Source organism: Syngnathus scovelli, chromosome 3 (assembly GCF_024217435.2).
Source record: "Syngnathus scovelli strain Florida chromosome 3, RoL_Ssco_1.2, whole genome shotgun sequence".
Lineage (NCBI taxonomy): Eukaryota > Metazoa > Chordata > Actinopteri > Syngnathiformes > Syngnathidae > Syngnathus > Syngnathus scovelli.
In genome coordinates this window covers 4,461,498-4,533,586 of record NC_090849.1, presented here as the reverse complement: position 1 = coordinate 4,533,586, position 72,089 = coordinate 4,461,498, and the positions used below count along the sequence as shown (strand labels likewise).

At 37.1% G+C, this 72,089-nt stretch overlaps 2 long non-coding RNA genes across 2 annotated transcripts; both read right to left on the bottom strand.

Moving 5' to 3' along the window:
- Positions 1–4,480: 4,480 nt before the first annotated feature.
- LOC137840135 (uncharacterized) lies at positions 4,481–12,180 on the bottom strand. Its single transcript, XR_011086599.1, has 2 exons — positions 8,040–12,180; positions 4,481–7,985 (listed from the first exon to the last, which is right to left on the bottom strand). It is a non-coding gene; the product is annotated as an uncharacterized lncRNA (long non-coding RNA).
- A 3,208-nt stretch (positions 12,181–15,388) lies between these two features.
- LOC137840136 (uncharacterized) lies at positions 15,389–36,425 on the bottom strand. Its single transcript, XR_011086600.1, has 2 exons — positions 35,513–36,425; positions 15,389–33,887 (listed from the first exon to the last, which is right to left on the bottom strand). It is a non-coding gene; the product is annotated as an uncharacterized lncRNA (long non-coding RNA).
- Between the last annotated feature and the right edge of the window lie 35,664 nt (positions 36,426–72,089).

The window sequence follows — 72,089 nt, the reverse complement described above, 5'->3', positions numbered from 1 at the left end:
ATTTCTACATTTTTCGACCGATTCAACCCATTCCAACTTCCAACTGTTCATCTTTTGCCTACCTATTCCACAACTTCCCACTTACAAAAAAATTCCAAATTTTCAAATTTGAAATTCAACCAAATTCTTCGTAATTTCATTTTTCTACTCTAATTTCTACATTTTTCAACCGATTCAACCCATTCCAACTTTCAACTGTTCATCTTTTGCCTGCCTATTCCACAACTTCTCACATACCAAATATTCAAAATTTTCAAATTTGAAATTCAACCAAATTCTACAAAATTTTGTTTTTTTACTCTAACTTCTACGTTTTTCAACCGATTCAACCCATTCCAACTTTCAACTGTTCATCTTTTGCCTGCCTATTCCACAACTTCTCACCTACCAAAAACTCCAAATTTTTAAATTTGAAATTCAACCAAATTCTCCAAAATTTCGTTCTTCTACTCTAACTTCTACATTTTTCAACCGATTCAACTCATTCCAACTTTCAACTGTTCATCTTTTGCCAACCTATTCCACAACTTCCCATTTGCCAAAAATTCCAAATTTGAAATTCAACCAAATTTTTCTAAATTTCGTTTTTCTACTCTAATTTCTAAATTTTTCAACCGATTCTACCCATTCCAACTTTCAACTGTTCATCTTTTGCCTACCTATTGCACAACGTCCCACCTACCAAAAATTCCAAATTTGAAATTCAACCAAATTACCCAAAATTTCATTTTTCTACTCTAATTTCTACATTGTTCAACCGATTCAACCCATTCCAACTTTCAACTGTTCATCTTTTGCCTACCTATTCCACAACTTCCCGTTTACCAAAAATTCCAAATTTGAAACTCAACCAAATTTTTCAAAATTTCGTTTTTCTACTCTAATTTCTACATTTTTCAACCAATTCTACCCATTCCAACTTTCAACTGTTCATCTTTTGCCTACCTATTCCACAACTTCCCACTGATCAAAAATTCCAAATTTGAAATTCAACCAAATTCTCCAAATTTTCGTTTTTCTACTCTAATTTCTACATTTTTCAACTTATTCAACTCATTCCAACTTTCAACTGTTCATCTTTTGCCAACCTATTCCACAACTTCCCATTTGCCAAAAATTCCAAATTTGAAATTCAACCAAATTTTTCTAAATTTCGTCTTTCTACTCTAATTTCTACATTTTTCAACCGATTCTACCCATTCCAACTTTCAACTGTTCATCATTTTTCTACCTATTCCACAACTTTCCACTTACCAAAAATTCCAAACTTTCAAATTTGAAATTCAACCAAATTCTCCAAAATTTAGTATTACACTTCTATTTTCTCAAGAAATTCAACTCATTTCAACATCATTCCCCAAGAAGTGATTCAAAGTCTTCGCCTTCACACGCAATTTCTCCAGAAATTGCATTTTCTAGTTATTATTATTATTATATTTTATTCTCCACACTTTTTTGTCCCGCTTCTTCTTCCACATAATTCATCCGATTCACTCCGTTCCACTTTTGACGTATTCCAAATATTCACGAGATGAGCGCTTCCATTTTTCTCGTTCCGAAAATTTTCCGATTTCGCAAAATTCGCGAATTTACGACAAATTTTTCCCCATTCATTCTCAATGGCAGATTCTACATTTCACATTTACGTCATTCCCCTTTTAAATTCACCTCATTCAGCACATTCAAACCACATTCGGAATGATTCTCGACATTCCCAAAATTCCCAAATTCAAAAATTTCACGTTTTCACGTTAAAAATTCCGACAAAATTTCACGAAATTTCGTTTTTCACCTCTAGTTTCTACATTTTTCAACCGATTCAACCCATTCCAATTTTCAACTGTTCATCTTTTGCCTGCCTATTCCACAACTTCTCACCTACCAAAAATTCCAAAATTTCAAATTTGAAATTCAACCAAATTCTCCAAAATTTCGTTTTTCTACTCTAACTTCTACGTTTTTCAACCGATTCAACCCATTCCAACTTTCAACTGTTCATCTTTTGCCTACCTATTCCACACCTTCCCACTTACCAAAATTTCCAAATTTTCAATTTTGAAATTCAACCAAATTCTACAAAATTTGGTTTTTCTACTCTAATTTCTACATTTTTCAACCGATTCAACCCATTCCAACTTTATTCACTTTGGTCACCTCATCCTTACCATATTCACCCCCTTCACCCCCACTTCCACTATGCTTACACAATTCAACCCTTGACCCCCACTTCCAGTGTGGCGGCCATCTTGGATTGACCCTGAAGTGCTCCCAATGACCCTAGAATGAACCGGAAGTGCCCCAAATCGAACCGGAAGTGACCTTAGGTAAACAGGAAGTGACCTTAGGTAAACCGGAAGTGACCCCAAATCAAACCGGAAGTGACCTTTTTAAACCGGAAGTCACTTTTTTAAACCGGAAGTGACCCCAAATAAACCGGAAGTGACCTCGGCTAGACCGGAAGTGCCTCTACTCAAACCGGAAGTGACCCAAATAGACCGGAAGTGGCCCACATCACCCCGGAAGTGACCTTATTTCAACATTAACTGCACTAAATAGCTACATTAGTCGCTAACTTTTGCATTTTTTGTCCGATTGAACCCATTTCAACATTTTAACTCCAAAAGTGAACCTCCTGAAGCTATTTATTTTCGTTTTGTTCCAAATTTCAAAATATTTTGGCGCAATTGCTTTTTCTTTTAATTTCCATTCATTCTCTATGGAGATTCAACATTTGCTCTCACGTCTACATTTTTTAACCGATTCAACCCGTTCCAACATTCAACTGTTCATCTTTTGCCTACCTATTCCACAACCTCCCACTTACCACAAATTCCAAACTTCAAATTTGAAATTCAACCAAATTCTCCAAAATTTAGTATTACACTTCTATTTTCCACATTTCTCAAGAAATTCAACTCATTTCAACATCATTCGCCATCATTCCCCAAGAAGTGATTCAAAGTCTTCGCCTTCACACGCAATTTCTCCAGAAATTGCATTTTCTAGTTATTATTATTCTTCTATTTTATTCCCGCCACTTTTTTGTCCCGCTTCTTCTTCCACATAATTCATCCGATTCACTCCGTTCCACTTTTGACGTATTCCAAATATTCACGAGATGAGCGCTTCCATTTTTCTCGTTCCGAAAATTTTCCGATTTCGCAAAATTCGCGAATTTACGACAAATTTTTCCCCATTCATTCTCAATGGCAGATTCGACATTTCACATTTACGTCATTCCCCTTTTACATTCACCTCATTCAGCACATTCAAACCACATTCGGAATGATTCTCGACATTCCCAAAATTCCCAAATTCAAAAATTTCACGTTTTCTCGTTAAAAATTCCGACAAAATTTCACGAAATTTCGTTTTTCACCTCTAATTTCTACATTTTTCGACCGATTCAACCCGTTCCAACTTCCAACTGTTCATCTTTTGCCTACCTATTCCACAACTTCCCACTTACAAAAAAATTCCAAATTTTCAAATTTGAAATTCAACCAAATTCTTCGTAATTTCGTTTTTCTACTCTAACTTCTACATTTTTCAACCGATTCAACCCATTCCAACTTTCAACTGTTCATCTTTTGCCTGCCTATTCCACAACTTCTCACCTACCAAAAATTCCAAAATTTCAAATTTGAAATTCAACCAAATTCTCCAAAATTTCGTTTTTCTACTCTAACTTCTACGTTTTTCAACCGATTCAACCCATTCCAACTTTCAACTGTTCATCTTTTGCCTACCTATTCCACACCTTCCCACTTACCAAAATTTCCAAATTTTCAATTTTGAAATTCAACCAAATTCTACAAAATTTGGTTTTTCTACTCTAATTTCTACATTTTTCAACCGATTCAACCCATTCCAACTTTATTCACTTTGGTCACCTCATCCTTACCATATTCACCACCTTCACCCCCACTTCCACTATGCTTACAAAATTCAACCCTTGACCCCCACTTCCAGTGTGGCGGCCATCTTGGATTGACCCTGAAGTGCTCCCAATGACCCTAGAATGAACCGGAAGTGCCCCAAATCGAACCGGAAGTGACCTTAGGTAAACAGGAAGTGACCTTAGGTAAACCGGAAGTGACCCCAAATCAAACCGGAAGTGACCTTTTTAAACCGGAAGTGACCTTTTTAAACCGGAAGTGACCCCAAATAAACCGGAAGTGACCTCGGCTAGACCGGAAGTGCCTCTAATCAAACCGGAAGTGACCCAAATAGACCGGAAGTGACCCAAATCAACCCGGAAGTGAACTTATTTCAAAATTAACTGCCCTAAATAGCTACATTAGGCGCTAACTTTTGCATTTTTTGTCCGATTGAACCCGTTTCAACATTTTAACCCCAAAAGTGAACCTCCTGAAGCTTTTTTTTTACGTTTTGTTCCAAATTTCAAAATATTTTGGCGCAATTGCTTTTTCTTTTGATTCCCATTCATTCTCTATGGGGATTCAACATTTGCTCTCACTTCTACATTTTTTAACCGATTCAACCCGTTCCAACATTCAACTGTTCATCCTTTGCCTGCCTATTCCACAACTTTCCACTTACCAAAATTCTCTACAATTTCGTTTTTCTACTCTTTTTTCCACATTTTTCAACCGATTCAACCCATTCCAACTTTATTCACTTTGTTTACCTTATGCTTACCATATTCACCTCCTTCACCCACACTTCCAGTGTGGCGGCCATCTTGGATTGACCCTGAAGTGCCCCCAATGAACCCAGAATGTACCGGAAGTGCCCCATATCAAGCCGCAAGTGACCTTAGGTAAACAGGAAGTGACCTTAGGTAAACCGGAAGTGACCCCAAATCAAACCGGAAGTGACCTTTTTAAACCGGAAGTGACCTTTTAAAACCGGAAGTGACCCCAAATAAACCGGAAGTGACCTCAGCTGGACCGGAAGTGCCTCTAATCAAACCGGAAGTGACCCAAATCAAACCGGAAGTGACCTTATTTCAACATTAACTGCCCTAAATAGCTACATTAGTCGCTAACTTTTGCATTTTTTGTCCGATTGAACCCGTTTCAACATTTTAACCCCAAAGGTGAACCTCCTGAAGCTGTTTTTTTCGTTTTGTTCCAAATTTTACAATATTTTGGCGCAATTATTTTTTCTTTTAATTCCCATTCATTCTCTATGGGGATTCAATATTTGCTCTAACTTCTACATTTTTTAACCAATTCAACCCGTTCCAACATTTGACTGTTCATCTTTTGCCTACCTATTCCACAACCTCCCACTTACCAAAAATTCCAAACTTCAAATTTGAAATTCAACCAAATTCTCCAAAATTTAGTATTACACTTCTATTTTCCACATTTCTCAAGAAATTCAACTCATTTCAACATCATTCGGCATCATTCCCAAAGAAGTGATTCAAAGTCTTCGCCTTCACACGCAATTTCTCCAGAAATTGCATTTTCTAGTTATTATTATTCTTCTATTTTATTCTCCACACTTTTTTGTCCCGCTTCTTCTTCCACATAGTTCATCCGATTCACTCCGTTCCACTTTTGACGTGTTCCAAATATTCACGAGATGAGCGCTTCCATTTTTCTCGTTCCGAAAATTTACCGATTTCGCAAAATTCGCGAACTTACGACAAATTTTTCCCCATTCATTCTTAATGGCAGATTCGACATTTCACATTTACATCATTCCACTTTTTTCTACATTGTTCAACCGATTCAACTCATTCCAACTTTCAACTGTTCATCTTTTTCCTACCTATTCCACAACTTCCCACTTACCAAAAATTCCAAATTTGAAATTCAACCAAATTCTCCAAAATTTCGTTTTTCCACTCTAACTTTTACGTTTTTCAACCGATTCAACCCATTCCAACTTTCAACTGTTCATCTTTTTCTAACTATTCCACAACTTCCAACTTATGAAAAATTCAAAACTTTCAAATTTGGAATTCAACCAAATTCTCAAAAAATTTGTTTTTCTACTCTAATTTATACATTTTTCAACCGATTCAATTCATTCCAACTTTCAACTGTTCATGTTTTGCCTACCTATTCCACAACTTCCCGTTTACCAAAAATTCCAAATTTGAAATTCAACCAAATCTTTCTAAATTTCGTTTTTCTACTCTAATTTCTACATTGTTCAACCGATTCAACTCATTCCAACTTTCAACTGTTCATCTTTTGCTTATCTATTCCACAACTTCCCACTTACCAAAAATTCCATATTTGAAATTCAACCAAATTCTCCAACATTTTGTTTTTCTACTCTAATTTCTACTTTGTTCAACCGATTCAACCCGTTCCAACTTTCAACTCTTCATCTTTTGCCTACCTATTCCACAACTTCCCACTTACCAAAAATTCAAAATTTGAAATTCAACCAAATTCTCAAACATTTTGTTTTTCTTCTCTAATCTTTACATTGTGAAACCGATTCAATCCATTCCAACTTTCAACTTTTCATCTTTTGCTTACCTATTTCACAACTTCCCACTTACCAAAAATTCCAAATTTGGAATTCAACCAAATTCTCAAAAATTGTGTTTTTCTACTCTAATTTCTACATTTTTTAACCGATTCAACTCATTCCAACTTTCAACTGTTCATGTTTTGCCTACCTATTCCACAACTTCCCGTTTACCAAAAATTCCAAATTTGAAATTCAACCAAATTCTCCAAAATTTCGTTTTTCTAATCTAATTTCTACATTGTTCAACCGATTCAACCCATTCCAACTTTCAACTCTTCATCTTTTGCCTACCTATTCCACAACTTCCCACTTACCAAAAATTCCATATTTGAAATTCAACCAAATTCTCCAACATTTTGTTTTTCTACTCTAATTTCTACATTGTTCAACCGATTCAACCCATTCCAACTTTCAACTCTTCATCTTTTGCCTACCTATTCCACAACTTCCGACTTACCAAAAATTCCAAATTTGGAATTCAACCAAATTCTCAAAAATTTTGTTTTTCTACTCTAATTTCTACATTTTTTAACCGATTCAACTCATTCCAACTTTCAACTGTTCATGTTTTGCCTACCTATTCCACAACTTCCCGTTTACCAAAAATTCCAAATTTGAAATTCAACCAAATTCTCCAAAATTTCGTTTTTCTAATCTAATTTCTACATTGTTCAACCGATTCAACCCATTCCAACTTTCAACTCTTCATCTTTTGCCTACCTATTCCACAACTTCCCACTTACCAAAAATTCCATATTTGAAATTCAACCAAATTCTCCAACATTTTGTTTTTCTACTCTAATTTCTACATTGTTCAACCGATTCAACCCATTCCAACTTTCAACTCTTCATCTTTTGCCTACCTATTCCACAACTTCCGACTTACCAAAAATTCCAAATTTAAAATTCAACCAAAATCTCCAAAATTTCGTTTTTCTACTGTAATTTCTACATTGTTCAACCGATTCAACCCATTCCAACTTTCAACTCTTCATCTTTTGCCTACCTATTCCACAACTTCCCACTTACCAAAAATTAAAAATTAAAAATTTGAAATTCAACCAAATTCTCAAACATTTTGTTTTTCTACTCTAATCTTTACATTGTGCAACCGATTCAATCCATTCCAACTTTCAACTTTTCATCTTTTGCTTACCTATTTCACAACTTCCCACTTACCAAAAATTCCAAATTTGAAATTCAACCAAATTCTGCAAAATTTCGTTTTTCGACTCTACTTTGTACATTTTTCAACCGATTCAACCCATTCCAACATTCAACTGTTCATCTTTTCCCTACCTATTCCACAACCTCCCACTTACCAAAAATTCCAAACTTCAAATTTGAAATTCAACCAAATTCTCTAAAATTTAGTATTACACTTCTATTTTCCACATTTCTCAAGAAATTCAACTCGTTTCAACATCATTCGGCATCATTCCCAAAGAAGTGATTCAAAGTCTTCGCCTTCACACGCAATTTCTCCAGAAATTGCATTTTCTAGTTAGTGTGAAGGTGAAGACCTTCACACTATTGTTATTGCTGTCCTTTATTATTATTAGTGTGAAGGTGAAGACCTTCACACTATTGTTATTGCTGTCCTTTATTATTATTATTATTATTATTATTATTATTATTCTACTTATTCCGCTCACTTTTTTGACGCTTAACTCCTTCCACATACTTCAACCGATTCACTCCGTTCCACTTTTCACTTATTCCAAATATTCATGACACGGCTGCTTACATTTTTTTTGTTCGAAAAATTTTCCGTTTTCACAAAATTCACGATTTTGTGGCATTTTTTTCCCCATTCATTCTTAATGGCAGATTCAACATTTCACATTTTTGTTGTTCCAGTTTGAAATTCACTTATTTCAACACATTCAAATCACATTGGGGACATTCCCAAACTTGCCAAATTCAAAAATTTCACGTTTTCACTTTTAAAATTTGCACAAAATTTTGCAAAATTTCACAAAATTTAGTTTTTCACTTCTAGTTTCTACATTTTTCCACCGATTCAACTCGTTCCAACTTTCAACTGTTCATCTTTTGCCTACCTATTCCACACCTTCCCACTTAGCAAAATTTCCAAATTTTCAATTTTGAAATTCACACCAAATTTTCCCCAAATTTAGTTTTTCCCTTCTAATTTCTACATTTTTCAACCGATTCAACCCATTCCAACTTTATTCACTTTGTTCACCTTATGCTTACCATATTCACCCCCTTCACCCCCACTTCCACAATTCAACCCTTGACCCCCACTTCCAGAGTGGCGGCCATCTTGGATTGACCCTGAAGTGCCCCAATGAACCCGGAATGAACTGGAAGTGCCCCAAATCAAACCGGAATTGACCCCAAATGAACCGGAAGTGACCTCAGGTAAACCGGAAGTGACCCCAAATCAAACCGGAAGTGACCCCAAATCAAACCGGAAGTGACCTTTTTCAACCGGAAGTGACCTTTTTCAACCGGAAGTGACCCCAAATAAACCGGAAGTGACCTCAGCTGGACCGGAAGTGCCTCTAATCAAACCGGAAGTGACCCAAATCAAACCGGAAATGACCATATTTCAACATTAAGTGCCCTAAATACCTACATTTGCGCAAACTTTTGCAAATTTTGCCCGATTAAACCCATTTCAACATTTTAACCCCAAAAGTGAACCTCCTGAAGCCGTTTCTTTCCTTTTGTTCCAAATTTCAGAAACTTTTGGTGCATTTTTTTTTCTTTTAATTCCCATTCATTCTCTATTAGGATTCAAGATTTGCTCTAACTTCTACATTTTTTAACCGATTCAACTCGTTCCAACTTTCAACTGTTCCTCTTTTGCCTTCCTATTCCACAACTTCCCACTTACCAAAAATTCTCTACAATTTTGTTTTTCTACTCTAATTTCTACATTTTCAACTTATTCAACCCATTCCACCTTTCAACTGTTCATCATTTTCCTACCTATTCCACAACTTCCCACTTACCCAAAATTCCAAATTTTCAATTTTGAAATTCACACCCAATTTTCCCAAATTTCCTTTTTCCCTTGTAATTTCTACATTTTTCAACCGATTCAACTCTTTTCAACATCATTCTGCAGCATTCCCCAAGTATTTATTCAACCTCTTCACCTTCACACGCAATTTCTTCAGGAATTGCAAATTCTAGTTATTATTATTATTCTACTTATTCCGCTCACTTTTTTGACGCTTAACTCCTTCCACATACTTCAACCGATTCACTCCGTTCCACTTTTCACTTATTCCAAATATTCATGACACGGCTGCTTACATTTTTTTTGTTCGAAAAATTTTCCGTTTTCACAAAATTCACGATTTTGTGGCATTTTTTTCCCCATTCATTCTTAATGGCAGATTCAACATTTCACATTTTTGTTGTTCCAGTTTGAAATTCACTTATTTCAACACATTCAAATCACATTGGGGACATTCCCAAACTTGCCAAATTCAAAAATTTCACGTTTTCACTTTTAAAATTTGCACAAAATTTTGCAAAATTTCACAAAATTTAGTTTTTCACTTCTAGTTTCTACATTTTTCCACCGATTCAACTCGTTCCAACTTTCAACTGTTCATCTTTTGCCTACCTATTCCACACCTTCCCACTAAGCAAAATTTCCAAATTTTCAATTTTGAAATTCACAGCAAATTTTCCCAAAATTTAGTTTTTCCCTTCTAATTTCTACATTTTTCAACCGATTCAACCCATTCCAACTTTATTCACTTTGTTCACCTTATGCTTACCATATTCACCCCCTTCACCCCCACTTCCACAATTCAACCCTTGACCCCCACTTCCAGAGTGGCGGCCATCTTGGATTGACCCTGAAGTGCCCCAATGAACCCGGAATGAACTGGAAGTGCCCCAAATCAAACCGGAATTGACCCCAAATGAACCGGAAGTGACCTCAGGTAAACCGGAAGTGACCCCAAATCAAACCGGAAGTGACCCCAAATCAAACCGGAAGTGACCTTTTTAAACCGGAAGTGACCCCAAATAAACCGGAAGTGACCTCAGCTAGACCGGAAGTGCCTCTAATCAAACCGGAAGTGACCCAAATAGACCGGAAGTGACCCAAATCAAACCGGAAGTGACCATATTTCAACATTAAGTGCCCTAAATACCTACATTTGCGCTAACTTTTGCTAATTTTGCCCGATTAAACCCATTTCAACATTTTAACCCCAAAAGTGAACCTCCTAAAGCTGTTTTTTTTCCTTTTGTTCCAAATTTCAAAAAATTTTGGTTCAATTTTTTTTCTTTTAATTCCCATTCATTCTCTATTAGGATTCAAGATTTGCTCTAACTTCTACATTTTTTAACCGATTCAACTTGTTCCAACTTTGAACTGTTCTTCTTTTGCCTTCCTATTCCACAACTACCCACTTACCAAAAATTCTCTACAATTTTGTTTTTCTAATCTAATTTCTACATTTTTCAACTTATTCAACCCATTCGACCTTTCAACTGTTCATCATTTTCCTACCTATTCCACAACTTCCCACTTACCCAAAATTCCAAATTTTCAATTTTGTAATTCACACCCAATTTTCCCAAATTTCCTTTTTCCCTTGTAATTTCTACATTTTTCAACCGATTCAACTCTTTTCAACATCATTCTGCAACATTCCCCAAGTATTTATTCAACCTCTTCACCTTCACACGCAATTTCTTCAGGAATTGCAAATTCTAGTTATTATTATTCTACTTATTCCGCTCACTTTTTTGACGCTTAACTCCTTCCACATACTTCAACCGATTCACTCCGTTCCACTTTTCACTTATTCCAAATATTCATGACACGGCTGCTTACATTTTTTTTGTTCGAAAAATTTTCCGTTTTCACAAAATTCACGATTTTGTGGCATTTTTTTCCCCATTCATTCTTAATGGCAGATTCAACATTTCACATTTTTGTTGTTCCAGTTTGAAATTCACTTATTTCAACACATTCAAATCACATTGGGGACATTCCCAAACTTGCCAAATTCAAAAATTTCACGTTTTCACTTTTAAAATTTGCACAAAATTTTGCAAAATTTCACAAAATTTAGTTTTTCACTTCTAGTTTCTACATTTTTCCACCGATTCAACTCGTTCCAACTTTCAACTGTTCATCTTTTGCCTACCTATTCCACACCTTCCCACTTAGCAAAATTTCCAAATTTTCAATTTTGAAATTCACACCAAATTTTCCCAAAATTTAGTTTTTCCCTTCTAATTTCTACATTTTTCAACCGATTCAACCCATTCCAACTTTATTCACTTTGTTCACCTTATGCTTACCATATTCACCCCCTTCACCCCCACTTCCACAATTCAACCCTTGACCCCCACTTCCAGAGTGGCGGCCATCTTGGATTGACCCTGAAGTGCCCCAATGAACCCGGAATGAACTGGAAGTGCCCCAAATCAAACCGGAATTGACCCCAAATGAACCGGAAGTGACCTCAGGTAAACCGGAAGTGACCCCAAATCAAACCGGAAGTGACCCCAAATCAAACCGGAAGGGACCTTTTTCAACCGGAAGTGACCTTTTTCAACCGGAAGTGACCCCAAATAAACCGGAAGTGACCTCAGCTGGACCGGAAGTGCCTCTAATCAAACCGGAAGTGACCCAAATCAAACCGGAAATGACCATATTTCAACATTAAGTGCCCTAAATACCTACATTTGCGCTAACTTTTGCTAGTTTTGCCCGATTGAACCCATTTCAACATTTTAACCCCAAAAGTGAACCTCCTGAAGCCGTTTCTTTCCTTTTGTTCCAAATTTCAGAAACTTTTGGTGCAATTTCTTTTTTTCTTTTAATTCCCATTCATTCTCTATTAGGATTCAAGATTTGCTCTAACTTCTACATTTTTTAACCGATTCAACTCGTTCCAACTTTCAAGTGTTCCTCTTTTGCCTTCCTATTCCACAACTTCCCACTTACCAAAAATTCTCTACAATTTTGTTTTTCTACTCTAATTTCTACATTTTCAACTTATTCAACCCATTCCACCTTTCAACTGTTCATCATTTTCCTACCTATTCCACAACTTCCCACTTACCCAAAATTCCAAATTTTCAATTTTGAAATTCACACCCAATTTTCCCAAATTTCCTTTTTCCCTTGTAATTTCTACATTTTTTAACCGATTCAACTCTCATCATTCTGCAACATTCCCCAAGTATTTATTCAACCTCTTCACCTTCACACGCAATTTCTTCAGGAATTGCAAATTCTAGTTAGTGTGAAGGTGAAGACCTTCACACTATTGTTATTGCTGTCCTTTATTATTATTATTATTATTATTCTACTTATTCCGCTCACTTTTTTGACGCTTAACTCCTTCCACATACTTCAACCGATTCACTCCGTTCCACTTTTCACTTATTCCAAATATTCATGACACGGCTGCTTACATTTTTTTTGTTCGAAAAATTTTCCGTTTTCACAAAATTCACGATTTTGTGGCATTTTTTTCCCCATTCATTCTTAATGGCAGATTCAACATTTCACATTTTTGTTGTTCCAGTTTGAAATTCACTTATTTCAACACATTCAAATCACATTGGGGACATTCCCAAACTTGCCAAATTCAAAAATTTCACGTTTTCACTTTTAAAATTTGCACAAAATTTTGCAAAATTTCACAAAATTTAGTTTTTCACTTCTAGTTTCTACATTTTTCCACCGATTCAACTCGTTCCAACTTTCAACTGTTCATCTTTTGCCTACCTATTCCACACCTTCCCACTTAGCAAAATTTCCAAATTTTCAATTTTGAAATTCACACCAAATTTTCCCAAAATTTAGTTTTTCCCTTCTAATTTCTACATTTTTCAACCGATTCAACCCATTCCAACTTTATTCACTTTGTTCACCTTATGCTTACCATATTCACCCCCTTCACCCCCACTTCCACAATTCAACCCTTGACCCCCACTTCCAGAGTGGCGGCCATCTTGGATTGACCCTGAAGTGCCCCAATGAACCCGGAATGAACTGGAAGTGCCCCAAATCAAACCGGAATTGACCCCAAATGAACCGGAAGTGACCTCAGGTAAACCGGAAGTGACCCCAAATCAAACCGGAAGTGACCCCAAATCAAACCGGAAGTGACCTTTTTAAACCGGAAGTGACCCCAAATAAACCGGAAGTGACCTCAGCTAGACCGGAAGTGCCTCTAATCAAACCGGAAGTGACCCAAATCAAACCGGAAATGACCATATTTCAACATTAAGTGCCCTAAATACCTACATTTGCGCTAACTTTTGCAAATTTTGCCCGATTAAACCCATTTCAACATTTTAACCCCAAAAGTGAACCTCCTGAAGCCGTTTCTTTCCTTTTGTTCCAAATTTCAGAAACTTTTGGTGCAATTTTTTTTTCTTTTAATTCCCATTCATTCTCTATTAGGATTCAAGATTTGCTCTAACTTCTACATTTTTTAACCGATTCAACTCGTTCCAACTTTCAACTGTTCCTCTTTTGCCTTCCTATTCCACAACTTCCCACTTACCAAAAATTCTCTACAATTTTGTTTTTCTACTCTAATTTCTACATTTTCAACTTATTCAACCCATTCCACCTTTCAACTGTTCATCATTTTCCTACCTATTCCACAACTTACCACTTACCCAAAATTCCAAATTTTCAATTTTGAAATTCACACCCAATTTTCCCAAATTTCCTTTTTCCCTTGTAATTTCTACATTTTTCAACCGATTCAACTCTTTTCAACATCATTCTGCAACATTCCCCAAGTATTTATTCAACCTCTTCACCTTCACACGCAATTTCTTCAGGAATTGCAAATTCTAGTTATTATTATTATTATTCTACTTATTCCGCTCACTTTTTTGACGCTTAACTCCTTCCACATACTTCAACCGATTCACTCCGTTCCACTTTTCACTTATTCCAAATATTCATGACACGGCTGCTTACATTTTTTTTGTTCGAAAAATTTTCCGTTTTCACAAAATTCACGATTTTGTGGCATTTTTTTCCCCATTCATTCTTAATGGCAGATTCAACATTTCACATTTTTGTTGTTCCAGTTTGAAATTCACTTATTTCAACACATTCAAATCACATTGGGGACATTCCCAAACTTGCCAAATTCAAAAATTTCACGTTTTCACTTTTAAAATTTGCACAAAATTTTGCAAAATTTCACAAAATTTAGTTTTTCACTTCTAGTTTCTACATTTTTCCACCGATTCAACTCGTTCCAACTTTCAACTGTTCATCTTTTGCCTACCTATTCCACACCTTCCCACTTAGCAAAATTTCCAAATTTTCAATTTTGAAATTCACACCAAATTTTCCCAAAATTTAGTTTTTTCCCTTCTAATTTCTACATTTTTCAACCGATTCAACCCATTCCAACTTTATTCACTTTGTTCACCTTATGCTTACCATATTCACCCCCTTCACCCCCACTTCCACAATTCAACCCTTGACCCCCACTTCCAGAGTGGCGGCCATCTTGGATTGACCCTGAAGTGCCCCAATGAACCCGGAATGAACTGGAAGTGCCACAAATCAAACCGGAAGTGACCTTAGGTAAATAGGAAGTGACCTTAGGTAAACCAGAAGTGACCCCAAATAAAACTGGAAGTGACCCCAAATCAAACCAGAAGGGACCTTTTTAAACCGGAAGTGACCCCAAATAAACCGGAAGTGACCTCGATTGGACCGGAAGTGCCTCTAATCAAACCGGAAGTGACCCAAATAAAACCAGAAGTGACCTTATTTCAACATTAACTGCCCTAAATAGCTACATTAGTCGCTAACTTTTGCAATTTCTGTCCGTTTCAACATTTTAACCCCAAAAGGGAACCTCCTGAAGCCGTTTTTTGTCCTTTTGTTCCAAATTTCAAAATATTTTGGCGCAATTGCTTTTTCTTTTAATTCCCAGTCATTCTCTATGGGGATTCAAGATTTGCTCTAACTTCTACATTTTTTAACCGTTTCAACCCGTTCCAACTTTCAACTGTTCATCTTTTGCCTACCTATTCCACAACCTCCCACTTACCAAAAAATTCAAAAATTCAAATTTGAAATTCAACCACATTCTCCAAAATTTAGTATTACACTTCTATTTTCCACATTTCTCAAGAAATTCAACTCATTTCAACATCATTCGGCATCATTCCCAAAGAAGTGATTCAAAGTCTTCGCCTTCACACGCAATTTCTCCAGAAATTGCATTTTCTAGTTGTGTGAAGGCGATGGCCTTCACACATATGTTATTCTACACCATTCTCTATTATTATTGTGTGAAGGCGAAGGCCTTCACACATTGTTATTCTACTTTATTATTATTATTATTATTATTGTGTGAAGGCGAAGCCTTCACACATTGTTATTCTACTTTATTAGTGTGAAGGTGAAGACCTTCACACTATTGTTATTGCTGTCCTTTATTATTATTATTATTATTATTGTGTGAAGGCGATGGCCTTCACACATATGTTATTCTACACCATTCTCTATTATTATTATTATTATTCTTCTATTTTATTCCCGCCACTTTTTTGTCCCGCTTCTTCTTCCACATAATTCATCCGATTCACTCCGTTCCACTTTTGACGTATTCCAAATATTCACGAGATGAGCGCTTCCATTTTTCTCGTTCCGAAAATTTTCCGATTTCGCAAAATTCGCGAATTTACGACAAATTTTTCCCCATTCATTCTCAATGGCAGATTCGACATTTCACATTTACGTCATTCCCCTTTTACATTCACCTCATTCAGCACATTCAAACCACATTCGGAATGATTCTCGACATTCCCAAAATTCCCAAATTCAAAAATTTCACGTTTTCTCGTTAAAAATTCCGACAAAATTTCACGAAATTTCGTTTTTCACCTCTAATTTCTACATTTTTCGACCGATTCAACCCGTTCCAACTTCCAACTGTTCATCTTTTGCCTACCTATTCCACAACTTCCCACTTACAAAAAAATTCCAAATTTTCAAATTTGAAATTCAACCAAATTCTTCGTAATTTCGTTTTTCTACTCTAACTTCTACATTTTTCAACCGATTCAACCCATTCCAACTTTCAACTGTTCATCTTTTGCCTGCCTATTCCACAACTTCTCACCTACCAAAAATTCCAAAATTTCAAATTTGAAATTCAACCAAATTCTCCAAAATTTCGTTTTTCTACTCTAACTTCTACGTTTTTCAACCGATTCAACCCATTCCAACTTTCAACTGTTCATCTTTTGCCTACCTATTCCACACCTTCCCACTTACCAAAATTTCCAAATTTTCAATTTTGAAATTCAACCAAATTCTACAAAATTTGGTTTTTCTACTCTAATTTCTACATTTTTCAACCGATTCAACCCATTCCAACTTTATTCACTTTGGTCACCTCATCCTTACCATATTCACCACCTTCACCCCCACTTCCACTATGCTTACAAAATTCAACCCTTGACCCCCACTTCCAGTGTGGCGGCCATCTTGGATTGACCCTGAAGTGCTCCCAATGACCCTAGAATGAACCGGAAGTGCCCCAAATCGAACCGGAAGTGACCTTAGGTAAACAGGAAGTGACCTTAGGTAAACCGGAAGTGACCCCAAATCAAACCGGAAGTGACCTTTTTAAACCGGAAGTGACCTTTTTAAACCGGAAGTGACCCCAAATAAACCGGAAGTGACCTCGGCTAGACCGGAAGTGCCTCTAATCAAACCGGAAGTGACCCAAATAGACCGGAAGTGACCCAAATCAACCCGGAAGTGAACTTATTTCAAAATTAACTGCCCTAAATAGCTACATTAGGCGCTAACTTTTGCATTTTTTGTCCGATTGAACCCGTTTCAACATTTTAACCCCAAAAGTGAACCTCCTGAAGCTTTTTTTTTACGTTTTGTTCCAAATTTCAAAATATTTTGGCGCAATTGCTTTTTCTTTTGATTCCCATTCATTCTCTATGGGGATTCAACATTTGCTCTCACTTCTACATTTTTTAACCGATTCAACCCGTTCCAACATTCAACTGTTCATCCTTTGCCTGCCTATTCCACAACTTTCCACTTACCAAAATTCTCTACAATTTCGTTTTTCTACTCTTTTTTCCACATTTTTCAACCGATTCAACCCATTCCAACTTTATTCACTTTGTTTACCTTATGCTTACCATATTCACCTCCTTCACCCACACTTCCAGTGTGGCGGCCATCTTGGATTGACCCTGAAGTGCCCCCAATGAACCCAGAATGTACCGGAAGTGCCCCATATCAAGCCGCAAGTGACCTTAGGTAAACAGGAAGTGACCTTAGGTAAACCGGAAGTGACCCCAAATCAAACCGGAAGTGACCTTTTTAAACCGGAAGTGACCTTTTAAAACCGGAAGTGACCCCAAATAAACCGGAAGTGACCTCAGCTGGACCGGAAGTGCCTCTAATCAAACCGGAAGTGACCCAAATCAAACCGGAAGTGACCTTATTTCAACATTAACTGCCCTAAATAGCTACATTAGTCGCTAACTTTTGCATTTTTTGTCCGATTGAACCCGTTTCAACATTTTAACCCCAAAGGTGAACCTCCTGAAGCTGTTTTTTTCGTTTTGTTCCAAATTTTACAATATTTTGGCGCAATTATTTTTTCTTTTAATTCCCATTCATTCTCTATGGGGATTCAATATTTGCTCTAACTTCTACATTTTTTAACCAATTCAACCCGTTCCAACATTTGACTGTTCATCTTTTGCCTACCTATTCCACAACCTCCCACTTACCAAAAATTCCAAACTTCAAATTTGAAATTCAACCAAATTCTCCAAAATTTAGTATTACACTTCTATTTTCCACATTTCTCAAGAAATTCAACTCATTTCAACATCATTCGGCATCATTCCCAAAGAAGTGATTCAAAGTCTTCGCCTTCACACGCAATTTCTCCAGAAATTGCATTTTCTAGTTGTGTGAAGGCGATGGCCTTCACACATATGTTATTCTACACCATTCTCTATTATTATTATTATTATTCTTCTATTTTATTCCCGCCACTTTTTTGTCCCGCTTCTTCTTCCACATAATTCATCCGATTCACTCCGTTCCACTTTTGACGTATTCCAAATATTCACGAGATGAGTGCTTCCATTTTTCTCGTTCCGAAAATTTTCCGATTTCGCAAAATTCGCGAATTTACGACAAATTTTTCCCCATTCATTCTCAATGGCAGATTCGACATTTCACATTTACGTCATTCCCCTTTTAAATTCACCTCATTCAGCACATTCAAACCACATTCGGAATGATTCTCGACATTCCCAAAATTCCCAAATTCAAAAATTTCACGTTTTCTCGTTAAAAATTCCGACAAAATTTCACGAAATTTCGTTTTTCACCTCTAATTTCTACATTTTTCGACCGATTCAACCCGTTCCAACTTCCAACTGTTCATCTTTTGCCTACCTATTCCACAACTTCCCACTTACAAAAAAATTCCAAATTTTCAAATTTGAAATTCAACCAAATTCTTCGTAATTTCGTTTTTCTACTCTAACTTCTACATTTTTCAACCGATTCAACCCATTCCAACTTTCAACTGTTCATCTTTTGCCTGCCTATTCCACAACTTCTCACCTACCAAAAATTCCAAAATTTCAAATTTGAAATTCAACCAAATTCTCCAAAATTTCGTTTTTCTACTCTAACTTCTACGTTTTTCAACCGATTCAACCCATTCCAACTTTCAACTGTTCATCTTTTGCCTACCTATTCCACACCTTCCCACTTACCAAAATTTCCAAATTTTCAATTTTGAAATTCAACCAAATTCTACAAAATTTGGTTTTTCTACTCTAATTTCTACATTTTTCAACCGATTCAACCCATTCCAACTTTATTCACTTTGGTCACCTCATCCTTACCATATTCACCACCTTCACCCCCACTTCCACTATGCTTACAAAATTCAACCCTTGACCCCCACTTCCAGTGTGGCGGCCATCTTGGATTGACCCTGAAGTGCTCCCAATGAACCTAGAATGAACCGGAAGTGCCCCAAATCGAACCGGAAGTGACCTTAGGTAAACAGGAAGTGACCTCAGGTAAACCGGAAGTGACCCCAAATCAAACCGGAAGTGACCTTTTTAAACCGGAAGTGACCTTTTTAAACCGGAAGTGACCCCAAATAAACCGGAAGTGACCTCAGCTGGACCGGAAGTGCCTCTAATCAGACCGGAAGTGACCCAAATAGACCGGAAGTGACCCAAATCAACCCGGAAGTGAACTTATTTCAACATTAACTGCCATAAATAGCTACATTAGGCGCTAACTTTTGCATTTTTTGTCCGATTGAACCCGTTTCAACATTTTAACCCCAAAAGTGAACCTCCTGAAGCTGTTTTTTTACGTTTTGTTCCAAATTTCAAAATATTTTGGCGCAATTGCTTTTTCTTTTAATTCCCATTCATTCTCTATGGGGATTCAACATTTGCTCTCACTTCTACATTTTTTAACCGATTCAACCCGTTCCAACATTCAACTGTTCATCCTTTGCCTGCCTATTCCACAACTTTCCACTTACCAAAAATTCCAAAAATCAAATTTGAAATTCAACCATATTCTCAAAAATTTAGTATTACACTTCTATTTTCCACATTTCTCAAGAAATTCAACTCATTTCAACATCATTCGCCATCATTCCCCAAGAAGTGATTCAAAGTCTTCGCCTTCACACGCAATTTCTCCAGAAATTGCATTTTCTAGTTATTATTATTCTTCTATTTTATTCTCCACACTTTTTTGTCCCGCTTCTTCTTCCACATAGTTCATCCGATTCACTCCGTTCCACTTTTGACGTGTTCCAAATATTCACGAGATGAGCGCTTCCATTTTTCTCGTTCCGAAAATTTACCGATTTCGCAAAATTCGCGAACTTACGACAAATTTTTCCCCATTCATTCTTAATGGCAGATTCGACATTTCACATTTACATCATTCCACTTTTTTCTACATTGTTCAACCGATTCAACTCATTCCAACTTTCAACTGTTCATCTTTTTCCTACCTATTCCACAACTTCCCACTTACCAAAAATTCCAAATTTGAAATTCAACCAAATTCTCCAAAATTTCGTTTTTCCACTCTAACTTTTACGTTTTTCAACCGATTCAACCCATTCCAACTTTCAACTGTTCATCTTTTTCTAACTATTCCACAACTTCCAACTTATGAAAAATTCAAAACTTTCAAATTTGGAATTCAACCAAATTCTCAAAAAATTTGTTTTTCTACTCTAATTTATACATTTTTCAACCGATTCAATTCATTCCAACTTTCAACTGTTCATGTTTTGCCTACCTATTCCACAACTTCCCGTTTACCAAAAATTCCAAATTTGAAATTCAACCAAATCTTTCTAAATTTCGTTTTTCTACTCTAATTTCTACATTGTTCAACCGATTCAACTCATTCCAACTTTCAACTGTTCATCTTTTGCTTATCTATTCCACAACTTCCCACTTACCAAAAATTCCATATTTGAAATTCAACCAAATTCTCCAACATTTTGTTTTTCTACTCTAATTTCTACTTTGTTCAACCGATTCAACCCGTTCCAACTTTCAACTCTTCATCTTTTGCCTACCTATTCCACAACTTCCCACTTACCAAAAATTCAAAATTTGAAATTCAACCAAATTCTCAAACATTTTGTTTTTCTTCTCTAATCTTTACATTGTGAAACCGATTCAATCCATTCCAACTTTCAACTTTTCATCTTTTGCTTACCTATTTCACAACTTCCCACTTACCAAAAATTCCAAATTTGGAATTCAACCAAATTCTCAAAAATTGTGTTTTTCTACTCTAATTTCTACATTTTTTAACCGATTCAACTCATTCCAACTTTCAACTGTTCATGTTTTGCCTACCTATTCCACAACTTCCCGTTTACCAAAAATTCCAAATTTGAAATTCAACCAAATTCTCCAAAATTTCGTTTTTCTAATCTAATTTCTACATTGTTCAACCGATTCAACCCATTCCAACTTTCAACTCTTCATCTTTTGCCTACCTATTCCACAACTTCCCACTTACCAAAAATTCCATATTTGAAATTCAACCAAATTCTCCAACATTTTGTTTTTCTACTCTAATTTCTACATTGTTCAACCGATTCAACCCATTCCAACTTTCAACTCTTCATCTTTTGCCTACCTATTCCACAACTTCCGACTTACCAAAAATTCCAAATTTGGAATTCAACCAAATTCTCAAAAATTTTGTTTTTCTACTCTAATTTCTACATTTTTTAACCGATTCAACTCATTCCAACTTTCAACTGTTCATGTTTTGCCTACCTATTCCACAACTTCCCGTTTACCAAAAATTCCAAATTTGAAATTCAACCAAATTCTCCAAAATTTCGTTTTTCTAATCTAATTTCTACATTGTTCAACCGATTCAACCCATTCCAACTTTCAACTCTTCATCTTTTGCCTACCTATTCCACAACTTCCCACTTACCAAAAATTCCATATTTGAAATTCAACCAAATTCTCCAACATTTTGTTTTTCTACTCTAATTTCTACATTGTTCAACCGATTCAACCCATTCCAACTTTCAACTCTTCATCTTTTGCCTACCTATTCCACAACTTCCGACTTACCAAAAATTCCAAATTTAAAATTCAACCAAAATCTCCAAAATTTCGTTTTTCTACTGTAATTTCTACATTGTTCAACCGATTCAACCCATTCCAACTTTCAACTCTTCATCTTTTGCCTACCTATTCCACAACTTCCCACTTACCAAAAATTAAAAATTAAAAATTTGAAATTCAACCAAATTCTCAAACATTTTGTTTTTCTACTCTAATCTTTACATTGTGCAACCGATTCAATCCATTCCAACTTTCAACTTTTCATCTTTTGCTTACCTATTTCACAACTTCCCACTTACCAAAAATTCCAAATTTGAAATTCAACCAAATTCTGCAAAATTTCGTTTTTCGACTCTACTTTGTACATTTTTCAACCGATTCAACCCATTCCAACATTCAACTGTTCATCTTTTCCCTACCTATTCCACAACCTCCCACTTACCAAAAATTCCAAACTTCAAATTTGAAATTCAACCAAATTCTCTAAAATTTAGTATTACACTTCTATTTTCCACATTTCTCAAGAAATTCAACTCGTTTCAACATCATTCGGCATCATTCCCAAAGAAGTGATTCAAAGTCTTCGCCTTCACACGCAATTTCTCCAGAAATTGCATTTTCTAGTTAGTGTGAAGGTGAAGACCTTCACACTATTGTTATTGCTGTCCTTTATTATTATTATTATTATTCTACTTATTCCGCTCACTTTTTTGACGCTTAACTCCTTCCACATACTTCAACCGATTCACTCCGTTCCACTTTTCACTTATTCCAAATATTCATGACACGGCTGCTTACATTTTTTTTGTTCGAAAAATTTTCCGTTTTCACAAAATTCACGATTTTGTGGCATTTTTTTCCCCATTCATTCTTAATGGCAGATTCAACATTTCACATTTTTGTTGTTCCAGTTTGAAATTCACTTATTTCAACACATTCAAATCACATTGGGGACATTCCCAAACTTGCCAAATTCAAAAATTTCACGTTTTCACTTTTAAAATTTGCACAAAATTTTGCAAAATTTCACAAAATTTAGTTTTTCACTTCTAGTTTCTACATTTTTCCACCGATTCAACTCGTTCCAACTTTCAACTGTTCATCTTTTGCCTACCTATTCCACACCTTCCCACTTAGCAAAATTTCCAAATTTTCAATTTTGAAATTCACACCAAATTTTCCCAAAATTTAGTTTTTCCCTTCTAATTTCTACATTTTTCAACCGATTCAACCCATTCCAACTTTATTCACTTTGTTCACCTTATGCTTACCATATTCACCCCCTTCACCCCCACTTCCACAATTCAACCCTTGACCCCCACTTCCAGAGTGGCGGCCATCTTGGATTGACCCTGAAGTGCCCCAATGAACCCGGAATGAACTGGAAGTGCCCCAAATCAAACCGGAATTGACCCCAAATGAACCGGAAGTGACCTCAGGTAAACCGGAAGTGACCCCAAATCAAACCGGAAGTGACCCCAAATCAAACCGGAAGTGACCTTTTTCAACCGGAAGTGACCTTTTTCAACCGGAAGTGACCCCAAATAAACCGGAAGTGACCTCAGCTGGACCGGAAGTGCCTCTAATCAAACCGGAAGTGACCCAAATCAAACCGGAAATGACCATATTTCAACATTAAGTGCCCTAAATACCTACATTTGCGCTAACTTTTGCTAGTTTTGCCCGATTAAACCCATTTCAACATTTTAACCCCAAAAGTGAACCTCCTGAAGCCGTTTCTTTCCTTTTGTTCCAAATTTCAGAAACTTTTGGTGCAATTTCTTTTTTTCTTTTAATTCCCATTCATTCTCTATTAGGATTCAAGATTTGCTCTAACTTCTACATTTTTTAACCGATTCAACTCGTTCCAACTTTCAAGTGTTCCTCTTTTGCCTTCCTATTCCACAACTTCCCACTTACCAAAAATTCTCTACAATTTTGTTTTTCTACTCTAATTTCTACATTTTCAACTTATTCAACCCATTCCACCTTTCAACTGTTCATCATTTTCCTACCTATTCCACAACTTCCCACTTACCCAAAATTCCAAATTTTCAATTTTGAAATTCACACCCAATTTTCCCAAATTTCCTTTTTCCCTTGTAATTTCTACATTTTTTAACCGATTCAACTCTCATCATTCTGCAACATTCCCCAAGTATTTATTCAACCTCTTCACCTTCACACGCAATTTCTTCAGGAATTGCAAATTCTAGTTAGTGTGAAGGTGAAGACCTTCACACTATTGTTATTGCTGTCCTTTATTATTATTATTATTATTATTCTACTTATTCCGCTCACTTTTTTGACGCTTAACTCCTTCCACATACTTCAACCGATTCACTCCGTTCCACTTTTCACTTATTCCAAATATTCATGACACGGCTGCTTACATTTTTTTTGTTCGAAAAATTTTCCGTTTTCACAAAATTCACGATTTTGTGGCATTTTTTTCACCATTCATTCTTAATGGCAGATTCAACATTTCACATTTTTGTTGTTCCAGTTTGAAATTCACTTATTTCAACACATTCAAATCACATTGGGGACATTCCCAAACTTGCCAAATTCAAAAATTTCACGTTTTCACTTTTAAAATTTGCACAAAATTTTGCAAAATTTCACAAAATTTAGTTTTTCACTTCTAGTTTCTACATTTTTCCACCGATTCAACTCGTTCCAACTTTCAACTGTTCATCTTTTGCCTACCTATTCCACACCTTCCCACTTAGCAAAATTTCCAAATTTTCAATTTTGAAATTCACACCAAATTTTCCCAAAATTTAGTTTTTCCCTTCTAATTTCTACATTTTTCAACCGATTCAACCCATTCCAACTTTATTCACTTTGTTCACCTTATGCTTACCATATTCACCCCCTTCACCCCCACTTCCACAATTCAACCCTTGACCCCCACTTCCAGAGTGGCGGCCATCTTGGATTGACCCTGAAGTGCCCCAATGAACCCGGAATGAACTGGAAGTGCCCCAAATCAAACCGGAATTGACCCCAAATGAACCGGAAGTGACCTCAGGTAAACCGGAAGTGACCCCAAATCAAACCGGAAGTGACCCCAAATCAAACCGGAAGTGACCTTTTTAAACCGGAAGTGACCCCAAATAAACCGGAAGTGACCTCAGCTAGACCGGAAGTGCCTCTAATCAAACCGGAAGTGACCCAAATCAAACCGGAAATGACCATATTTCAACATTAAGTGCCCTAAATACCTACATTTGCGCTAACTTTTGCAAATTTTGCCCGATTAAACCCATTTCAACATTTTAACCCCAAAAGTGAACCTCCTGAAGCCGTTTCTTTCCTTTTGTTCCAAATTTCAGAAACTTTTGGTGCAATTTTTTTTTCTTTTAATTCCCATTCATTCTCTATTAGGATTCAAGATTTGCTCTAACTTCTACATTTTTTAACCGATTCAACTCGTTCCAACTTTCAACTGTTCCTCTTTTGCCTTCCTATTCCACAACTTCCCACTTACCAAAAATTCTCTACAATTTTGTTTTTCTACTCTAATTTCTACATTTTCAACTTATTCAACCCATTCCACCTTTCAACTGTTCATCATTTTCCTACCTATTCCACAACTTACCACTTACCCAAAATTCCAAATTTTCAATTTTGAAATTCACACCCAATTTTCCCAAATTTCCTTTTTCCCTTGTAATTTCTACATTTTTCAACCGATTCAACTCTTTTCAACATCATTCTGCAACATTCCCCAAGTATTTATTCAACCTCTTCACCTTCACACGCAATTTCTTCAGGAATTGCAAATTCTAGTTATTATTATTATTATTCTACTTATTCCGCTCACTTTTTTGACGCTTAACTCCTTCCACATACTTCAACCGATTCACTCCGTTCCACTTTTCACTTATTCCAAATATTCATGACACGGCTGCTTACATTTTTTTTGTTCGAAAAATTTTCCGTTTTCACAAAATTCACGATTTTGTGGCATTTTTTTCCCCATTCATTCTTAATGGCAGATTCAACATTTCACATTTTTGTTGTTCCAGTTTGAAATTCACTTATTTCAACACATTCAAATCACATTGGGGACATTCCCAAACTTGCCAAATTCAAAAATTTCACGTTTTCACTTTTAAAATTTGCACAAAATTTTGCAAAATTTCACAAAATTTAGTTTTTCACTTCTAGTTTCTACATTTTTCCACCGATTCAACTCGTTCCAACTTTCAACTGTTCATCTTTTGCCTACCTATTCCACACCTTCCCACTTAGCAAAATTTCCAAATTTTCAATTTTGAAATTCACACCAAATTTTCCCAAAATTTAGTTTTTTCCCTTCTAATTTCTACATTTTTCAACCGATTCAACCCATTCCAACTTTATTCACTTTGTTCACCTTATGCTTACCATATTCACCCCCTTCACCCCCACTTCCACAATTCAACCCTTGACCCCCACTTCCAGAGTGGCGGCCATCTTGGATTGACCCTGAAGTGCCCCGATGTACGCGGAATGAACTGGAAGTGCCCCAAATCAAACCGGGATTGACCCCAAATGAACCGGAAGTGACCTCAGGTAAACCGGAAGTGACCCCAAATCAAACCGGAAGTGACCCCAAATCAAACCGGAAGTGACCTTTTTCAACCGGAAGTGACCTTTTTCAACCGGAAGTGACCCCAAATAAACCGGAAGTGACCTCAGCTAGACCGGAAGTGCCTCTAATCAAACAGGAAGTGACCCAAATCAAACCGGAAATGACCATATTTCAACATTAAGTGCCCTAAATACCTGCATTTGCGCTAACTTTTGCAAATTTTGCCCGATTAAACCCATTTCAACATTTTAACCCCAAAAGTGAACCTCCTGAAGCCGTTTCTTTCCTTTTGTTCCAAATTTCAGAAACTTTTGGTGCAATTTTTTTTTCTTTTAATTCCCATTCATTCTCTATTAGGATTCAAGATTTGCTCTAACTTCTACATTTTTTAACCGATTCAACTCGTTCCAACTTTCAACTGTTCAATTTTGGTTTTCTACTCTAATTTCTACTTTTTCAACTTATTCAACCCATTCCACCTTTCAACTGTTCATCATTTTCCTACCTATTCCACAACTTCCCACTTACCCAAAATTCCAAATTTCAATTTTGAAATTCACACCCAATTTTCCCAACTTTCCTTTTCCCTTGTAATTTCTACATTTTTCAACCGATTCAACTCTTTTCAACATCATTTTGCAGCATTCCCCAAGTATTTATTCAACCTCTTCACCTTCACACGCAATTTCTTCAGGAATTGCAAATTCTAGTTAGTGTGAAGGTGAAGACCTTCACACTATTGTTATTGCTGTCCTTTATTATTATTATTATTATTATTATTATTATTATTCTACTTATTCCGCTCACTTTTTTGACGCTTAACTCCTTCCACATACTTCAACCGATTCACTCCGTTCCACTTTTCACTTATTCCAAATATTCATGACACGGCTGCTTACATTTTTTTTGTTCGAAAAATTTTCCGTTTTCACAAAATTCACGATTTTGTGGCATTTTTTTCCCCATTCATTCTTAATGGCAGATTCAACATTTCACATTTTTGTTGTTCCAGTTTGAAATTCACTTATTTCAACACATTCAAATCACATTGGGGACATTCCCAAACTTGCCAAATTCAAAAATTTCACGTTTTCACTTTTAAAATTTGCACAAAATTTTGCAAAATTTCACAAAATTTAGTTTTTCACTTCTAGTTTCTACATTTTTCCACCGATTCAACTCGTTCCAACTTTCAACTGTTCATCTTTTGCCTACCTATTCCACACCTTCCCACTTAGCAAAATTTCCAAATTTTCAATTTTGAAATTCACACCAAATTTTCCCAAAATTTAGTTTTTCCCTTCTAATTTCTACATTTTTCAACCGATTCAACCCATTCCAACTTTATTCACTTTGTTCACCTTATGCTTACCATATTCACCCCCTTCACCCCCACTTCCACAATTCAACCCTTGACCCCCACTTCCAGAGTGGCGGCCATCTTGGATTGACCCTGAAGTGCCCCAATGAACCCGGAATGAACTGGAAGTGCCCCAAATCAAACCGGAATTGACCCCAAATGAACCGGAAGTGACCTCAGGTAAACCGGAAGTGACCCCAAATCAAACCGGAAGTGACCCCAAATCAAACCGGAAGTGACCTTTTTCAACCGGAAGTGACCTTTTTAAACCGGAAGTGACCTCAGCTAGACCGGAAGTGCCTCTAATCAAACTGGAAGTGACCCAAATAGACCGGAAGTGACCAAATCAAACCGGAAGTGACCATATTTCAACATTAAGTGCCCAAAATACCTACATTTGCGCTAACTTTTGCAAATTTTGCCCGATTAAACCCGTTTCTACATTTTAACCCCAAAAGTGAACCTCCTGAAGCCGTTTTTTTTCCTTTTGTTCCAAATTTCAAAAGATTTTGGCGCAATTTTTTTTCTTTTAATTCCCATTCATTCTTTATTAGGATTCAAGATTTGCTCTAACTTCTACATTTTTTAACCGATTCAACTCGTTCCAACTTTCAACTGTTCAATTTTGGTTTTCTACTCTAATTTCTACTTTTTTCAACTTATTCAACCCATTCAACTTATTCAACCCATTCCACCTTTCAACTGTTCATCTTTTTCCTACCTATTCCACAACTTCCCACTTACCCAAAATTCCAAAATTTCAGTTTTGAAATTCACACCCAATTTTCCCAAATTTCCTTTTCCCTTGTAATTTCTACATTTTTCAACCGATTCAACTCTTTTCAACATCATTCTGCAGCATTCCCCAAGTATTTATTCAACCTCTTCACCTTCACACGCAATTTCTTCAGGAATTGCAAATTCTAGTTATTATTATTATTCTACTTATTCCGCTCACTTTTTTGACGCTTAACTCCTTCCACATACTTCAACCGATTCACTCCGTTCCACTTTTCACTTATTCCAAATATTCATGACACGGCTGCTTACATTTTTTTTGTTCGAAAAATTTTCCGTTTTCACAAAATTCACGATTTTGTGGCATTTTTTTCCCCATTCATTCTTAATGGCAGATTCAACATTTCACATTTTTGTTGTTCCAGTTTGAAATTCACTTATTTCAACACATTCAAATCACATTGGGGACATTCCCAAACTTGCCAAATTCAAAAATTTCACGTTTTCACTTTTAAAATTTGCACAAAATTTTGCAAAATTTCACAAAATTTAGTTTTTCACTTCTAGTTTCTACATTTTTCCACCGATTCAACTCGTTCCAACTTTCAACTGTTCATCTTTTGCCTACCTATTCCACACCTTCCCACTTAGCAAAATTTCCAAATTTTCAATTTTGAAATTCACACCAAATTTTCCCAAAATTTAGTTTTTCCCTTCTAATTTCTACATTTTTCAACCGATTCAACCCATTCCAACTTTATTCACTTTGTTCACCTTATGCTTACCATATTCACCCCCTTCACCCCCACTTCCACAATTCAACCCTTGACCCCCACTTCCAGAGTGGCGGCCATCTTGGATTGACCCTGAAGTGCCCCGATGTACGCGGAATGAACTGGAAGTGCCCCAAATCAAACCGGGATTGACCCCAAATGAACCGGAAGTGACCTCAGGTAAACCGGAAGTGACCCCAAATCAAACCGGAAGTGACCCCAAATCAAACCGGAAGTGACCTTTTTCAACCGGAAGTGACCTTTTTCAACCGGAAGTGACCCCAAATAAACCGGAAGTGACCTCAGCTAGACCGGAAGTGCCTCTAATCAAACAGGAAGTGACCCAAATCAAACCGGAAATGACCATATTTCAACATTAAGTGCCCTAAATACCTGCATTTGCGCTAACTTTTGCAAATTTTGCCCGATTAAACCCATTTCAACATTTTAACCCCAAAAGTGAACCTCCTGAAGCCGTTTCTTTCCTTTTGTTCCAAATTTCAGAAACTTTTGGTGCAATTTTTTTTTCTTTTAATTCCCATTCATTCTCTATTAGGATTCAAGATTTGCTCTAACTTCTACATTTTTTAACCGATTCAACTCGTTCCAACTTTCAACTGTTCCTCTTTTGCCTTCCTATTCCACAACTTCCCACTTACCAAAAATTCTCTACAATTTTGTTTTTCTACTCTAATTTCTACATTTTCAACTTATTCAACCCATTCCACCTTTCAACTGTTCATCATTTTCCTACCTATTCCACAACTTCCCACTTACCCAAAATTCCAAATTTTCAATTTTGAAATTCACACCCAATTTTCCCAAATTTCCTTTTTCCCTTGTAATTTCTACATTTTTCAACCGATTCAACTCTTTTCAACATCATTCTGCAACATTCCCCAAGTATTTATTCAACCTCTTCACCTTCACACGCAATTTCTTCAGGAATTGCAAATTCTAGTTATTATTATTATTATTCTACTTATTCCGCTCACTTTTTTGACGCTTAACTCCTTCCACATACTTCAACCGATTCACTCCGTTCCACTTTTCACTTATTCCAAATATTCATGACACGGCTGCTTACATTTTTTTTGTTCGAAAAATTTTCCGTTTTCACAAAATTCACGATTTTGTGGCATTTTTTTCCCCATTCATTCTTAATGGCAGATTCAACATTTCACATTTTTGTTGTTCCAGTTTGAAATTCACTTATTTCAACACATTCAAATCACATTGGGGACATTCCCAAACTTGCCAAATTCAAAAATTTCACGTTTTCACTTTTAAAATTTGCACAAAATTTTGCAAAATTTCACAAAATTTAGTTTTTCACTTCTATTTTCTACATTTTTCCACCGATTCAACTCGTTCCAACTTTCAACTGTTCATCTTTTGCCTACCTATTCCACACCTTCCCACTTAGCAAAATTTCCAAATTTTATATTTTGAAATTCACACCAAATTTTCCCAAAATTTAGTTTTTCCCTTCTAATTTCTACATTTTTCAACCGATTCAACCCATTCCAACTTTATTCACTTTGTTCACCTTATGCTTACCATATTCACCCCCTTCACCCCCACTTCCACAATTCAACCCTTGACTCCCACTTCCAGAGTGGCGGCCATCTTGGATTGACCCTGAAGTGCCCCAATGAACCCGGAATGAACTGGAAGTGCCCCAAATCAAACCGGAATTGACCCCAAATGAACCGGAAGTGACCTCAGGTAAACCGGAAGTGACCCCAAATCAAACCGGAAGTGACCCCAAATCAAACCGGAAGTGACCTTTTTAAACCGGAAGTGACCCCAAATAAACCGGAAGTGACCTCAGCTAGACCGGAAGTGCCTCTAATCAAACCGGAAGTGACCTAAATAGACCGGAAGTGCCTCTAATCAAACCGGAAGTGACCTAAATAGACCGGAAGTGACCCAAATCAAACCGGAAGTGACCCCAAATGAACCGGAAGTGACCTCAGGTAAACCGGAAGTGACCCCAAATCAAACCGGAAGTGACCTTTTTAAACCGGAAGTGACCTTTTTCAACCGGAAGTGACCCCAAATAAACCGGAAGTGACCTCAGCTAGACCGGAAGTGCCTCTAATCAAACCGGAAGTGACCCAAATCAAACCGGAAATGACCATATTTCAACATTAAGTGCCCTAAATACCTACATTTGCGCTAACTTTTGCAAATTTTGCCCGATTAAACCCATTTCAACATTTTAACCCCAAAAGTGAACCTCCTGAAGCCGTTTCTTTCCTTTTGTTCCAAATTTCAGAAACTTTTGGTGCAATTTTTTTTTCTTTTAATTCCCATTCATTCTCTATTAGGATTCAAGATTTGCTCTAACTTCTACATTTTTTAACCGATTCAACTCGTTCCAACTTTCAACTGTTCCTCTTTTGCCTTCCTATTCCACAACTTCCCACTTACCAAAAATTCTCTACAATTTTGTTTTTCTACTCTAATTTCTACATTTTCAACTTATTCAACCCATTCCACCTTTCAACTGTTCATCATTTTCCTACCTATTCCACAACTTCCCACTTACCCAAAATTCCAAATTTTCAATTTTGAAATTCACACACAATTTTCCCAAATTTCCTTTTTCCCTTGTAATTTCTACATTTTTCAACCAATTCAACTCTTTTCAACATCATTCTGCAACATTCCCCAAGTATTTATTCAACCTCTTCACCTTCACACGCAATTTCTTCAGGAATTGCAAATTCTAGTTAGTGTGAAGGTGAAGACCTTCACACTATTGTTATTGCTGTCCTTTATTATTATTATTATTATTATTATTATTATTATTCTACTTATTCCGCTCACTTTTTTGACGCTTAACTGCTTCCACATACTTCAACCGATTCACTCCGTTCCACTTTTCACTTATTCCAAATATTCATGACACGGCTGCTTACATTTTTTTTGTTCGAAAAATTTTCCGTTTTCACAAAATTCACGATTTTGTGGCATTTTTTTCCCCATTCATTCTTAATGGCAGATTCAACATTTCACATTTTTGTTGTTCCAGTTTGAAATTCACTTATTTCAACACATTCAAATCACATTGGGGACATTCCCAAACTTCCCAAATTCAAAAATTTCACGTTTTCACTTTTAAAATTTGCACAAAATTTTGCAAAATTTCACAAAATTTAGTTTTTCACTTCTAGTTTCTACATTTTTCCACCGATTCAACTCGTTCCAACTTTCAACTGTTCATCTTTTGCCTACCTATTCCACACCTTCCCACTTAGCAAAATTTCCAAATTTTCAATTTTGAAATTCACACCAAATTTTCCCAAAATTTAGTTTTTCCCTTCTAATTTCTACATTTTTCAACCGATTCAACCCATTCCAACTTTATTCACTTTGTTCACCTTATGCTTACCATATTCACCCCCTTCACCCCCACTTCCACAATTCAACCCTTGACCCCCACTTCCAGAGTGGCGGCCATCTTGGATTGACCCTGAAGTGCCCCAATGAACCCGGAATGAACTGGAAGTGCCCCAAATCAAACCGGAATTAACCCCAAATGAACCGGAAGTGACCTCAGGTAAACCGGAAGTGACCTTTTTAAACCGGAAGTGACCTTTTTCAACCGGAAGTGACCCCAAATAAACCGGAAGTGACCTCAGCTGGACCGGAAGTGCCTCTAATCAAACCGGAAGTGACCCAAATCAAACCGGAAATGACCATATTTCAACATTAAGTGCCCTAAATACCTACATTTGCGCTAACTTTTGCAAATTTTGCCCGATTAAACCCATTTCAACATTTTAACCCCAAAAGTGAACCTCCTGAAGCCGTTTCTTTCCTTTTGTTCCAAATTTCAGAAACTTTTGGTGCAATTTTTTTTTCTTTTAATTCCCATTCATTCTCTATTAGGATTCAAGATTTGCTCTAACTTCTACATTTTTTAACCGATTCAACTCGTTCCAACTTTCAACTGTTCCTCTTTTGCCTTCCTATTCCACAACTTCCCACTTACCAAAAATTCTCTACAATTTTGTTTTTCTACTCTAATTTCTACATTTTGAACTTATTCAACCCATTCCACCTTTCAACTGTTCATCATTTTCCTACCTATTCCACAACTTCCCACTTACCCAAAATTCCAAATTTTCAATTTTGAAATTCACACCCAATTTTCCCAAATTTCCTTTTTCCCTTGTAATTTCTACATTTTTCAACCGATTCAACTCTTTTCAACATCATTCTGCAACATTCCCCAAGTATTTATTCAACCTCTTCACCTTCACACGCAATTTCTTCAGGAATTGCAAATTCTAGTTAGTGTGAAGGTGAAGACCTTCACACTATTGTTATTGCTGTCCTTTATTATTATTATTATTCTACTTATTCCGCTCACTTTTTTGACGCTTAACTCCTTCCACATACTTCAACCGATTCACTCCGTTCCACTTTTCACTTATTCCAAATATTCATGACACGGCTGCTTACATTTTTTTTGTTCGAAAAATTTTCCGTTTTCACAAAATTCACGATTTTGTGGCATTTTTTTCCCCATTCATTCTTAATGGCAGATTCAACATTTCACATTTTTGTTGTTCCAGTTTGAAATTCACTTATTTCAACACATTCAAATCACATTGGGGACATTCCCAAACTTGCCAAATTCAAAAATTTCACGTTTTCACTTTTAAAATTTGCACAAAATTTTGCAAAATTTCACAAAATTTAGTTTTTCACTTCTAGTTTCTACATTTTTCCACCGATTAAACTCGTTCCAACTTTCAACTGTTCATCTTTTGCCTACCTATTCCACACCTTCCCACTTAGCAAAATTTCCAAATTTTCAATTTTGAAATTCACACCAAATTTTCCCAAAATTTAGTTTTTCCCTTCTAATTTCTACATTTTTCAACCGATTCAACCCATTCCAACTTTATTCACTTTGTTCACCTTATGCTTACCATATTCACCCCCTTCACCCCCACTTCCACAATTCAACCCTTGACCCCCACTTCCAGAGTGGCGGCCATCTTGGATTGACCCTGAAGTGCCCCAATGAACCCGGAATGAACTGGAAGTGCCCCAAATCAAACCGGAATTGACCCCAAATGAACCGGAAGTGACCTCAGGTAAACCGGAAGTGACCCCAAATCAAACCGGAAGTGACCCCAAATCAAACCGGAAGTGACCTTTTTAAACCGGAAGTGACCCCAAATAAACCGGAAGTGACCTCAGCTGGACCGGAAGTGCCTCTAATCAAACCGGAAGTGACCCAAATAGACCGGAAGTGACCCAAATCAAACCGGAAGTGACCATATTTCAACATTAAGTGCCCAAAATACCTACATTTGCGCTAACTTTTGCAAATTTTGACCGATTAAACCCGTTTCTACATTTTAACCCCAAAAGTGAACCTCCTGAAGCCGTTTTTTTTCCTTTTGTTCCAAATTTCAAAAGATTTTGGCGCAATTTTTTTTTCTTTTAATTCCCATTCATTCTTTATTAGGATTCAAGATTTGCTCTAACTTCTACATTTTTTAACCGATTCAACTCGTTCCAACTTTCAACTGTTCAATTTTGGTTTTCTACTCTAATTTCTACTTTTTTCAACTTATTCAACCCATTCAACTTATTCAACCCATTCCACCTTTCAACTGTTCATCATTTTCCTACCTATTCCACAACTTCCCACACCCAAAATTCCAAATTTTCAATTTTGAAATTCACACCCAATTTTCCCAAATTTCCCTTTTCCCTTGTAATTTCTACATTTTTCAACCGATTCAACTCTTTTCAACATCATTCTGCAGCATTCCCCAAGTATTTATTCAACCTCTTCACCTTCACACGCAATTTCTTCAGGAATTGCAAATTCTAGTTCTACTTTATTATTATTAGTGTGAAGGTGAAGACCTTCACACTATTGTTATTGCTGTCCTTTATTAGTGTGAAGGTGAAGACCTTCACACTATTGTTATTGCTGTCCTTTATTATTAGTGTGAAGGTGAAGACCTTCACACTATTGTTATTGCTGTCCTTTATTATTATTATTATTATTCTACTTATTCCGCTCACTTTTTTGACGCTTAACTCCTTCCACATACTTCAACCGATTCACTCCGTTCCACTTTTCACTTATTCCAAATATTCATGACACGGCTGCTTACATTTTTTTTGTTCGAAAAATTTTCCGTTTTCACAAAATTCACGATTTTGTGGCATTTTTTTCCCCATTCATTCTTAATGGCAGATTCAACATTTCACATTTTTGTTGTTCCAGTTTGAAATTCACTTATTTCAACACATTCAAATCACATTGGGGACATTCCCAAACTTGCCAAATTCAAAAATTTCACGTTTTCACTTTTAAAATTTGCACAAAATTTTGCAAAATTTCACAAAATTTAGTTTTTCACTTCTAGTTTCTACATTTTTCCACCGATTCAACTCGTTCCAACTTTCAACTGTTCATCTTTTGCCTACCTATTCCACACCTTCCCACTTAGCAAAATTTCCAAATTTTCAATTTTGAAATTCACACCAAATTTTCCCAAAATTTAGTTTTTCCCTTCTAATTTCTACATTTTTCAACCGATTCAACCCATTCCAACTTTATTCACTTTGTTCACCTTATGCTTACCATATTCACCCCCTTCACCCCCACTTCCACAATTCAACCCTTGACCCCCACTTCCAGAGTGGCGGCCATCTTGGATTGACCCTGAAGTGCCCCAATGAACCCGGAATGAACTGGAAGTGCCCCAAATCAAACCGGAATTGACCCCAAATGAACCGGAAGTGACCTCAGGTAAACCGGAAGTGACCCCAAATCAAACCGGAAGTGACCCCAAATCAAACCAAAAGTGACCTTTTTCAACCGGAAGTGACCTTTTTCAACCGGAAGTGACCCCAAATAAACCGGAAGTGACCTCAGCTGGACCGGAAGTGCCTCTAATCAAACCGGAAGTGACCCAAATCAAACCGGAAATGACCATATTTCAACATTAAGTGCCCTAAATACCTACATTTGCGCTAACTTTTGCTAGTTTTGCCCGATTAAACCCATTTCAACATTTTAACCCCAAAAGTGAACCTCCTGAAGCCGTTTCTTTCCTTTTGTTCCAAATTTCAGAAACTTTTGGTGCAATTTCTTTTTTTCTTTTAATTCCCATTCATTCTCTATTAGGATTCAAGATTTGCTCTAACTTCTACATTTTTTAACCGATTCAACTCGTTCCAACTTTCAAGTGTTCCTCTTTTGCCTTCCTATTCCACAACTTCCCACTTACCAAAAATTCTCTACAATTTTGTTTTTCTACTCTAATTTCTACATTTTCAACTTATTCAACCCATTCCACCTTTCAACTGTTCATCATTTTCCTACCTATTCCACAACTTCCCACTTACCCAAAATTCCAAATTTTCAATTTTGAAATTCACACCCAATTTTCCCAAATTTCCTTTTTCCCTTGTAATTTCTACATTTTTTAACCGATTCAACTCTCATCATTCTGCAACATTCCCCAAGTATTTATTCAACCTCTTCACCTTCACACGCAATTTCTTCAGGAATTGCAAATTCTAGTTATTATTATTATTCTACTTATTCCGCTCACTTTTTTGACGCTTAACTCCTTCCACATACTTCAACCGATTCACTCCGTTCCACTTTTCACTTATTCCAAATATTCATGACACGGCTGCTTACATTTTTTTTGTTCGAAAAATTTTCCGTTTTCACAAAATTCACGATTTTGTGGCATTTTTTTCCCCATTCATTCTTAATGGCAGATTCAACATTTCACATTTTTGTTGTTCCAGTTTGAAATTCACTTATTTCAACACATTCAAATCACATTGGGGACATTCCCAAACTTGCCAAATTCAAAAATTTCACGTTTTCACTTTTAAAATTTGCACAAAATTTTGCAAAATTTCACAAAATTTAGTTTTTCACTTCTAGTTTCTACATTTTTCCACCGATTCAACTCGTTCCAACTTTCAACTGTTCATCTTTTGCCTACCTATTCCACACCTTCCCACTTAGTAAAATTTCCAAATTTGAAATTCACACCAAATTTTCCCAAAATTTAGTTTTTCCCTTCTAATTTCTACATTTTTCAACCGATTCAACCCATTCCAACTTTATTCACTTTGTTCACCTTATGCTTACCATATTCACCCCCTTCACCCCCACTTCCACAATTCAACCCTTGACCCCCACTTCCAGAGTGGCGGCCATCTTGGATTGACCCTGAAGTGCCCCAATGAACCCGGAATGAACTGGAAGTGCCCCAAATCAAACCGGAATTGACCCCAAATGAACCGGAAGTGACCTCAGGTAAACCGGAAGTGACCCCAAATCAAACCGGAAGTGACCCCAAATCAAACCGGAAGTGACCTTTTTAAACCGGAAGTGACCCCAAATAAACCGGAAGTGACCTCAGCTAGACCGGAAGTACCTCTAATCAAACCGGAAGTGACCCAAATAGACCGGAAGCGACCCAAATCAAACCGGAAGTGACCATATTTCAACATTAAGTGCCCTAAATACCTACATTTGCGCTAACTTTTGCAAATTTTGCCCGATTAAACCCATTTCAACATTTTAACCCCAAAAGTGAACCTCCTAAAGCTGTTTTTTTCCTTTTGTTCCAAATTTCAAAAAATTTTGGTGCAATTTTTTTTCTTTTAATTCCCATTCATTCTCTATTAGGATTCAAGATTTGCTCTAACTTCTACATTTTTTAACCGATTCAACTTGTTCCAACTTTGAACTGTTCTTCTTTTGCCTTCCTATTCCACAACTACCCACTTACCAAAAATTCTCTACAATTTTGTTTTTCTAATCTAATTTCTACATTTTTCAACTTATTCAACCCATTCGACCTTTCAACTGTTCATCATTTTCCTACCTATTCCACAACTTCCCACTTACCCAAAATTCCAAATTTTCAATTTTGTAACTCACACCCAATTTTCCCAAATTTCCTTTTTCCCTTGTAATTTCTACATTTTTCAACCGATTCAACTCTTTTCAACATCATTCTGCAACATTCCCCAAGTATTTATTCAACCTCTTCACCTTCACACGCAATTTCTTCAGGAATTGCAAATTCTAGTTATTATTATTATTATTATTATATTTTATTCTCCACACTTTTTTGTCCCGCTTCTTCTTCCACATAATTCATCCGATTCACTCCGTTCCACTTTTGACGTATTCCAAATATTCACGAGATGAGCGCTTCCATTTTTCTCGTTCCGAAAAGTTTCCGATTTCGCAAAATTCGCGAATTTACGACAAATTTTTCCCCATTCATTCTCAATAGCAGATTCTACATTTCACATTTACGTCATTCCCCTTTTAAATTCACCTCATTCAGCACATTCAAACCACATTCGGAATGATTCTCGACATTCCCAAAATTCCCAAATTCAAAAATTTCACGTTTTCACGTTAAAAATTCCGACAAAATTTCACGAAATTTCGTTTTTCACCTCTAGTTTCTACATTTTTCAACCGATTCAACCCATTCCAATTTTCAACTGTTCATCTTTTGCCTGCCTATTCCACAACTTCTCACCTACCAAAAATTCCAAAATTTCAAATTTGAAATTCAACCAAATTCTCCAAAATTTCGTTTTTCTACTCTAACTTCTACGTTTTTCAACCGATTCAACCCATTCCAACTTTCAACTGTTCATCTTTTGCCTACCTATTCCACACTTTCCCACTTACCAAAATTTCCAAATTTTCAATTTTGAAATTCAACCAAATTCTACAAAATTTGGTTTTTCTACTCTAATTTCTACATTTTTCAACCGATTCAACCCATTCCAACTTTATTCACTTTGGTCACCTCATCCTTACCATATTCACCCCCTTCACCCCCACTTCCACTATGCTTACACAATTCAACCCTTGACCCCCACTTCCAGTGTGGCGGCCATCTTGGATTGACCCTGAAGTGCTCCCAATGACCCTAGAATGAACCGGAAGTGCCCCAAATCGAACCGGAAGTGACCTTAGGTAAACAGGAAGTGACCTTAGGTAAACCGGAAGTGACCCCAAATCAAACCGGAAGTGACCTTTTTAAACCGGAAGTGACCTTTTTAAACCGGAAGTGACCCCAAATAAACCGGAAGTGACCTCAGCTAGACCGGAAGTGCCTCTAATCAAACCGGAAGTGACCCAAATAGACCGGAAGTGACCCAAATCAAACCGGAAGTGACCCCAAATGAACCGGAAGTGACCTCAAGTAAACCGGAAGTGACCCCAAATCAAACCGGAAGTGACCTTTTTAAACCGGAAGTGACCTTTTTAAACCGGAAGTGACCCCAAATAAACCGGAAGTGACCTCAGCTGGACCGGAAGTGCCTCTAATCAAACCGGAAGTGACCCACATCACCCCGGAAGTGACCTTATTTCAACATTAACTGCACTAAATAGCTACCTTAGTCGCTAACTTTTGCATTTTTTGTCCGATTGAACCCATTTCAACATTTTAACTCCAAAAGTGAACCTCCTGAATCTATTTATTTTCGTTTTGTTCCAAATTTCAAAATATTTTGGCGCAATTGCTTTTTCTTTTAATTCCCATTCATTCTCTATGGAGATTCAACATTTGCTCTCACGTCTACATTTTTTAACCGATTCAACCCGTTCCAACATTCAACTGTTCATCTTTTGCCTACCTATTCCACAACCTCCCACTTACCACAAATTCCAAACTTCAAATTTGAAATTCAACCAAATTCTCCAAAATTTAGTATTACACTTCTATTTTCCACATTTCTCAAGAAATTAAACTCATTTAGACATCATTCGCCATCATTCCCCAAGAAGTGATTCAAAGTCTTCGCCTTCACACGCAATTTCTCCAGAAATTGCATTTTCTAGTTATTATATTTTATTCTCCACACTTTTTTGTCCCGCTTCTTCTTCCACATAATTCATCCGATTCACTCCGTTCCACTTTTGACGTATTCCAAATATTCACGAGATGAGCGCTTCCATTTTTCTCGTTCCGAAAATTTTCCGATTTCGCAAAATTCGCGAATTTACGACAAATTTTTCCCCATTCATTCTCAATGGCAGATTCTACATTTCACATTTACGTCATTCCCCTTTTAAATTCACCTCATTCAGCACATTCAAACCACATTCGGAATGATTCTCAACATTCCCAAAATTCCCAAATTCAAAAATTTCACGTTTTCACGTTAAAAATTCCGACAAAATTTCACGAAATTTCGTTTTTCACCTCTAGTTTCTACATTTTTCAACCGATTCAACCCATTCCAATTTTCAACTGTTCATCTTTTGCCTGCCTATTCCACAACTTCTCACCTACCAAAAATTCCAAAATTTCAAATTTGAAATTCAACCAAATTCTCCAAAATTTCGTTTTTCTACTCTAACTTCTACGTTTTTCAACCGATTCAACCCATTCCAACTTTCAACTGTTCATCTTTTGCCTACCTATTCCACACCTTCCCACTTACCAAAATTTCCAAATTTTCAATTTTGAAATTCAACCAAATTCTACAAAATTTGGTTTTTCTACTCTAATTTCTACATTTTTCAACCGATTCAACCCATTCCAACTTTATTCACTTTGGTCACCTCATCCTTACCATATTCACCCCCTTCACCCCCACTTCCACTATGCTTACACAATTCAACCCTTGACCCCCACTTCCAGTGTGGCGGCCATCTTGGATTGACCCTGAAGTGCTCCCAATGACCCTAGAATGAACCGGAAGTGCCCCAAATCGAACCGGAAGTGACCTTAGGTAAACAGGAAGTGACCTTAGGTAAACCGGAAGTGACCCCAAATCAAACCGGAAGTGACCTTTTTAAACCGGAAGTGACCTTTTAAAACCGGAAGTGACCCCAAATAAACCGGAAGTGACCTCAGCTAGACCGGAAGTGCCTCTAATCAAACCGGAAGTGACCCAAATAGACCGGAAGTGACCCAAATCAAACCGGAAGTGACCCCAAATGAACCGGAAGTGACCTCAAGTAAACCGGAAGTGACCCCAAATCAAACCGGAAGTGACCTTTTTAAACCGGAAGTGACCTTTTTAAACCGGAAGTGACCCCAAATAAACCGGAAGTGACCTCAGCTAGACCGGAAGTGCCTCTATTCAAACCGGAAGTGACTCAAATAGACCGGAAGTGACCCCAATAAAACCAGAAGTGACCCCAAATGAACCGGAAGTGACCCCAGGTAAACCGGAAGTGACCCCAAATCAAACCGGAAGTGACCTTTTTTAAACCGGAAGTGACCTTTTTAAACCGGAAGTGACCCCAAATAAACCGGAAGTGACCTCGGCTAGACCGGAAGTGCCTCTACTCAAACCGGAAGTGACCCAAATAGACCGGAAGTGACCCAAATCACCCCGGAAGTGACCTTATTTCAACATTAACTGCCCTAAATAGCTACATTAGTCGCTAACTTTTGCATTTTTTGTCCGATTGAACCCATTTCAACATTTTAACTCCAAAAGTGAACCTCCTGAAGCTATTTATTTTCGTTTTGTTCCACATTTCAAAATATTTTGGCGCAATTGCTTTTTCTTTTAATTCCCATTCATTCTCTATGGAGATTCAACATTTGCTCTCACGTCTACATTTTTTAACCGATTCAACCCGTTCCAACATTCAACTGTTCATCTTTTGCCTACCTATTCCACAACCTCCCACTTACCACAAATTCCAAACTTCAAATTTGAAATTCAACCAAATTCTCCAAAATTTAGTATTACACTTCTATTTTCCACATTTCTCAAGAAATTCAACTCATTTCAACATCATTCGCCATCATTCCCCAAGAAGTGATTCAAAGTCTTCGCCTTCACACGCAATTTCTCCAGAAATTGCATTTTCTAGTTATTGTGTGAAGGCGATGGCCTTCACACATATGTTATTCTACACCATTCTCTATTATTATTATTATTGTGTGAAGGCGATGGCCTTCACACATATGTTATTCTACACCATTCTCTATTATTATTATTATTATTGTGTGAAGGCGATGGCCTTCACACATATGTTATTCTACACCATTCTCTATTATTATTGTGTGAAGGCGATGGCCTTCACACATATGTTATTCTACACCATTCTCTATTATTATTATTATTATTATTATTATTATTATTATTATTATTATTATATTTTATTCTCCACACTTTTTTGTCCCGCTTCTTCTTCCACATAGTTCATCCGATTCACTCCGTTCCACTTTTGACGTGTTCCAAATATTCACGAGATGAGCGCTTCCATTTTTCTCGTTCCGAAAATTTTCCGATTTCGCAAAATTCGCGAACTTACGACAAATTTTTCCCCATTCATTCTTAATGGCAGATTCGACATTTCACATTTACATCATTCCACTTTTTTCTACATTGTTCAACCGATTCAACTCATTCCAACTTTCAACTGTTCATCTTTTTCCTACCTATTCCACAACTTCCCACTTACCAAAAATTCCAAATTTGAAATTCAACCAAATTCTCCAAAATTTCGTTTTTCCACTCTAACTTTTACGTTTTTCAACCGATTCAACCCATTCCAACTTTCAACTGTTCATCTTTTTCTAACTATTCCACAACTTCCAACTTATGAAAAATTCAAAACTTTCAAATTTGGAATTCAACCAAATTCTCAAAAATTTTGTTTTTCTACTCTATACATTTTTCAACCGATTCAACTCATTCCAACTTTCAATTGTTCATGTTTTGCCTACCTATTCCACAACTTCCCGTTTACCAAAAATTCCAAATTTGAAATTCAACCAAATCTTTCTAAATTTCGTTTTTCTACTCTAATTTCTACATTGTTCAACCGATTCAACTCATTCCAACTTTCAACTGTTCATCTTTTGCTTATCTATTCCACAACTTCCCACTTACCAAAAATTCCATATTTGAAATTCAACCAAATTCTCCAACATTTTGTTTTTCTACTCTTATTTCTACATTGTTCAACCGATTCAACCCATTCCAACTTTCAACTCTTCATCTTTTGCCTACCTATTCCACAACTTCCGACTTACCAAAAATTCCAAATTTGAAATTCAACCAAAATCTCCAAAATTTCGTTTTTCTACTCTAATTTCTACATTGTTCAACCGATTCAACCCGTTCCAACTTTCAACTCTTCATCTTTTGCCTACCTATTCCACAACTTCCCACTTACCAAAAATTCAAAATTTGAAATTCAACCAAATTCTCAAACATTTTGTTTTTCTTCTCTAATCTTTACATTGTGAAACCGATTCAATCCATTCCAACTTTCAACTTTTCATCTTTTGCTTACCTATTTCACAACTTCCCACTTACCAAAAATTCCAAATTTGGAATTCAACCAAATTCTCAAAAATTGTGTTTTTCTACTCTAATTTCTACATTTTTTAACCGATTCAACTCATTCCAACTTTCAACTGTTCATGTTTTGCCTACCTATTCCACAACTTCCCGTTTACCAAAAATTCCAAATTTGAAATTCAACCAAATTCTCCAACATTTTGTTTTTCTACTCTAATTTCTACATTGTTCAACCGATTCAACCCATTCCAACTTTCAACTCTTCATCTTTGGCCTACCTATTCCACAACTTCCGACTTACCAAAAATTCCAAATTTGAAATTCAACCAAAATCTCCAAAATTTCGTTTTTCTACTGTAATTTCTACATTGTTCAACCGATTCAACCCATTCCAACTTTCAACTCTTCATCTTTTGCCTACCTATTCCACAATTTCCCACTTACCAAAAATTAAAAATTTGAAATTCAACCAAATTCTCAAACATTTTGTTTTTCTACTCTAATCTTTACATTGTGCAACCGATTCAATCCATTCCAACTTTCAACTTTTCATCTTTTGCTTACCTATTTCACAACTTCCCACTTACCAAAAATTCCAAATTTGAAATTCAACCAAATTCTGCAAAATTTCGTTTTTCGACTCTAATTTGTACATTTTTCAACCGATTCAACCCATTCCAACTTTCAACTCTTCATCTTTTGCCTACGTATTACACAACTTCCCACTTACCAAAAATCCCAAATTTGAAATTCAACCAAATTCTCCAAAATTTCATTTTTCTACTCTCATTTCTACATTTCTCTACCGATTCAACCCATTCCAACTTTCAACTCTTCATCTTTTGCTTACCTATTCCACAACTTCCCCTTACAAAAAATTCCAAATTTTGAAATTTGAAATTCAACCAAATTCTCCAAAAATGTGTTTTTCTACTCTAATTTTCACATTGTTCAACCGATTCAACTCATTCCAACTTTCAACTCTTCATCTTTTTCCTACCTATTCCCCAAATTTCCACTTGCCATAAATTCCACATTTTAAGATTTTAAACTCAACCAAATTCTCCAAAATTCTGAAATTCCACCAAATTCTCCAAAATTCCGTTTTTCACCTCTATTTTCTACATTTCTCAAGTAATTCAACTCGTTTCAGCATAATTCGCCAGCATTCGCCAAGAAGTGATTCAAAGTCTTCGCCTTCACACGCAATTTCTCCAGAAATTGCATTTTCTAGTTGTGTGAAGGCGATGGCCTTCACACATATGTTATTCTACACCATTCTCTATTATTGTGTGAAGGCGATGGCCTTCACACATATGTTATTCTACACCATTCTCTATTATTATTATTATTATTGTGTGAAGGCGATGGCCTTCACACATATGTTATTCTACACCATTCTCTATTATTATTATTATTATTATTCTTCTATTTTATTCTCCACACTTTTTTGTCCCGCTTCTTCTTCCACATAATTCATCCGATTCACTCCGTTCCACTTTTCACGTATTCCAAATATTCACGAGATGAGCGCTTCCATTTTTCTCGTTCCGAAAATTTTCCGATTTCGCAAAATTCGCGAATTTACGACAAATTTTTCCCCATTCATTCTCAATGGCAGATTCTACATTTCACATTTACGTCATTCCCCGTTTAAATTCACCTCATTCAGCACATTCAATCCACATTCGGAATGATTCTCGACATTCCCAAAATTCCCAAATTCAAAAATTTCACGTTTTCACGTTAAAAATTCCGACAAAATTTCACGAAATTTCGTTTTTCACCTCTAGTTTCTACATTTTTCAACCGATTCAACCCATTCCAATTTTCAACTGTTCATCTTTTGCCTGCCTATTCCACAACTTCTCACCTACCAAAAATTCCAAAATTTCAAATTTGAAATTCAACCAAATTCTCCAAAATTTCGTTTTTCTACTCTAACTTCTACGTTTTTCAACCGATTCAACCCATTCCAACTTTCAACTGTTCATCTTTTGCCTACCTATTCCACACCTTCCCACTTACCAAAATTTCCAAATTTTCAATTTTGGAATTCAACCAAATTCTACAAAATTTGGTTTTTCTACTCTAATTTCTACATTTTTCAACCGATTCAACCCATTCCAACTTTATTCACTTTGGTCACCTCATCCTTACCATATTCACCCCCTTCACCCCCACTTCCACTATGCTTACACAATTCAACCCTTGACCCCCACTTCCAGTGTGGCGGCCATCTTGGATTAACCCTGAAGTGCTCCCAATGACCCTAGAATGAACCGGAAGTGCCCCAAATCGAACCGGAAGTGACCTTAGGTAAACAGGAAGTGACCTCAGGTAAACCGGAAGTGACCCCAAATCAAACCGGAAGTGACCTTTTTAAACCGGAAGTGACCTTTTTAAACCGGAAGTGACCCCAAATAAACCGGAAGTGACCTCAGCTGGACCGGAAGTGCCTCTAATCAGACCGGAAGTGACCCAAATAGACCGGAAGTGACCCAAATCAACCCGGAAGTGAACTTATTTCAACATTAACTGCCATAAATAGCTACATTAGGCGCTAACTTTTGCATTTTTTGTCCGATTGAACCCGTTTCAACATTTTAACCCCAAAAGTGAACCTCCTGAAGCTGTTTTTTTACGTTTTGTTCCAAATTTCAAAATATTTTGGCGCAATTGCTTTTTCTTTTAATTCCCATTCATTCTCTATGGGGATTCAACATTTGCTCTCACTTCTACATTTTTTAACCGATTCAACCCGTTCCAACATTCAACTGTTCATCCTTTGCCTGCCTATTCCACAACTTTCCACTTACCAAAAATTCCAAAAATCAAATTTGAAATTCAACCATATTCTCAAAAATTTAGTATTACACTTCTATTTTCCACATTTCTCAAAAAATTCAACTCATTTCAACATCATTCGCCATCATTCCCCAAGAAGTGATTCAAAGTCTTCGCCTTCACACGCAATTTCTCCAGAAATTGCATTTTCTAGTTGTGTGAAGGCGATGGCCTTCACACATATGTTATTCTACACCATTCTCTATTATTATTATTATTATTATTATATTTTATTCTCCACACTTTTTTGTCCCGCTTCTTCTTCCACATAATTCATCCGATTCACTCCGTTCCACTTTTGACGTATTCCAAATATTCACGAGATGAGCGCTTCCATTTTTCTCGTTCCGAAAATTTTCCGATTTCGCAAAATTCGCGAATTTACGACAAATTTTTCCCCATTCATTCTCAATGGCAGATTCTACATTTCACATTTACGTCATTCCCCTTTTAAATTCACCTCATTCAGCACATTCAAACCACATTCGGAATGATTCTCGACATTCCCAAAATTCCCAAATTCAAAAATTTCACGTTTTCACGTTAAAAATTCCGACAAAATTTCACGAAATTTTGTTTTTCACCTCTAGTTTCTACATTTTTCAACCGATTCAACCCATTCCAATTTTCAACTGTTCATCTTTTGCCTGCCTATTCCACAACTTCTCACCTACCAAAAATTCCAAAATTTCAAATTTGAAATTCAACCAAATTCTCCAAAATTTCGTTTTTCTACTCTAACTTCTACGTTTTTCAACCGATTCAACCCATTCCAACTTTCAACTGTTCATCTTTTGCCTACCTATTCCACACCTTCCCACTTACCAAAATTTCCAAATTTTCAATTTTGAAATTCAACCAAATTCTACAAAATTTGGTTTTTCTACTCTAATTTCTACATTTTTCAACCGATTCAACCCATTCCAACTTTATTCACTTTGGTCACCTCATCCTTACCATATTCACCCCCTTGACCCCCACTTCCACTATGCTTACACAATTCAACCCTTGACCCCCACTTCCAGTGTGGCGGCCATCTTGGATTGACCCTGAAGTGCTCCCAATGACCCTAGAATGAACCGGAAGTGCCCCAAATCGAACCGGAAGTGACCTTAGGTAAACAGGAAGTGACCTTAGGTAAACCGGAAGTGACCCCAAATCAAACCGGAAGTGACCTTTTTAAACCGGAAGTGACCTTTTTAAACCGGAAGTGACCCCAAATAAACCTGAAGTGACCTCAGCTAGACCGGAAGTGCCTCTAATCAAACCGGAAGTGACCCAAATAGACCGGAAGTGACCCAAATCAAACCGGAAGTGACCCCAAATGAACCGGAAGTGACCTCAAGTAAACCGGAAGTGACCCCAAATCAAACCGGAAGTGACCTTTTTAAACCGGAAGTGACCTTTTTAAACCGGAAGTGACCCCAAATAAACCGGAAGTGACCTCAGCTAGACCGGAAGTGCCTCTATTCAAACCGGAAGTGACTCAAATAGACCGGAAGTGACCCAAATCAACCCGGAAGTGAACTTATTTCAACATTAACTGCCATAAATAGCTACATTAGGCGCTAACTTTTGCATTTTTTGTCCGATTGAACCCGTTTCAACATTTTAACCCCAAAAGTGAACCTCCTGAAGCTGTTTTTTTACGTTTTGTTCCAAATTTCAAAATATTTTGGCGCAATTGCTTTTTCTTTTAATTCCCATTCATTCTCTATGGGGATTCAACATTTGCTCTCACTTCTACATTTTTTAACCGATTCAACCCGTTCCAACATTCAACTGTTCATCCTTTGCCTGCCTATTCCACAACTTTCCACTTACCAAAAATTCCAAAAATCAAATTTGAAATTCAACCATATTCTCAAAAATTTAGTATTACACTTCTATTTTCCACATTTCTCAAGAAATTCAACTCATTTCAACATCATTCGCCATCATTCCCCAAGAAGTGATTCAAAGTCTTCGCCTTCACACGCAATTTCTCCAGAAATTGCATTTTCTAGTTATTATTATTATTATTCTATTTTATTCCCGCCACTTTTTTGTCCCGCTTCTTCTTCCACATAATTCATCCGATTCACTCCGTTCCACTTTTGACGTATTCCAAATATTCACGAGATGAGCGCTTCCATTTTTCTCGTTCCGAAAATTTTCCGATTTCGCAAAATTCGCGAATTTACGACAAATTTTTCCCCATTCATTCTCAATGGCAGATTCGACATTTCACATTTACGTCATTCCCCTTTTACATTCACCTCATTCAGCACATTCAAACCACATTCGGAATGATTCTCGACATTCCCAAAATTCCCAAATTCAAAAATTTCACGTTTTCTCGTTAAAAATTCCGACAAAATTTCACGAAATTTCGTTTTTCACCTCTAATTTCTACATTTTTCGACCGATTCAACCCGTTCCAACTTCCAACTGTTCATCTTTTGCCTACCTATTCCACAACTTCCCACTTACAAAAAAATTCCAAATTTTCAAATTTGAAATTCAACCAAATTCTTCGTAATTTCGTTTTTCTACTCTAACTTCTACATTTTTCAACCGATTCAACCCATTCCAACTTTCAACTGTTCATCTTTTGCCTGCCTATTCCACAACTTCTCACCTACCAAAAATTCCAAAATTTCAAATTTGAAATTCAACCAAATTCTCCAAAATTTCGTTTTTCTACTCTAACTTCTACGTTTTTCAACCGATTCAACCCATTCCAACTTTCAACTGTTCATCTTTTGCCTACCTATTCCACACCTTCCCACTTACCAAAATTTCCAAATTTTCAATTTTGAAATTCAACCAAATTCTACAAAATTTGGTTTTTCTACTCTAATTTCTACATTTTTCAACCGATTCAACCCATTCCAACTTTATTCACTTTGGTCACCTCATCCTTACCATATTCACCACCTTCACCCCCACTTCCACTATGCTTACAAAATTCAACCCTTGACCCCCACTTCCAGTGTGGCGGCCATCTTGGATTGACCCTGAAGTGCTCCCAATGACCCTAGAATGAACCGGAAGTGCCCCAAATCGAACCGGAAGTGACCTTAGGTAAACAGGAAGTGACCTTAGGTAAACCGGAAGTGACCCCAAATCAAACCGGAAGTGACCTTTTTAAACCGGAAGTGACCTTTTTAAACCGGAAGTGACCCCAAATAAACCGGAAGTGACCTCAGCTGGACCGGAAGTGCCTCTAATCAAACCGGAAGTGACCCAAATGGACCGGAAGTGACCCAAATCAACCCGGAAGTGAACTTATTTCAACATTAACTGCCATAAATAGCTACATTAGGCGCTAACTTTTGCATTTTTTGTCCGATTGAACCCGTTTCAACATTTTAACCCCAAAAGTGAACCTCCTGAAGCTGTTTTTTTACGTTTTGTTCCAAATTTCAAAATATTTTGGCGCAATTGCTTTTTCTTTTAATTCCCATTCATTCTCTATGGAGATTCAACATTTGCTCTCACGTCTACATTTTTTAACCGATTCAACCCGTTCCAACATTCAACTGTTCATCTTTTGCCTACCTATTCCACAACCTCCCACTTACCACAAATTCCAAACTTCAAATTTGAAATTCAACCAAATTCTCCAAAATTTAGTATTACACTTCTATTTTCCACATTTCTCAAGAAATTCAACTCATTTCAACATCATTCGCCATCATTCCCCAAGAAGTGATTCAAAGTCTTCGCCTTCACACGCAATTTCTCCAGAAATTGCATTTTCTAGTTAGTGTGAAGGTGAAGACCTTCACACTATTGTTATTGCTGTCCTTTATTAGTGTGAAGGTGAAGACCTTCACACTATTGTTATTGCTGTCCTTTATTATTATTATTATTATTATTATTCTACTTATTCCGCTCACTTTTTTGTCCGTTAACTACTTCCACATACTTCAACCGATTCACTCCATTCCACTTTTCACTGATTCCAAATATTCATGACACGGGTGCTTACATTTTTTTCGTTCAAAAAATTTTCCGTTTTCGCAAAATTCACAAAATTCCGGCAAATTCTTCCCCATTCATTCTTAATGGCAGATTCAACATTTCACATTTGTGTTGTTCCAGTTTGAAATTCACTTATTTCAACACATTCAAATCACATTGGGGACATTCCCAAACTTGCCAAATTCAAAAATTTCACGTTTTCACTTTTAAAATTTGCACAAAATTTTGCTAAATTTCACTAAATTTTGTTTTTCACTTCTAATTTCTACATTTTTCCACCGATTCTGCTCGTTCCAACTTTCAACTGTTCATCTTTTGCCTACCTATTCCACACCTTCCCACTTAGCAAAATTTCCAAATTTTCAATTTTGAAATTCACACCAAATTTTCCAAAAATTTAGTTTTTCCCTTCTAATTTCTATATTTTTCAACCGATTCAACCCATTCCAACTTTATTCACTTTGTTCACCTTATGCTTACCATATTCACCCCCTTCACCCCCACTTCCACAATTCAACCCTTGACCCCCACTTCCAGAGTGGCGGCCATCTTGGATTGACCCTGAAGTGCCCCAATGTACGCGGAATGAACTGGAAGTGCCCCAAATCAAACCGGAATTGACCCCAAATGAACCGGAAGTTACCTCAGGTAAACCGGAAGTGACCCCAAATCAAACCGGAAGTGACCCCAAATCAAACAGGAAGTGACCTTTTTCAACCGGAAGTGACCCCGAATAAACCGGAAGTGACCTCAGCTAGACCGGAAGTGCCTCTAATCAAACCGGAAGTGACCCAAATAGACCGGAAGTGACCCAAATCAAACCGGAAGTGACCATATTTCAACATTAGGTGCCTTAAATACCTACATTTGGGCTAACTTTTACAAAGTTTGGCCGATTAAACCCGTTTCAACATTTTAACCCCAAAAGTGAACCTCCTGAAGCCTTTTTTTTTCCTTTTGTCCCAAATTTCAAAAAATTTTGTTGCAATTTTTTTTTCTTTTAATTCCCATTCATTCTCTATTAGGATTCAAGATTTGGTCTAACTTCTACAATTTTTAACCGATTCAATTTGTTCCAACTTTCAACTGTTCATCTTTTGCCTTCCTATTCCACAACTTCCCACTTACCAAAAATTCTCTGCAATTTTGTTTTTCTACTCTAATTTCTACATTTTTCAACTTATTCAAGCCATTCCACCTTTCAACTGTTCATCATTTTCCTACCTATTCCACAACTTCACACTTACCCAAAATTCCAAATTTTCAATTTTGAAATTCACACCCAATTTTCCCAAATTTCCTTTTTCCCTTGTAATTTCTACATTTTTCAACCGATTCAAGTCTTTTCAACATCATTCTGCAGCATTCCCCAAGTCTTTATTCAACCTCTTCACCTTCACACGCAATTTCTTCAGGAATTGCAAATTCTAGTTATTATTATTATTCTACTTATTCCGCTCACTTTTTTGTCCGTTAACTACTTCCACATACTTCAACCGATTGACTCCGTTCCACTTTTCACTTATTCCAAATATTCATGACATAGGTGCTTACATTTTTTTCGTTCAAAAAATTTTCCGTTTTCACAAAATTCACGATTTTATGGCAATTTTTTCCCCATTCATTCTTAATGGCAGATTCAACATTTCACATTTTTGTTGTTCCAGTTTGAAATTCACTTATTTCAACACATTCAAATCACATTGGGGACATTCCCAAACTTGCCAAATTCAAAAATTTCACGTTTTCACTTTTAAAATTTGCACAAAATTTTGCAAAATTTCGCTAAATTCAGTTTTTCACTTCTAATTTCTACATTTTTCCGCCGATTTTACTCGTTCCAACTTTCAACTGTTTATCTTTTGCCTACCTATTCCACACCTTCCCACTTAGCAAAATTTCCAAATTTTCAATTTTGAAATTGACACCAAATTTTCCAAAAATTTAGTTTTTCCCTTCTAATTTCTACATTTTTCAACCGATTCAACCAATTCCAACTTTATTCACTTTGTTCACCTTATGCTTACCATATTCACCCCCTTCACCCCCACTTCCACAATTCAACCCTTGACCCCCACTTCCAGAGTGGCGGCCATCTTGGATTGACCCTGAAGTGCCCCAATGTACGCAGAATGAACTGGAAGTGCCCCAAATCAAACCGGAATTGACCCCAAATGAACCGGAAGTGACCTCAGGTAAACCGGAAGTGACCCCAAATCAAACCGGAAGTGACCCCAAATCAAACCGGAAGTGACCTTTTTCAACCGGAAGTGACCTTTTTAAACCGGAAGTGACCGCAAATAAACCGGAAGTGACCTCAGCTAGACCGGAAGTGCCTCTAATCAAACCGGAAGTGACCCAAATCAAACCAGAAGTGACCATATTTCAACATTAAGTGCCCTAAATACCTACATTTGCGCTAACTTTTGCAAATTTCGCCCGATTAAACCCATTTCAACATTTTAACCCTAAAAGTGAACCTCCTGAAGCCGTTTTTTCCTTTTGTTCCAAATTTCAGAAACTTTTGGTGCAATTTTTTTTTCTTTTAATTCCCATTCATTCTCTATTAGGATTCAAGATTTGGTCTAACTTCTACAATTTTTAACCGATTCAATTTGTTCCAACTTTCAACTGTTCATCTTTTGCCTTCCTATTCCACAACTTCCCACTTACCAAAAATTCTCTACAATTTTGTTTTTCTACTCTAATTTCTACATTTTCAACTTATTCAACCCATTCCACCTTTCAACTGTTCATCATTTTCCTACCTATTCCACAACTTCCCACTTACCCAAAATTCCAAATTTTCAATTTTGAAATTCACACCGAATTTTCCCAAATTTCCTTTTTCCCTTGTAATTTCTACATTTTTCAACCGATTCAACTCTTTTCAACATCATTCTGCAACATTCCCCAAGTATTTATTCAACCTCTTCACCTTCACACGCAATTTCTTCAGGAATTGCAAATTCTAGTTATTATTATTATTCTTCTATTTTATTCCCGCCACTTTTTTGTCCCGCTTCTTCTTCCACATAATTCATCCGATTCACTCCGTTCCACTTTTGACGTATTCCAAATATTCACGAGATGAGTGCTTCCATTTTTCTCGTTCCGAAAATTTTCCGATTTCGCAAAATTCGCGAATTTACGACAAATTTTTCCCCATTCATTCTCAATGGCAGATTCGACATTTCACATTTACGTCATTCCCCTTTTAAATTCACCTCATTCAGCACATTCAAACCACATTCGGAATGATTCTCGACATTCCCAAAATTCCCAAATTCAAAAATTTCACGTTTTCACGTTAAAAATTCCGACAAAATTTCACGAAATTTCGTTTTTCACCTCTAATTTCTACATTTTTCGACCGATTGAACCCGTTCCAACTTCCAACTGTTCATCTTTTGCCTACCTATTCCACAACTTCCCACTTACAAAAAAATTCCAAATTTTCAAATTTGAAATTCAACCAAATTCTTCGTAATTTCGTTTTTCTACTCTAATTTCTACATTTTTCAACCGATTCAACCCATTCCAACTTTCAACTGTTCATCTTTTGCCTGCCTATTCCACAACTTCTCACCTATCAAAAATTCCAAAATTTCAAATTTGAAATTCAACCAAATTCTCCAAAATTTCGTTTTTCTACTCTAATTTCTACATTTTTCAACCGATTCAACCCATTCCAACTTTATTCACTTTGGTCACCTCATCCTTACCATATTCACCCCCTTCACCCCCACTTCCACTATGCTTACAAAATTCAACCCTTGACCCCCACTTCCAGTGTGGCGGCCATCTTGGATTGACCCTGAAGTGCTCCCAATGAACCTAGAATGAACCGGAAGTGGCCCAAATCAAACCGGAAGTGACCTTAGGTAAACAGGAAGTGACCTCAGGTAAACCGGAAGTGACCCCAAATCAAACCGGAAGTGACCTTTTTAAACCGGAAGTGACCTTTTTAAACCGGAAGTGACCCCAAATAAACCGGAAGTGACCTCAGCTGGACCGGAAGTGCCTCTAATCAGACCGGAAGTGACCCAAATAGACAGGAAGTGACCCAAATCAACCCGGAAGTGAACTTATTTCAACATTAACTGCCATAAATAGCTACATTAGGCGCTAACTTTTGCATTTTTTGTCCGATTGAACCCGTTTCAACATTTTAACCCCAAAAGTGAACCTCCTGAAGCTGTTTTTTTACGTTTTGTTCCAAATTTCAAAATATTTTGGCGCAATTGCTTTTTCTTTTAATTCCCATTCATTCTCTATGGGGATTCAACATTTGCTCTCACTTCTACATTTTTTAACCGATTCAACCCGTTCCAACATTCAACTGTTCATCCTTTGCCTGCCTATTCCACAACTTTCCACTTACCAAAAATTCCAAAAATCAAATTTGAAATTCAACCATATTCTCAAAAATTTAGTATTACACTTCTATTTTCCACATTTCTCAAGAAATTCAACTCATTTCAACATCATTCGGCATCATTCCCCAAGAAGTGATTCAAAGTCTTCGCCTTCACACGCAATTTCTCCAGAAATTGCATTTTCTAGTTATTATTATTATTATATTTTATTCTCCACACTTTTTTGTCCCGCTTCTTCTTCCACATAATTCATCCGATTCACTCCGTTCCACTTTTGACGTATTCCAAATATTCACGAGATGAGCGCTTCCATTTTTCTCGTTCCGAAAATTTTCCGATTTCGCAAAATTCGCGAATTTACGAATTTCCCATTCATTCTCAATGGCAGATTCTACATTTCACATTTACGTCATTCCCCTTTTAAATTCACCTCATTCAGCACATTCAAACCACATTCGGAATGATTCTCGACATTCCCAAAATTCCCAAATTCAAAAATTTCACGTTTTCACGTTAAAAATTCCGACAAAATTTCACGAAATTTCGTTTTTCACCTCTAGTTTCTACATTTTTCAACCGATTCAACCCATTCCAATTTTCAACTGTTCATCTTTTGCCTGCCTATTAAACAACTTCTCACCTACCAAAAATTCCAAAATTTCAAATTTGAAATTCAACCAAATTCTCCAAAATTTCGTTTTTCTACTCTAACTTCTACGTTTTTCAACCGATTCAACCCATTCCAACTTTCAACTGTTCATCTTTTGCCTACCTATTCCACACCTTCCCACTTACCAAAATTTCCAAATTTTCAATTTTGAAATTCAACCAAATTCTACAAAATTTGGTTTTTCTACTCTAATTTCTACATTTTTCAACCGATTCAACCCATTCCAACTTTATTCACTTTGGTCACCTCATCCTTACCATATTCACCCCCTTCACCCCCACTTCCACTATGCTTACACAATTCAACCCTTGACCCCCACTTCCAGTGTGGCGGCCATCTTGGATTGACCCTGAAGTGCTCCCAATGACCCTAGAATGAACCGGAAGTGCCCCAAATCGAACCGGAAGTGACCTTAGGTAAACAGGAAGTGACCTTAGGTAAACCGGAAGTGACCCCAAATCAAACCGGAAGTGACCTTTTTCAACCGGAAGTGACCTTTTTCAACCGGAAGTGACCCCAAATAAACCGGAAGTGACCTCAGCTAGACCGGAAGTGCCTCTATTCAAACCGGAAGTGACCCAAATAGACCGGAAGTGACCCAAATTAACCCGAAAGTAAACTTATTTCAACATTAACTGCCCTAATTAGCTACATTAGGCGCTAACATTTGCTTTTTTTGTCCGATTGAACCCGTTTCAACATTTTAACCCCAAAAGTGAACCTCCTGAAGCTGTTTTTTTACGTTTTGTTCCAAATTTCAAAATATTTTGGCGCAATTGCTTTTTCTTTTAATTCCCATTCATTCTCTATGGGGATTCAACATTTGCTCTCACTTCTACATTTTTTAACCGATTCAACCCGTTCCAACATTCAACTGTTCATCCTTTGCCTGCCTATTCCACAACTTTCCACTTACCAAAAATTCTCTACAATTTCGTTTTTCTACTCTTTTTTCCACATTTTTCAACCGATTCAACCCATTCCAACTTTATTCACTTTGTTTACCTTATGCTTACCATATTCACCTCCTTCACCCACACTTCCAGTGTGGCGGCCATCTTGGATTGACCCGGAAGTGCCCCCAATGAACCCAGAATGTACCGGAAGTGCCCATATCAAACCGCAAGTGACCTTAGGTAAACAGGAAGTGACCTTAGGTAAACCGGAAGTGACCCCAAATCAAACCGGAAGTGACCTTTTTAAACCGGAAGTGACTTTTTTAAAACGGAAGTGACCCCAAATAAACCGGAAGTGACCTCGGCTAGACCGGAAGTGCCTCTACTCAAACCGGAAGTGACCCAAATAGACCGGAAGTGACCCAAATCACCCCGGAAGTGACCTTATTTCAACATTAACTGCCCTAAATAGCTACATTAGTCGCTAACTTTTGCATTTTTTGTCCGATTGAACCCATTTCAACATTTTAACTCCAAAAGTGAACCTCCTGAAGCTATTTATTTTCGTTTTGTTCCAAATTTCAAAATATTTTCGCGCAATTGCTTTTTCTTTTAATTCCCATTCATTCTCTATGGAGATTCAACATTTGCTCTCACATCTACATTTTTTAACCGATTTAACCCGTTCCAACATTCAACTGTTCATCTTTTGCCTACCTATTCCACAACCTCCCACTTACCACAAATTCCAAACTTCAAATTTGAAATTCAACCAAATTCTCCAAAATTTAGTATTACACTTCTATTTTCCACATTTCTCAAGAAATTCAACTCATTTCAACATCATTCGCCATCATTCCCCAAGAAGTGATTCAAAGTCTTCGCCTTCACACGCAATTTCTCCAGAAATTGCATTTTCTAGTTATTATTATTATTATATTTTATTCTCCACACTTTTTTGTCCCGCTTCTTCTTCCACATAATTCATCCGATTCACTCCGTTCCACTTTTGACGTATTCCAAATATTCACGAGATGAGCGCTTCCATTTTTCTCGTTCCGAAAATTTTCCGATTTCGCAAAATTCGCGAATTTACGACAAATTTTTCCCCATTCATTCTCAATGGCAGATTCTACATTTCAGATTTACGTCATTCCCCTTTTAAATTCACCTCATTCAGCACATTTAAACCACATTCGGAATGATTCTCGACATTCCCAAAATTCCCAAATTCAAAAATTTCACGTTTTCACGTTAAAAATTCCGACAAAATTTCACGAAATTTGGTTTTTCACCTCTAGTTTCTACATTTTTCAACCGATTCAACCCATTCCAATTTTCAACTGTTCATCTTTTGCCTGCCTATTCCACAACTTCTCACCTACCAAAAATTCCAAAATTTCAAATTTGAAATTCAACCAAATTCTCCAAATTTTCGTTTTTCTACTCTAACTTCTACGTTTTTCAACCGATTCAACCCATTCCAACTTTCAACTGTTCATCTTTTGCCTACCTATTCCACACCTTCCCACTTACCAAAATTTCCAAATTTTCAATTTTGAAATTCAACCAAATTCTACAAAATTTGGTTTTTCTACTCTAATTTCTACATTTTTCAACCGATTCAACCCATTCCAACTTTATTCACTTTGGTCACCTCATCCTTACCATATTCACCCCCTTCACCCCCACTTCCACTATGCTTACACAATTCAACCCTTGACCCCCACTTCCAGTGTGGCGGCCATCTTGGATTGACCCTGAAGTGCTCCCAATGACCCTAGAATGAACCGGAAGTGCCCCAAATCGAACCGGAAGTGACCTTAGGTAAACAGGAAGTGACCTTAAGTAAACCGGAAGTGACCCCAAATCAAACCGGAAGTGATCTTTTTAAACCGGAAGTGACCTTTTTTAACCGGAAATGACTCCAAATAAACCGGAAGTGACCTCAGCTAGACCGGAAGTGCCTCTAATCAAACCGGAAGTGACCCAAATAGACCGGAAGTGACCCAAATCAAACCGGAAGTGACCCCAAATGAACCGGAAGTGACCTCAAGTAAACCGGAAGTGACCCCAAATCAAACCGGAAGTGACCTTTTTAAACCGGAAGTGACCTTTTTAAACCGGAAGTGACCCCAAATAAACCGGAAGTGACCTCAGCTAGACCGGAAGTGCCTCTATTCAAACCGGAAGTGACTCAAATAGACCGGAAGTGACCCAAATCAAACCGGAAGTGACCCCAAATGAACCGGAAGTGACCCCAGGTAAACCGGAAGTGACCCCAAATCAAACCGGAAGTGACCTTTTTAAACCGGAAGTGACCCAAATAAACCGGAAGTGACCTCAGCTAGACCGGAAGTGCCTCTATTCAAACCGGAAGTGACTCAAATAGACCAGAAGTGACCCAAATCAAACCGGAAGTGACCCCAAATGAACCGGAAGTGACCCCAGGTAAACCGGAAGTGACCCCAAATCAAACCAGAAGTGACCTTTTTAAACCGGAAGTGACCTTTTTAAACCGGAAGTGACCCCAAATAAACCGGAAGTGACCTCAGCTACACCGGAAGTGCCTCTAATCAAACCGGAAGTGACCCAAATAGACCGGAAGTGACCCAAATCAAACCGGAAGTGACCCCAAATGAACCGGAAGTGACCTCAAGTAAACCGGAAGTGACCCCAAATCAAACCGGAAGTGACCTTTTTAAACCGGAAGTGACCTTTTTAAACCGGAAGTGACCCCAAATAAACCGGAAGTGACCTCAGCTAGACCGGAAGTGCCTCTAATCAAACCGGAAGTGACCCAAATAGACCGGAAGTGACCCAAATCAAACCGGAAGTGACCCCAAATGAACCGGAAGTGATCTCAGGTAAACCAGAAGTGACCCAGAATAAAACCGGAAGTGATCTTTTTAAACCGGAAGTGACCTTTTTTAACCGGAAATGACTCCAAATAAACCGGAAGTGACCTCAGCTAGACCGGAAGTGCCTCTATTCAAACCGGAAGTGACCCAAATAGACCGGAAGTGACCCAAATCAAACCGGAAGTGACCCCAAATGAACCGGAAGTGACCTGAGGTAAACCGGAAGTGGCCCCAAATCAAACCGGAAGTGACCTTTTTAAACCGGAAGTGACCTTTTTAAACCGGAAGTGACCCAAAATAAACCGGAAGTGACCTCGGCTAGACCGGAAGTGCCTCTAATCAAACCGGAAGTGACCCAAATAGACCGGAAGTGACCCAAATCACCCCAGAAGTGACCTTATTTCAACATTAACTGCCCTAAATAGCTACAATAGTAGCTAACTTTTGCATTTTTTGTCCGATTGAACCCGTTTCATCATTTTAACCCCAAAAGTGAACCTCCTGAAGCTGTTTTTTTTCGTTTTGTTCCAAATTTCTAAATATTTTGGTGCAATTGCTTTTTCTTTTAATTCCCATTCATTCTCTATGGGGATTCAACGTTTGCTCTAACTTCTACATCTTTTTAACCAATTCAACCCGCTCCAACATTCAACTGTTCATCTTTTGCCTACCTATTCCAAAACCTCCCAATTACCAAATATTCCAAACTTCAAATTTGAAATTCAACCACATTCTCCAAAATTTGGTATTACACTTCTATTTTCCACATTTCTCAAGAAATTCAACTCATTTCAACATCATTCGGCATCATTCCCCAAGAAGTGATTCAAAGTCTTCGCCTTCACACGCAATTTCTCCAGAAATTGCATTTTCTAGTTATTATTATTATTATATTTTATTCTCCACACTTTTTTGTCCCGCTTCTTCTTCCACATAATTCATCCGATTCACTCCGTTCCACTTTTGACGTATTCCAAATATTCACGAGATGAGCGCTTCCATTTTTCTCGTTCCGAAAATTTTCCGATTTCGCAAAATTCGCGAATTTACGACAAATTTTTCCCCATTCATTCTCAATGGCAGATTCTACATTTCACATTTACGTCATTCCCCTTTTAAATTCACCTCATTCAGCACATTCAAACCACATTCGGAATGATTCTCGACATTCCCAAAATTCCCAAATTCGAAAATTTCACGTTTTCACGTTAAAAATTCCGACAAAATTTCACGAAATTTCGTTTTTCACCTCTAGTTTCTACATTTTTCAACCGATTCAACCCATTCCAATTTTCAAATGTTCATCTTTTGCCTGCCTATTCCACAACTTCTCACCTACCAAAAATTCCAAAATTTCAAATTTGAAATTCAACCAAATTCTCCAAAATTTCGTTTTTCTACTCTAACTTCTACGTTTTTCAACCGATTCAACCCATTCCAACTTTCAACTGTTCATCTTTTGCCTACCTATTCCACACCTTCCCACTTACCAAAATTTCCAAATTTTCAATTTTGAAATTCAACCAAATTCTACAAAATTTGGTTTTTCTACTCTAATTTCTACATTTTTCAACCGATTCAACCCATTCCAACTTTATTCACTTTGGTCACCTCATCCTTACCATATTCACCCCCTTCACCCCCACTTCCACTATGCTTACACAATTCAACCCTTGACCCCCACTTCCAGTGTGGCGGCCATCTTGGATTGACCCTGAAGTGCTCCCAATGACCCTAGAATGAACCGGAAGTGCCCCATATCAAGCCGCAAGTGACCTTAGGTAAACAGGAAGTGACCTTAGGTAAACCGGAAGTGACCCCAAATCAAACCGGAAGTGACCTTTTTAAACCGGAAGTGACCTTTTAAAACCGGAAGTGACCCCAAATAAACCGGAAGTGACCTCAGCTGGACCGGAAGTGCCTCTAATCAAACCGGAAGTGACCCAAATAGACCGGAAGTGACCCAAATCTAACCGGAAGTGACCCCAAATCAACCGGAAGTGACCTCAAGTAAACCGGAAGTGACCCCAAATCAAACCGGAAGTGACCTTTTTAAACCGGAAGTGACCTTTTTAAACCGGAAGTGACCCCAAATAAACCGGAAGTGACCTCAGCTAGACCGGAAGTGCCTCTATTCAAACCGGAAGTGACTCAAATAAACCGGAAGTGACCCAAATCAAACCGGAAGTGACCCCAAATGAACCGGAAGTGACCCCAGGTAAACCGGAAGTGACCCCAAATCAAACCGGAAGTGACCTCAGCTAGACCAGAAGTGCCTCTAATCAAACCGGAAGTGACCCAAATCACCCCGGAAGTGACCTTATTTCAACATTAACTGCCCTAAATAGCTACATTAGTCGCTAACTTTTGCATTTTTTGTCTGATTAAACCCATTTCAACATTTTAACCCCAAAAGGGAACCTCCTGAAGCCGTTTTTTGTCCGTTTGTTCCAAATTTCAAAATATTTTGGTGCAATTCTTTTTTCTTTTAATTCACATTCATTCTCTATGGAGATTCAACATTTGCTCTCACATCTACATTTTTTAACCGATTCAACCCGTTCCAACTTTCAACTGTTCATCTTTTGCCTGCCTATTCCACGACCTCCCACTTACCAAAAATTCCAAACTTCAAATTTGAAATTCAACCAAATTCTCCAAAATTTTGTATTACACTTCTATTTTCCACATTTCTCAAGAAATTCAACTCATTTCAACATCATTCGGCATCATTCCCCAAGAAGTGATTCAAAGTCTTCGCCTTCACACGCAATTTCTCCAGAAATTGCATTTTCTAGTTAGTGTGAAGGTGAAGACCTTCACACTATTGTTATTGCTGTCCTTTATTATTATTATTAGTGTGAAGGTGAAGACCTTCACACTATTGTTATTGCTGTCCTTTATTAGTGTGAAGGTGAAGACCTTCACACTATTGTTATTGCTGTCCTTTATTATTAGTGTGAAGGTGAAGACCTTCACACTATTGTTATTGCTGTCCTTTATTATTATTATTATTATTAGTGTGAAGGTGAAGACCTTCACACTATTGTTATTGCTGTCCTTTATTATTAGTGTGAAGGTGAAGACCTTCACACTATTGTTATTGCTGTCCTTTATTATTATTATTATTATTATTCTACTTATTCCGCTCACTTTTTTGTCCGTTAACTACTTCCACATACTTCAACCGATTCACTCCATTCCACTTTTCACTGATTCCAAATATTCATGACACGGGTGCTTACATTTTTTTCGTTCAAAAAATTTTCCGTTTTCGCAAAATTCACAAAATTCCGGCAAATTCTTCCCCATTCATTCTTAATGGCAGATTCAACATTTCACATTTTTGTTGTTCCAGTTTGAAATTCACTTATTTCAACACATTCAAATCACATTGGGGACATTCCCAAACTTGCCAAATTCAAAAATTTCACGTTTTAACTTTTAAAATTTGCACAAAATTTTGCAAAATTTCACTAAATTTAGTTTTTCACTTCTAATTTCTACATTTTTCCACCGATTCAACCCGTTCCAACTTTCAACTGTTCATCTTTTGCCTACCTATTCCACACCTTCCCACTGAGCAAAATTTCCAAATTTTCAATTTTGAAATTGTCACCAAATTTTCCAAAAATTTAGTTTTTCCCTTCTAATTTCTATATTTTTCGACCGATTCAACCCATTCCAACTTTATTCACTATGTTCACCTTATGCTTACCATATTCACCCCCTTCACCCCCACTTCCACAATTCAACCCTTGACCCCCACTTCCAGAGTGGCGGCCATCTTGGATTGACCCTGAAGTGCCCCAATGTACGCGGAATGAACCGGAAGTGCCCCAAATCAAACCGGGATTGACCCCAAATGAACCGGAAGTGACCTCAGGTAAACCGGAAGTGACCCCAAATCAAACCGGAAGTGACCCCGAATCAAACCGGAAGTGACCTTTTTCAACCGGAAGTGACCTTTTTAAACCGGAAGTGACCCCAAATAAACCGGAAGTGACCTCAGCTAGACCGGAAGTGCCTCTAATCAAACCGGAAGTGACCCAAATCAAACCGGAAATGACCATATTTCAACATTAAGTGCCCTAAATACCTACATTTGCGCTAACTTTTGCAAATTTTGCCCGATTAAACCCATTTCAACATTTTAACCCCAAAAGTGAACCTCCTGAAGCCGTTTTTTTTCCTTTTGTTCCAAATTTCTGAAACTTTTTGTGCAATTTTTTTTTCTTTTAATTCCCATTCATTCTCTATTAGGATTCAAGATTTGCTCTAACTTCTACATTTTTTAACCGATTCAACTCGTTCCAACTTTCAACTGTTCCTCTTTTGCCTTCCTATTCCACAACTTCCCACTTACCAAAAAATCTCTACAATTTTGTTTTTCTACTCTAATTTCTACATTTTCAACTTATTCAACTCATTCTACCTTTCAACTGTTCATCATTTTCCTACCTATTCCACAACTTCCCACTTACCCAAAATTCCAAATTTTCAATTTTGAAATTCACACCCAATTTTCCCAAATTTCCTTTTTCCCTTGTAATTTCTACATTTTTCAACCGATTAAACTCTTTTCAACATCATTCTGCAACATTCCCCAAGTAGTTATTCAACCTCTTCACCTTCACACGCAATTTCTTCAGGAATTGCAAATTCTAGTTATTATTATTATTATTCTACTTATTCCGCTCACTTTTTTGACGCTTAACTCCTTCCACATACTTCAACCGATTCACTCCGTTCCACTTTTCACTTATTCCAAATATTCATGACACGGCTGCTTACATTTTTTTTGTTCGAAAAATTTTCCGTTTTCACAAAATTCACGATTTTGTGGCATTTTTTTCCCCATTCATTCTTAATGGCAGATTCAACATTTCACATTTTTGTTGTTCCAGTTTGAAATTCACTTATTTCAACACATTCAAATCACATTGGGGACATTCCCAAACTTGCCAAATTCAAAAATTTCACGTTTTCACTTTTAAAATTTGCACAAAATTTTGCAAAATTTCACAAAATTTAGTTTTTCACTTCTAGTTTCTACATTTTTCCACCGATTCAACTCGTTCCAACTTTCAACTGTTCATCTTTTGCCTACCTATTCCACACCTTCCCACTTAGCAAAATTTCCAAATTTTCAATTTTGAAATTCACACCAAATTTTCCCAAAATTTAGTTTTTCCCTTCTAATTTCTACATTTTTCAACCGATTCAACCCATTCCAACTTTATTCACTTTGTTCACCTTATGCTTACCATATTCACCCCCTTCACCCCCACTTCCACAATTAAACCCTTGACCCCCACTTCCAGAGTGGCGGCCATCTTGGATTGACCCTGAAGTGCCCCAATGAACCCGGAATGAACTGGAAGTGCCCCAAATCAAACCGGAATTGACCCCAAATGAACCGGAAGTGACCTCAGGTAAACCGGAAGTGACCCCAAATCAAACCGGAAGTGACCCCAAATCAAACCGGAAGTGACATTTTTCAACCGGAAGTGACCCCAAATAAACCGGAAGTGACCTCAGCTAGACCGGAAGTGCCTCTAATCAAACCGGAAGTGACCCAAATAGACCGGAAGTGACCAAATCAAACCGGAAGTGACCATATTTCAACATTAAGTGCCCAAAATACCTACATTTGCGCTAACTTTTGCAAATTTTGCCCGATTAAACCCGTTTCTACATTTTAACCCCAAAAGTGAACCTCCTGAAGCCGTTTTTTTTTCCTTTTGTTCCAAATTTCAAAAGATTTTGGCGCAATTTTTTTTTCTTTTAATTCCCATTCATTCTTTATTAGGATTCAAGATTTGCTCTAACTTCTACATTTTTTAACCGATTCAACTCGTTCCAACTTTCAACTGTTCAATTTTGGTTTTCTACTCTAATTTCTACTTTTTTCAACTTATTCAACCCATTCAACTTATTCAACCCATTCCACCTTTCAACTGTTCATCATTTTCCTACCTATTCCACAACTTCCCACTTACCCAAAATTCCAAAATTTCAGTTTTGAAATTCACACCCAATTTTCCCAAATTTCCTTTTCCCTTGTAATTTCTACATTTTTCAACCGATTCAACTCTTTTCAACATCATTCTGCAGCATTCCCCAAGTATTTATTCAACCTCTTCACCTTCACACGCAATTTCTTCAGGAATTGCAAATTCTAGTTATTATTATTATTCTACTTATTCCGCTCACTTTTTTGACGCTTAACTCCTTCCACATACTTCAACCGATTCACTCCGTTCCACTTTTCACTTATTCCAAATATTCATGACACGGCTGCTTACATTTTTTTTGTTCGAAAAATTTTCCGTTTTCACAAAATTCACGATTTTGTGGCATTTTTTTCCCCATTCATTCTTAATGGCAGATTCAACATTTCACATTTTTGTTGTTCCAGTTTGAAATTCACTTATTTCAACACATTCAAATCACATTGGGGACATTCCCAAACTTGCCAAATTCAAAAATTTCACGTTTTCACTTTTAAAATTTGCACAAAATTTTGCAAAATTTCACAAAATTTAGTTTTTCACTTCTAGTTTCTACATTTTTCCACCGATTCAACTCGTTCCAACTTTCAACTGTTCATCTTTTGCCTACCTATTCCGCACCTTCCCACTTAGCAAAATTTCCAAATTTTCAATTTTGAAATTCACACCAAATTTTCCCAAAATTTAGTTTTTCCCTTCTAATTTCTACATTTTTCAACCGATTCAACCCATTCCAACTTTATTCACTTTGTTCACCTTATGCTTACCATATTCACCCCCTTCACCCCCACTTCCACAATTCAACCCTTGACCCCCACTTCCAGAGTGGCGGCCATCTTGGATTGACCCTGAAGTGCCCCAATGAACCCGGAATGAACTGGAAGTGCCCCAAATCAAACCGGAATTGACTCCAAATGAACCGGAAGTGACCTCAGGTAAACCGGAAGTGACCCCAAATCAAACCGGAAGTGACCCCAAATCAAACCGGAAGTGACCTTTTTAAACCGGAAGTAACCCCAAATAAACCGGAAGTGACCTCAGCTAGACCGGAAGTGCCTCTAATCAAACCGGAAGTGACCTAAATAGACCGGAAGTGCCTCTAATCAAACCGGAAGTGACCCAAATCAAACCGGAAGTGACCCCAAATGAACCGGAAGTGACCTCAGGTAAACCGGAAGTGACCTTTTTAAACCGGAAGTTACCTTTTTAAACCGGAAGTGACCACAAATAAACCGGAAGTGACGTCAGCTAGACCGGAAGTGCCTCTATTCAAACCGGAAGTGACTCAAATAGACCGGAAGTGACCCAAATCAAACCGGAAGTGACCATATTTCAACATTAAGTGCCCAAAATACCTACATTTGCGCTAACTTTTGCAAATTTTGACCGATTAAACCCGTTTCTACATTTTAACCCCAAAAGTGAACCTCCTGAAGCCGTTTTTTTCCTTTTGTTCCAAATTTCAAAAGATTTTGGCGCAATTTTTTTTTTCTTTTAATTCCCATTCATTCTTTATTAGGATTCAAGATTTGCTCTAACTTCTACATTTTTTAACCGATTCAACTCGTTCCAACTTTCAACTGTTCAATTTTGGTTTTCTACTCTAATTTCTACTTTTTTCAACTTATTCAACCCATTCAACTTATTCAACCCATTCCACCTTTCAACTGTTCATCATTTTCCTACCTATTCCACAACTTCCCACTTACCCAAAATTCCAAATTTTCAGTTTTGAAATTCACACCCAATTTTCCCAAATTTCCTTTTCCCTTGTAATTTCTACATTTTTCAACCGATTCAACTCTTTTCAACATCATTCTGCAGCATTCCCCAAGTATTTATTCAACCTCTTCACCTTCACACGCAATTTCTTCAGGAATTGCAAATTCTAGTTATTATTATTATTCTACTTATTCCGCTCACTTTTTTGTCCGTTAACTACTTCCACATACTTCAACCGATTCACTCCATTCCACTTTTCACTGATTCCAAATATTCATGACACGGGTGCTTACATTTTTTTCGTTCAAAAAATTTTCCGTTTTCGCAAAATTCACAAAATTCCGGCAAATTCTTCCCCATTCATTCTTAATGGCAGATTCAACATTTCACATTTACGTTGCTCCAGTTTGAAATTCACTTAATTCAACACATTCAAATCACATTGGGAACATTCCCAAACTTGCCAAATTCAAAAATTTCACGTTTTCACTTTTAAAATTTGCACAAAACTTTGCAAAATTTCACAAAATTTAGTTTTTCACTTCTAGTTTCTACATTTTTCCACCGATTCAACTCGTTCCAACTTTCAACTGTTCATCTTTTGCCTACCTATTCCACACCTTCCCACTTACCAAAATGTCCAAATTTTCAATTTTGAAATTCACACCAAATTTTCCCAAAATTTAGTTTTTCCCTTCTAATTTCTACATTTTTCAACCGATTCAACCCATTCCAACTTTATTCACTTTGTTCACCTTATGCTTACCATATTCACCCCCTTCACCCCCACTTCCACAATTCAACCCTTGACCCCCACTTCCGGAGTGGCGGCCATCTTGGATTGACCCTGAAGTGCCCCAATGAACTCGGAATGAACCGGAAGTGCCCCAAATCAAACCGGAATTGACCCCAAATGAACCGGAAGTGACCTCAGGTAAACCGGAAGTGACCCCAAATCAAACCGGAAGTGACCCCAAATCAAACCGGAAGTGACCTTTTTCAACCAGAAGTGACCTTTTTCAACCGGAAGTGTCCCCAAATAAACCGGAAGTGACCTCAGCTGGACCGGAAGTGCCTCTAATCAAACCGGAAGTGACCCAAATCAAACCGGAAATGACCATATTTCAACATTAAGTGCCCTAAATACCTACATTTGCGCTAACTTTTGCAAATTTTGCCCGATTAAACCCATTTCAACATTTTAACCCCAAAAGTGAACCTCCTGAAGCCGTTTCTTTCCTTTTGTTCCAAATTTCAGAAACTTTTGGTGCATTTTTTTTTCTTTTAATTCCCATTCATTCTCTATTAGGATTCAAGATTTGCTCTAACTTCTACATTTTTTAACCGATTCAACTCGTTCCAACTTTCAACTGTTCCTCTTTTGCCTTCCTATTCCACAACTTCCCACTTACCAAAAATTCTCTACAATTTTGTTTTTCTACTCTAATTTCTACATTTTCAACTTATTCAACCCATTCCACCTTTCAACTGTTCATCATTTTCCTACCTATTCCACAACTTCCCACTTACCCAAAATTCAAAATTTTCAATTTTGAAATTCACACCCAATTTTCCCAAATTTCCTTTTTCCCTTGTAATTTCTACATTTTTCAACCGATTCAACTCTTTTCAACATCATTCTGCAACATTCCCCAAGTATTTATTCAACCTCTTCACCTTCACACGCAATTTCTTCAGGAATTGCAAATTCTAGTTGTGTGAAGGCGATGGCCTTCACACATATGTTATTCTACACCATTCTCTATTATTATTATTATTATTATTATTATTATTCTTCTATTTTATTCCCGCCACTTTTTTGTCCCGCTTCTTCTTCCACATAATTCATCCGATTCACTCCGTTCCACTTTTGACGTATTCCAAATATTCACGAGATGAGCGCTTCCATTTTTCTCGTTCCGAAAATTTTCCGATTTCGCAAAATTCGCGAATTTACGACAAATTTTTCCCCATTCATTCTCAATGGCAGATTCGACATTTCACATTTACGTCATTCCCCTTTTACATTCACCTCATTCAGCACATTCAAACCACATTCGGAATGATTCTCGACATTCCCAAAATTCCCAAATTCAAAAATTTCACGTTTTCTCGTTAAAAATTCCGACAAAATTTCACGAAATTTCGTTTTTCACCTCTAATTTCTACATTTTTCGACCGATTCAACCCGTTCCAACTTCCAACTGTTCATCTTTTGCCTACCTATTCCACAACTTCCCACTTACAAAAAAATTCCAAATTTTCAAATTTGAAATTCAACCAAATTCTTCGTAATTTCGTTTTTCTACTCTAACTTCTACATTTTTCAACCGATTCAACCCATTCCAACTTTCAACTGTTCATCTTTTGCCTGCCTATTCCACAACTTCTCACCTACCAAAAATTCCAAAATTTCAAATTTGAAATTCAACCAAATTCTCCAAAATTTCGTTTTTCTACTCTAACTTCTACGTTTTTCAACCGATTCAACCCATTCCAACTTTCAACTGTTCATCTTTTGCCTACCTATTCCACACCTTCCCACTTACCAAAATTTCCAAATTTTCAATTTTGAAATTCAACCAAATTCTACAAAATTTGGTTTTTCTACTCTAATTTCTACATTTTTCAACCGATTCAACCCATTCCAACTTTATTCACTTTGGTCACCTCATCCTTACCATATTCAACCCCTTCACCCCCACTTCCACTATGCTTACACAATTCAACCCTTGACCCCCACTTCCAGTGTGGCGGCCATCTTGGATTGACCCTGAAGTGCTCCCAATGAACCTAGAATGAACCGGAAGTGCCCCAAATCGAACCGGAAGTGACCTTAGGTAAACAGGAAGTGACCTCAGGTAAACCGGAAGTGACCCCAAATCAAACCGGAAGTGACCTTTTTAAACCGGAAGTGACCTTTTAAACCGGAAGTGACCCCAAATTAACCGGAAGTGACCTCAGCTGGACCGGAAGTGCCTCTAATCAGACCGGAAGTGACCCAAATAGACCGGAAGTGACCCAAATCAACCCGGAAGTGAACTTATTTCAACATTAACTGCCATAAATAGCTACATTAGGCGCTAACTTTTGCATTTTTTGTCCGATTGAACCCGTTTCAACATTTTAACCCCAAAAGTGAACCTCCTGAAGCTGTTTTTTTACGTTTTGTTCCAAATTTCAAAATATTTTGGCGCAATTGCTTTTTCTTTTAATTCCCATTCATTCTCTATGGGGATTCAACATTTGCTCTCACTTCTACATTTTTTAACCGATTCAACCCGTTCCAACATTCAACTGTTCATCCTTTGCCTGCCTATTCCACAACTTTCCACTTACCAAAAATTCCAAAAATCAAATTTGAAATTCAACCATATTCTCAAAAATTTAGTATTACACTTCTATTTTCCACATTTCTCAAGAAATTCAACTCATTTCAACATCATTCGGCATCATTCCCCAAGAAGTGATTCAAAGTCTTCGCCTTCACACGCAATTTCTCCAGAAATTGCATTTTCTAGTTGTGTGAAGGCGATGGCCTTCACACATATGTTATTCTACACCATTCTCTATTATTATTATTATTATTATATTTTATTCTCCACACTTTTTTGTCCCGCTTCTTCTTCCACATAATTCATCCGATTCACTCCGTTCCACTTTTGACGTATTCCAAATATTCACGAGATGAGCGCTTCCATTTTTCTCGTTCCGAAAATTTTCCGATTTCGCAAAATTCGCGAATTTACGACAAATTTTTCCCCATTCATTCTCAATGGCAGATTCTACATTTCACATTTACGTCATTCCCCTTTTAAATTCACCTCATTCAGCACATTCAAACCACATTCGGAATGATTCTCGACATTCCCAAAATTCCCAAATTCAAAAATTTCACGTTTTCACGTTAAAAATTCCGACAAAATTTCACGAAATTTCGTTTTTCACCTCTAGTTTCTACATTTTTCAACCGATTCAACCCATTCCAATTTTCAACTGTTCATCTTTTGCCTGCCTATTCCACAACTTCTCACCTACCAAAAATTCCAAAATTTCAAATTTGAAATTCAACCAAATTCTCCAAAATTTCGTTTTTCTACTCTAACTTCTACGTTTTTCAACCGATTCAACCCATTCCAACTTTCAACTGTTCATCTTTTGCCTACCTATTCCACACCTTCCCACTTACCAAAATTTCCAAATTTTCAATTTTGAAATTCAACCAAATTCTACAAAATTTGGTTTTTCTACTCTAATTTCTACATTTTTCAACCGATTCAACCCATTCCAACTTTATTCACTTTGGTCACCTCATCCTTACCATATTCACCACCTTCACCCCCACTTCCACTATGCTTACAAAATTCAACCCTTGACCCCCACTTCCAGTGTGGCGGCCATCTTGGATTGACCCTGAAGTGCTCCCAATGAACCTAGAATGAACCGGAAGTGCCCCAAATCGAACCGGAAGTGACCTTAGGTAAACAGGAAGTGACCTCAGGTAAACCGGAAGTGACCCCAAATCAAACCGGAAGTGACCTTTTTAAACCGGAAGTGACCTTTTTAAACCGGAAGTGACCCCAAATTAACCGGAAGTGACCTCAGCTAGACCGGAAGTGCCTCTAGTCAAACCGGAAGTGACCCAAATAGACCGGAAGTGACCCAAATCAAACCGGAAGTGACCCCAAATGAACCGGAAGTGACCTCAAGTAAACCGGAAGTGACCCCAAATCAAACCGGAAGTGACCTTTTTAAACCGGAAGTGACCTTTTTAAACCGGAAGTGACCCCAAATAAACCGGAAGTGACCTCGGCTAGACCGGAAGTGCCTCTACTCAAACCGG